General features: G+C 45.2%; 2 protein-coding genes across 2 annotated transcripts; one reads left to right on the top strand and one right to left on the bottom strand.

Annotated features, from left to right (window-relative positions):
- Positions 1-26,649: 26,649 nt before the first annotated feature.
- On the top strand, positions 26,650-41,365 carry LOC144123929 (uncharacterized). Its single transcript, XM_077656640.1, has 3 exons — positions 26,650-26,824; positions 29,019-29,376; positions 41,148-41,365. The coding sequence occupies exons 1-3, from the start codon at positions 26,813-26,815 to the stop codon at positions 41,363-41,365; spliced, it is 588 nt and encodes a 195-aa protein (XP_077512766.1). The 5' UTR covers positions 26,650-26,812.
- Positions 41,366-44,661: 3,296 nt separating this feature from the next.
- LOC144123167 (uncharacterized) lies at positions 44,662-67,199 on the bottom strand. Its single transcript, XM_077656048.1, has 7 exons — positions 67,043-67,199; positions 64,911-65,157; positions 62,910-62,968; positions 53,673-53,726; positions 52,873-52,896; positions 49,336-49,389; positions 44,662-46,658 (listed from the first exon to the last, which is right to left on the bottom strand). The coding sequence occupies exons 2-7, from the start codon at positions 65,086-65,088 to the stop codon at positions 45,837-45,839; spliced, it is 1,191 nt and encodes a 396-aa protein (XP_077512174.1). The 5' UTR covers positions 65,089-65,157; positions 67,043-67,199; the 3' UTR covers positions 44,662-45,836.
- Positions 67,200-72,089: the final 4,890 nt, after the last annotated feature.

Here is a 72,089-nt window from a genome sequence, read left to right as displayed (position 1 = left end):
AGCTTTTCGATCAAACGAGCTGTATACGCTGCCGCGTAAAAACAGCGGAAGTACTGGGCTACAGAGGCTTGCTACCGCCTTGTGCACACAACGCGTATGGCCCTTAAGGGTAACAGAAAAACTATTATACCCGCCGGCAAGCCGAAAGATATTACATGACGGACGCTTAAGACATCATTTTAATGGACGGTGGGCCAAACACGAGGGCTCCGTCTTGACTGCACATGTCGTATCCGTCCTACTTCCGTCACATCTTCCCGGGGCTCATAAGATAGCCCCTATCAACCATAGATAGCATGGCATGAACAACGCAGTGCAGGACATGGTGGATAGCATGCCAAACGTCTCAAGGTTGGTATGTAGTGACTGCAAAGCGTCTAACAAGCAAGCAATGAATTAATAAAACACACTTTCTAGCTGTTGTTAACGAGCCCTGTATTTTTTCTGTAGTTTGCACGCTGCGACATGAGTGTGGGGGGGATTTTATAGATCACCTTTAAGCATTGCTCGAATTCATTAATAAAAAAATAATAAAAAATGTGGTTCTAATCCACGCTATGAAGGAGGGGAAACGCTAAGGCACCAGTGTGCTGTGCGATGTCAGTACACGTTAAAGATCCCCAGGTGGTCAATGCACACCCGATAATCCGGCGGTCGATCGTCGCCTTCTGAAGTTGTGGCAGACCCGACAGACTCTGGTTCACAGATGGAAAGGCCAACGCCTCAATCGTCCCTTGCGACTCTGCATACCACAGATCATGGCAGAAGTACAAGAGTATTCAAAACACCTCTCTCAACAGAATTGGCAGGAATTTTGCGAGTCACTACGCGGCACGCTGGGGACCTCCCGCACCTGGGCGATCCTCCGCAGCCTCGTCGATCCGCAAACATCGCGGTCTGCCACTAGACGTACACTCAAGAAAATCGCCCATCTGTACCCCGGAGACGACACGGCCCTCCTCACCGCCCTCAAAACCAAATACATCGGCGCCCCCCATCCTCCTAGCACAATCTCGTACACGGGAGGCCCAAATGAGAGGCTGGACGCCTCATCACCACTGCCGAGGTTTACGCCGCGGCTCAATCTGCCACAAGCAACACGGCAGGTGGCGCGGACAAGATCACAAATGGGATGATTCAAAACCTGGGCAAGTCGCAGATCGAGGGCTCACTACTTACATAAATGACACCCTATGGAAGGCGGGAAAACTCCCTGCAGAGTGGAAATACTCCGAAATCGTGACTATCCAAAACCAGGCAAACCACCAACCCTGGAAGCGTTACGACCCATCTCCCTCACCTCTTGCCTGGGCAAACTATACGAGCGCGTTATCCAGACCCGCCTCCAAAACAATATAGAGGACAACAACCTCTTTCCACCCACTATGATCGGCTTCAGGAAAGGTCTTTCTACGCAAGACGCTTTCCTCCTTCTCAAGGAAGAAGTACTCAGTAACATCCCGAGAGGCGGCGAGCACCTAATTATGGCACTTGATCTGAAAGGCGCTTTTGACAACGTTTCTCACGACGCCATCTTGAAAGAGCTCAACACCCCCGATTGAGGACCCAAGACCTTCAACTACATTAAAAACTTTCTCAGCAACCGCACGGCCACGATTGGCATGGGAGATGTCCGCCCCGGCACAGAGCAGACTCCCAACAAAGGCACTCCACAAGGCTCTATCATCTCTCCTCTCCTCTTCATTATAGCTATGATCGGCATGGCCAAAGCACTCGAGGCTATTGAAGGCATCGGCTATACTATCTACGCTGATGATATTACCATCTGGTCTACCTGGGGCTCCCTTGCCGACAAAGAAAACACCCTGCAAGAGGCAATCAATTGGACAAACAGCAGATTGCGGCCTCCGCTGCGCACCCGACAAATCCGAAATTATCCGCATTCAGGGCAATGCCTACAAATCTCCCGGCGACATCGAGGTTTACTTCGAAGGCACGAGAATAAAGAAAGTCCCTCTTATCCGCATCCTGGGCCTTTGGCTTCAGAGCGACAGGAAAGCCAACCACACGTTACAGCGTCTCCGGACAACTGCCCTCCAGATCTCAAGCATGATTCGACGCATCACCCGCAAACGAAAAGGCATGAGAGAGGAGGATACAATTCGACTTATACAGGCTCTAGTTATGAGCCGCCTGTCATACGGTCTCCCATTCCTACCACTTCTGGGGAATGAGCGAGACAAAGCAGATGCCATCATCCGTACCGCCAACAAACATGCGTTAGGCCTCCCGATGTACACGGCCAACTGCCACCTCGAGGACCTGGGACTAACCAACACAATAGAAGAAATTCGAGAAGCCGTCCTAGCATCGCAAAAGGAACGCCTCCTCACCACCAAAGCTGGACGCGCAATCTTGGAAAGAGTGGGGTTCCCCGGCTGACATGCGCGCCGTCCAGGACAACCGAGACCTACCCTCAACTCTGCGAACTCGCGTTTATGTAGCTCCACTCCCGAAGAACATGCACTCGGACTCACAAAAGGGACGACGAAAGGCGCGAGTGGACTATCTGCGCCGCACACATCGACAGACACAAAATGCTGTATACGTCGACGCAGCCATGTAACCCAATTCAACAAACGCGGTGGCGGTCGTCTTGGACACCAATTTCAAGGAAATCGCCAGCGCCTCCCTACGAAACTGCTCTCCCACAGTAGCAGAAACTGCTGCAATTGCCCTCGCGATCTAGCACGGCGATGCTACGGGAAATGAGTTAAAAATTATCACCGACTCCCAGTCCGCTTGTCGCCTCTTCCTCTCTGGCAGACTTCCGCACTCCGTCGCTCCCATTCTGGCTACTCCACAAGTTCAAAATTCCACATGCAAGCACCAAATCACTTGGACTCCTGGGCACGAGGGGCTCGAGGGAAACGATGCAGCGGACAGTCTAACTCGAGGATATACTAACCGAGAGACTAACCTCCCCGACCTCACCCCTCTCCCCTCTACGTACGGCGAGCGCCTCCTCCTTCTCCGAACATAAAGACAAGTCTATCCCCTACCACACCGTAAGCTAACGGCGGCAGAAGCGAGGGAATGGCGACAACTACAGACGAACACCTTTCCTAACCTACACAAGTTCCACATTATCTTCCCCGACAGATATGACAGCGTCTGCCCCTGGCGTGGCGGAATTCCAACAACATATCATGTAACATGGGGCTGCTTCGGTCCCAAGCCCCGCGAACTAGACAAACATCACTCCGAGGAACAGTGGTAGTCTGCCCTGCTCAGCTCTGACTTGGCGACGCAGCGAAAGATGATATCGCAAGCAAGAGCAACTGCGGTGGACATTGGGGTCCTGAAATAAGGACTCCACCCAAAATCTGTATTTCGCCTCTCTATCCTACCTTTTTGGAATAAGTGTTTTCTACTACTACCAGGTGGTCGAAGTTATACGGGAGCCCTCCACTGCGGCACCTCTTTCTTCCTTTCTTTCACTCCCTCTTTTATCCCTTCCTTTACGGCGTGGTTCGGGTGTCCAATAATATATGAGACAGAAACTGCGCCATTTCCTTTCCCCCAAAACCAGTTATTATTATGGGACCACGCTCAAAATGTTGCTACCATACTTCTACGTATCAGGCCTTGCACACCTGCTTTTTCTTACTGGCGGCTGATAGCACCACGTGCTTGACATTTACTCCGAATTGCCACAATGTATGCCGCCATCTTGCTCTAAACTTAAGCAATAACTTACCGCTCTAGCGAATGTAGTCTGGTGCGCTTGCTCCGCATTTAAGAAATCCTGGCAGTTGAAATGTTTTTGCTCTACAGTGCACAGGGTTGGAAGGTGGCAGGGTAGTGAAAGAGCTCAAGTAGTGTTGAACGCATGCTTACGGTGATTATCTCCGCTTCACAAAAATACGGCTATACACTTTCGAAGCTCGTCTGAGGCAGAATAATTACGTATTAGTATATTTCTTCCGCTGTTTGAATGACTTAAAGGCGCTGACAGTCTTTTTACCGTGCAGAATACAGAATTGATAATAACCTGCCTCCATTCACCTCTGTGTCACTAAGCAACAACTAGTTTACGGCTTGCCGCCGTAAACTAGCACGTCTTTGCTTCTATCAAAGATTTATTTTATACCAATTGCCATCCGATACCTTCATCCGTCCAGCACATAGTTTATCCCACCACAGCCATACTAAAGCCATTTATCCGCAGCGATTTCATATCAATATATTTTAGAAGCATTTTTTCTACGCAAAGCTCTGGACTGGAACGACATTGCTGCCCACATCGCCTAGTTATCAGACTATAACCACTTCAAGATCTTGATCGAAAATAGCCTCTCACACTTACCGCAGCTCTTCACGTCTACCCATCATGTAATACCCCTTTGCGGGGTCTTTGAAGAAGGGATAAATAAATATAAATATATAAATAAACCTGTGCCCTGACACCGAACGGAACTCACCAGGAGGCATAACAAGGTGGTCTCACCGCTTCCACGCAACAAGCAGGGATGCAAGAAAAAAAAAGGAAATGTTGACAGGGCAGTTACCACTGGTTAACGCGAGATTCGGCAACAGAAATTAAGGTCCTTGTACTTTGTAAACATTGTGGTAGAGGATATGAGAGCGATGTCCCATCCGTGTATTTCTAGGGCACTGTTTTTAGCTTTCACCACATAGTCGTTTGTCTAGATCTGCTCTCCAGTCCGCCGCTCTAGAAGCGCAGCACCGTCGATGATCCTCGCCAAGGGCGACGCATTTCTTAGCAGCTGTCGCCCATCGCCGTGCTAAATTTCTCCGCTGCCGCCATATATACGTACCTCCTCCTTCTAAGGTAACCACGCCCCGTATGGTTACCGTGCTCCGCCTTCCGACACTCTCGCCGTCTTTCACGGCAACCATCTTTCCTATGAGGTAACCAACCATTTTCCGGTTGGTTCCCATGGCAACCACGTGCCCGGTGCGCTTTCTCACTTTCTTTCCGCTCCCGCCTCCTTCCGCAGAGTTACCGCTGTAGCCATCCTCGGGTTACGCCTCCTTAGCTCTCGTCATAAAGCCCCATTCCATGATATGTCCAACACTCTCGGACAAAAATTTCGAACGTTAAAATATTGTAAGATATTGTTATGGAAATATTGAGGTAATGTCCATTCTTCTGGTGTGTAACAAAATCATTCTTTTAACGTGTGACCATCGATAGCATCAAGTAGTTAAGACTGCCATAGAAAATTAATGGCGAGCACTTTTGACGATTATGCAAACGCTAATAGCAAAAAAAAATTCAAGACTGCCGTAGGGTGGTCGGCAGATATATCGATTTTTATACTGAAACCTTGCATTATATGAAGAAATTGGATCACAAATTGTTCCTCGTTCAATAATGCTTTCGTCCAGAATTGCTGGGTATACAACCCTCTTCGTCCTTCAAGGGTAACTTCCTTCCGGGTGGTTTCCGTGGCAACCACCGACCGGTTGCGCCTTGTTATTCTCCCGCAATACCCTCCTCCTTCCAGGGAAACTATCCTCCGGTTGGGGCGCCTCCGCTCTCCCGATACACTTCTCCTTACATGGTAACTACCTTTCGGATGGTTCGTGTGGTAACGAACCACTGGTTACGAATTTCTCCGCTCTTCCGAAACCGGTAACCACCCTCCGAGTGGTTTCCATGGCAACACACCCACCGGTTATGCCGACGACTACGGCAGACGACATTCTACTACGACGCGAAACCCAGGAACAGGTGCTTGACAGCTGTCGCTGTAAAATAAGGAAGCGATGCTTTCATACTAAGCCTTCACTAAATGTATCACCGACCTTTGGCCATGTTGAGACCTGTCAATATAAATTAAATTTTATTTAGTAGGACGTGGTTCAAAGAATCAAAGTGGCATGGGGTGTCGCATTCGTTTCAATTCTGTGTCTCCGCCTGGAATCATCGAACGACGACGTTTACAGTATTCTCGGAGAACTCAGGATGAGGTGGCCATGGTGACGTAGACTGTGCACAGAGCTGGTAGAAGCTGTTGCGCTTGTCTCTTTCAACAACAGCTGTATGGAGCACATCATCTATTTTTTTAAATATTCCGCGTTTTTCGTCGCCATGTTTGTTCAAGTGCGCTTTGAAGAAGAGATAGCTGGGTGCTGCATTTTATATCAAAAAAGTAATCGCCTAGACATGGTTCATAAAAAGCGCTCGGCAGACGTTTTTTGCTACTTTAGCCTGGGAATAATTTCCCGCGTTCAGCTTCAAGAATAACGCCAGCAAAGAGGAATATAAAAAAATGCTTGTTTAAACGTATACAGACACGGTTCAAGCAAGAATAAACTGCTAGAGAGTATAGACTACTAAAGTGGGCCACGTATTATTCGTTATTACCAATATATTCGGCAGCGCGAGAGCCAGTTCATTAAATGCCTTAAGTGCTTTACATCTCTGTAAAATATGAAAATACGGTATACGCAAGAAGACCCCGCATTTAATTCAGATTCATTGCTTTTCTCCCATGGTTACAGTTACAACAGCGCGCAGTTTGTCCACATGGAAGGAAGGAATTAATCTAGAACCACGAGAGATCCGACAAAATGGAGATTTCTACATATGTTTAATCGAAAAAAAAACAATAGCATGTATTACGTTCAGAATGTTGGACTCAAAATACGAACACTTCATTGGTACTCAGTAAAATATTTCTCATAGTTTCAGCCGTTGCGGACGGTGCTAAAGTAACGTGTGAAAAGACTTACTCCACTTAGGAAAAATTCAGTGAAGAACGCCTGGATAAGACAGCTTTCGTTTTCTACTAATGGAACTCGATTAATGATGCTCTTCGCCGGTTCCTCTTCGACGGTGTTTACACAGAATTGAGGATGACAAATAAAAACAGAATACCCCGATGCGAGTTATTGAGCCGGTATACGGGCATATAAGCCACATTTCTTGTCGGTGCTCCGTTTTTGAGTAATTAGAGCCTCCAGTCATACCTGGAGGAACATTGTTCGTGGGCTTTCGCAGCAACAGTAGCGGCACAATTCTCAGTAAACTTGCGGCCTAGCTTATCGAAAAAAAGAGGGAAATCCAGCCATACAATCACTTACCGAGGCGCGAAGCACGTAGTGCACTCTCACGTCATTCTAGAAAGAGGCGAAGGAACCCAGTAGAGTTCTTCTGGAGGCGCGAAGACAAGAAATTACGGCGAAAAGGCAACCGCACCGTCCGCGCCCGCTGAAAGCCATTCAGTTTGACGGTCGACCGGACACGCTCGGTCTGCTGTTGCCCGGCCTGCAGTCAGAGCACCGCGGCAAGAGGGTTCCTTAGGGGCGGCGTAACCTTGTTTCCGCCGCCGGCCTTTCACTTTCTTTCACTGATTTCTTTATGTATCATATGCAGTGATTTTGACACTAGCCTTCGACGGCGGTGAGCAAGTAGCGTGCCTCCGTTCCCCGCAATTTAACTCGGCTTCGCCTTTGCTGTCAGCGCGACGAGCATCGCTGCACCACTAGAAGGCAGGCTTTCGATCCTTGCTTTTGCTACAATAATCTGCACTTTTACTCTCGCCAGAGCATTCTACTGTCTAGTCCAATCCATCATAGAGAATGCTATGAGTTGCCTTCAGCTCTTTAGGCACAGAATACGGGTATATACATAAACTTTAAAATCGCGCATATGTCTCCTCCTGTGGTAGTTCCTTGTTTCTTTTGCTACAGTTGTTGAGCCTTCTTCTATTTATCACCAACAAATCCTTCGTGGTGCCTTAGTAGCTTCAATAAAACGGAGAGTTGGGCGAGTTGGTACATACTGCTGGGAATAACAGCGCTGAGACGAGGGACAAAGAAAGAAGACAACAGGACAGGCGCTGGTCCTGTTGTCTTCTTCTTTCTTTGTCCTTCGTATCAGCGCTGTTATTCCCAGCAGCCTTAGTAGCTCTGACGTATATCAGCTGCTGAGTCCAAGGTCGTAGGATGGAATCATGACCGCGGCGGGAGAATTTTGATGGAGACCCGGTTCCTGTGCGATGCCAGAGCACGTTAAAGTGCCCAATTGGTAGAAATTAATTCGAAGCATTTCGCTTAGCGTCTCTCGTAGTGCGTGAGCGCCTTTTGGGATGTCATGACCCCGAAACCTGGATGTGAACCACATTATTCAAACAAGAGCACTATACGTCGTAAAAAAGTAACCGAAAGTCCACAAGGTCGGCGCCATTATACTGTTCGAAAAGCGCTGATAACTACGTGTGCCGCGAATTCCAGCATCGGCTTTTACGTGGCAATGTATTTTTATGTGTTTTTGCGATGTGCTTTTTGACCATGTTTTTGAAAGATAGTTCTCCAGCCGCCGCAACAATGCACTATTCTGCTGAACGCATGCGTGCACAGAAATGCGTTGAATGGAATGCACTTATTCTGCCGAACGCATGCCTGGACAGAAATGCGCTGAATGGAATGCACTTATTCTGCTGAACACATGCTTGGACAGATGTGCGCTGCATGGAATACACTTATTCTGCCGAATTCATGCGTGGACACAAGTGCGCTGAATGGAATGCACTTATTCTGCTGAACGCATGCGTGCACAGAAATGCGCTGAATGGAGTGCACTTTTTCTGCTTAATGCGTGCGTGGACAGAAATGCGCTGAATGGAATGCACTTATTCTGCCGGATGCATGCGTGGACAGAATGCGCTGAATGAATTCTCACTGCGGCAGGATTCCAAGCAGCAAACGTGTCTATTTTGGAGACCACGGCTCAGCGAAAGCACGTCTCCTTAATTACCGCGACTCGTGTAAAACGCTATTGTAGCAATTAATGTGTATCTCCAGTTCTTAAAATATCCTCCTTGAAACTTGCGCGGCCAAGCTCACCAGGCGTTATTGAACATCTCTCTTCTTTAAAAATCGGGTTCAATTATCCACCATGGGATATTTACTACGCTTTTGCTTTCCCTAACCCACCTTCCCCCCACTCGAGTTCGTACTACACCTTTCTATTTCTCATTAGCACTTCAAATTTAATGCGCTTTTACTATATTTTTTCTATGAATGGCCCCGTCAAAAAGCTTAGCGCAAGACTAGGCGCAATCCGAAGCGCACGTAGTCAAGAATTAAGCCAGACCTCATTCAGCCCTGAGGTCCCAAAAAACAGAAAATTGTGAGCTCCTTATCAGAAAGGTGCCCAGGTCTTGACCCTGGGTGTGGTAAAAACAATTTTAAAAAATACTGCTGATGTTAATCTCACAAGGCAACATTTTTCTCCCATCAAGGGACAATTCCTTAAGTTTTGTCACTAGGTGCACAACGTAAGCCAAACCAGTGACGAGCTGGAACCTCGCCCTCCTGCTGAAACCATTACGGTTGACGCGTTTTCAAGATTAATTTTGGTGCTTCCTACAGTGTAGTTTGGAATATGGCTGAATTCATTGAATGGGGGTAGCAAGACTGTTTCTTCTTTCTTTGCTATTACTAAAGTATTCACATTTTCCAGATCTGACCGATCTCCTTCAAGCAGTTTGAGTGTAGTGCCTACGATAGGCAGCAACAGCTGGTATTCAGGCGAAATTATAAACCCGGAACATCAAATAGAAGTGCGAGAGTAAAATAACAAAAAGAACAAAAATAATGGGAAAATTATGGTTTTTAGTACTACTTTTTGGCGCCACTCTCCAGAACTTGCTTTTAATTTCTCCCGTCACCTGGCTGATATCCTGAGATGCAGGCTGCGAAATCGGCACTGTCACCCTTCCAGGCAGCAACTAGGAGCTATGAACGAGAACAGCAAATTTAGAGATGGGGAATAGTGATATTTTTGAAGCTGTCCAAAGAAAAGAAGTAAACTTACAATAGCAGTGTCGTAGTATGCCTCTTCCCGGTCACAGTGGTTGTTACTGTACTGCAGCTGTTCAAAAGGTGGTCAAGGCAACGGTTTGGGAAAAAAAGAGCAACAAATGTTCGTTTAACCGCTTTGAACCAATTACTTTGCGCCCTCGGCTGATACCGCTACCGCTGTACCCGAATCAAGCTGGCGTAAAATCTTAAATGCTTGATCCGAGGCACGAATAGGCACTGTACTATCAGGGACAAAGGAAATCCGAAAAGACGAACTGAAAGACAAAGACAAAAGAAAGAAGACACTAGAGGTTATGAAATAGGAACAGAGGCCGTATTCTGAGTAAACTTTTATACATTTTCGATTTGAGATCCATTTCGCCCTCTGGGCAATGGTCACAGTTGTTCGGTGACGTAGTTGCAGCTTTCAAGCGCCCGTGAGAAAGGACCGGACCATTCGCACATTGGCTACCAGGCATCACCATTCTCTGGATATCGCAGCCAATAACAAGCCACTGCGTGCGGCGAGGAGCGAAGGCTGTCGTCGGCCTGGCGAGTTACTAGGTTGCGATTTCTTATTAACCGCTTGATGTTTTCCCCTTATGATATCACGCCGAAAATTGGTAATAGATCTTTAAAGGAATAATGCCTCAGAACCTGAATTTTGTAACGGTACATCCACCAACAATTCTGTTGCGTCATTGGTCAGCCTGTATTTCACAGCGGGGGAGGGGGGGTAGGGGCAGAACACGTTGCCTCCCAACTATCAACCGTAACATTCCAAGCGGCAACGAAGCCCAGTATACCGAAGATTAGTACAAAGTTCAGTATACCTTTCGAAGAGTGATCATTGCAATGTGATAATTAACCGTGCAAGTACTTATGCTCCTTAAGCCGGAATCTGCTGCTGTTCGAATTCATTACTTTCTTCGACAGTGCAAGGCACAGGCACAAGATGGATAGCTTCGAAGGCTTTGGAAATCTGCTGAAAGATCCCTAACAGACTTCAGAGATGTAACTTAAGTTGCATGTTTTCGTGTTTCAAATGATGCGTTAGACATACGAATATTATTATGGATCACAGCATGATATTCGCCTACGAACGCCAAGTAACTTATATTTGAATTTTTTCTTGACGCTGAGTTTCATCAACCTAACGATGGCTGTGACATGCAGTTAGTATTTAGGAGGCGTGAGGCACGAAAAAAAAGATATTATCGCGGACGCATAGTTTTAATTCTCTGCTGCCGTTCAGCCAGACGGCTTCAACAGCTGGAATGGCAAGAAACAAATGTATGAGCTGTTATATTGCCGAATTTTTCATGCTTGACGTGACCGGAACACCAACTACACGTCACAGTCATTGTTATGTTGGTGAAGCCAAAACAGCGCAAAGAAAAAATCAATAATAAATGATTTAGCGCTAGTAAGGGAATACCAAGGCATGATCTATGTACAGTAATGTCTAAGGCATTACTTAAAAGAAGAAAACACGCAAGTAAATATTTTATGTCTATACTCTTTAAAATTCGTGCTCGGGCTTTTAACAGGTTTATTGAGTTGGCAGATCGACTGCCATCTATCTGTCAACATATATTAGGTTCCATGTTGTATCTTCTGTCCATGGTTCTTACTTTATATCTGAACTTTATATTCCATGCCCTGTTCCTCCGTTTTTTTTAAGAATTAGAAAAAATAGTTGCAACGCCTCCGTGAATTAGTCAGGCGCCACCACACTAGTCGAAGTGCGTCCTCCTCTAGCTCCTGCCACTGCTCATGCAGCCTCGCACGTTGAGGAGTTCACCGTATAGGAATGAAAACATGAAGCGTTTCAACAGTTAAGCTGCGCATTCAGAACACCGCCAGTACATACGCTAGTTTCACCGTTATCTTCTTGCCCCTGCGAAGGCAGAACGCGACCCTAAAGATGCGATGGCCAAAACGCGCAGCTGCCATAAATCCGTCAGAGAAACACAAACTTTACAAAGTTGGCCATATTTCTGCATATATTCCTCGGCACTGCGAAGCTATCTTTTCTCTCACGAAGGAACTGAAGAGTATACAGGCAAGAAAAAGTCTGTTGCTGACGCACTTTTTGAACAACTCTCCAAAGTCAGAGTCACAGCAGCTCTCAAGTTTACGTTGAGTAGAATTTCGCTCTGTCTTGCCCTTTCCTGTCGTTCTCACCATATTGAGGGGCATTTCAAACTAGCGAATATTGACTTGCCAATAAAAGTACAGCGAAGAGACCAAAGGAAATAAAACAGCGGCTTAATGATATGAACCTTTAGCGCGCAAACAACGGCTCTCATTTCAGTTGTCAAGAGCAGATACAGACTTGCATTAAGCAGATAATCTTTTTCCTTCTGTGTTGCGTTGCACCTTCCTGTGAAAGCAAGAAAACAAGCCTTTTCCACGTAATTGACTCTAGCGATTTGAAATGAGGCGTGATGCGATTACCTGTAGCGCAGTGAATGTATGGTGAAGACTGCCCGTATTAACCGTACATTCATTCATGTGGAAGCTGCATTTAATAGGCTCTAGGTCAGATATTATGCGCCACTTCGGTACAAATGGTAGCGCCCTCTTGAAATGGTCAAATTATATGTTAGAAATTTTCTTAAAACCAAACTTCAAACGCGCATGATGCCTGAACTTGAAACAGTTTGATATATAAACAATCGTCAGGTATATGCAACAGAGGAAACGATATTTTCAGTTAAATGATTTCTAAAATCATGAACACGAGTGGCCGAAGGGTCGATCCTTGTGGCATTCCTTCATTTGGGCCTCGAGTTCTTATTATGAGTGAAAATTATTCCTCCTGCAGAAGGGTTTGCCTACATACGCGACAGTTGGTGAGAAAGAACCGCCGATTATTCAGTTGGGGTGTTTTTGGGATCAGCTTGGAACACCACTTAACCCCCTAACGCCCAGTGTCGCTAATTCGTGACATACCGTTTGGACGCCACATATTCATTACTACATGTAGCTTCAACATAAGAATTATTGTCAATATGTTCAAAGTGCCGATAGCTTTCCGAGCAAGATGTTTTCCGTCATTGTAAGGAAACTGTAGGAAGGAAAGCGGGGAGTGATTGCACGACTTCCGGCCAATTCTTCGTCTTATTTTCTTCTGACAACGTGTGAGTATAACAAAATTTAGACATCTCTTTTTTAATGTAAGTACTCTAGCCAACATAATGTGAAGGAAACGAATTTTTCATTTCATTCCTTTATAACTTCGGATTTAAAGTTTGAACAGCGAAGCGTAATCAACCTTCACATTAGATGTCACGATGCCACCCATAATACATGTTATGGCGGAAGTCAGTCATTCGTGATCTCTCTGTGGCATAGTCTCACTGGGTAAGCCACATGAAACGTAATGTGGTTATATGTCGTACAAAAAAACAATTATTCTTACCGCCCGCCGTCTACACCTCAGTTACCTCACACCACTCGTACAGCCATAACTGATTAAGACCTCAATAGCGGAGGCCGCGCCGCACGATTGAAAAGGGGCAACGCAGTGGTCCTATTCCTACACTTTCGCGCGTCTTACTCTGCAGCCACAACCGGCATTGTTCACCTCAAGACGTCCGTTGTGCCAATCGGCGAAGAAACATACCAAGAGACCAGTTTAGGCGAGTTGGTGTGGCATGAGTTTAAAATTATAGAGTCGCACATAAGATGGACAAGAAGGAAACCAGCGCTAACTTCAATCATTTTATTGTTACTATCCGTTCTCTGTTAGAAACTCGGGCGCGGTCTTGGATTATGTCATGTCTCTCCGTAGAAAAGCCTCAAACCATTCGCAGTTGTAATAAAGGATATTTTTGCCTATTCCTGCTTTCCAAACTGCTGTTCTGTGAGGGAGACTGCGATGACATATTTGAAATTGTGTTCCCCTACAACATGTCCACATCCAGCACTGGCTTTTATTACTTTCTTAGCTCTTACCTTCAATCTGCTTTTATGCAGTGGAACCGGAAGCCATGTTTATGGGACATAAAATGTGCCAGGTCTTTCAGTGAAGCTCTCCGCTGTTCTATAAAAGTACAGCTCATGAAGAAAAAAATTTTTGTTTGCTTTTTTTTGCCGCATAGTAATACCAACGATGGCGGTCGTCAGAAAACAGGCGAGTTCCGGTACCGCTTTTTTTTCGGCTATTCGTTTTAGCACTTGCTTACTGTCTGAAAATATCGCAGGAGATGCCATGCAAGTGCTGCGCACGTTTTAGTTATATTAGACCTGTATTTTATGAAGGACAGCCTTACTTACTTTGCGACCCGTGAGTCGGTAAGCTACTGCTTCCTTATTCAGTACACTCCAAGGTTTTTAACAGATGCATAGTTTAATTATTTGTTTTCAAAGCTCTGAGTGAGTCTTCGTTACAAGTAATGGGCTCCAGTCGTTATGAACAGATCTTCCGTTTGACTGGAGCATATTGTGTACCCCATGCGTTCGCCGTTTTAGTGCACAATGCTTCTATTGGCGGCTTCGAAGGTTTATTACTTTCAGCTTCCGAGCAGAAAATTATAAAAGCATCCGTCTTTTGAGCCTCACAGAAAATATGACGATAATGATGATGATGACGATGATGACGAGGATGATGATGATGCATTTTTATGGCGCAAGGGCATCTATGGCCAAAGAGCGCCATGGCACAAGCTATTTTTCAAATTCTCAAGGTGGTGTCGAAGACCCATTTCCTAAGCATTTCACCCTAAATAAGCCGAGCACCAGACCAGGGGAAGCTTGCACCCATTGTATCACCGGTGCGTACCCGGCGGCACTGGGGATCGAACCCCGCACCTCCCGCATGCGAGGCGGATGCTCAACCACTTGGCAACCGCTGCGGTGCTCACAGAAAATATAAAGAATACACTATAGAAATATATTGGTACCCGTGTAAAGATATTTTTAATCAAAATTCAATATGATTTCTTAATCGCTGAATTGAAACAAAAATCACATTGGTGGGCTAATTAAAGGGCCACTGAAGAGGTTTTAGAATTCCATGAGTTTAAAAAGGCTGAATGTGCGAAACATGCAGGTATTAAGCGTGCGAAATCGTCTTGTCCTAGCATTTGGAATGGCGATGTAATCGCCGAATAAAGCGGCGTCGGCGTTGAGGCTTCTTTGCATGGCAAAGCGACGAGCAGAGGCCCTATTAATGACGTCACATACTACAGCACTACGTTTCCCGCAAATAAACAGTTGTTCCATGGAAGCAAACCAACGTCATTAAAGATGAACCTTACAAAGCATTGTTTCGCGGTATCGGACTGCGCAGCAGCATGTACGCGAAGGCAGCGGACATTGAAGTTTCGGTGATAATGACGTCACTAGGAGTTTCCTCGCACTTCCTTAGCGCAGTCAGGAGAAGCCTGAAGATCATCGCGGTTTTAATCGACGGTTACGTCACCATTTTAAATGCTAGTGCAGAAATATTTTCCATGCTTTACCTAGAAGCTCCGAAGATTCGAACTCTTGAATAACCTCGAATTCTTAGAAAATCATTTCAGCTTCCCTTTAAGACGAGAAAATATTAGCGAAACAATTTGCTGTACTTACCATCGGTGTACGAAACGTGTTATGAAAGTACAAATCTGCTCTGCCCGGGTGGAACTTTCCTTTCTTATTTGGGAATTTACGCGCCAATAGCGGCAGCACCTAGTCTACTCAATTTCCTCGAACGAGAAAAGGTAGCGGCGGGAGAAACGGGCGAGAGATCACGTTGAGAGAGAGAGAAAGGCAAAGGCGGCAGTGAGCAAAGTGAAAGTTTGGGCTAGTTTACGGCATTATTTTGAGGGGGGGGGGGGGGGGGGCTTAGCGCAAGAGAATCGAAGACATGAGAGGCACACAGTGCGCTAACCTGCAACTGAAAGAAGTGGAAGCGAAATGACGTGCACGAGGAATCAAACGCGCATGGCCGTTTATTTACTGGTTTGAGAAAGCGGCTAAATAACAGGATAGCCTAGGAGTTCAAACAACGATCTAAGGAGGAGTGGCAGATCGGGCTAGTTGGTAATTGGTGTCTTGTCTCGCTTCGTCCCCGTCTTTATTCGCGCTGTATCGTATTATGGATCTAAGGAGGATGGAAAAAAAAAACAGGAACCACCTACACATCTTCAAACAGCAACGCCAAAGAGATTGCTCAGAATTTGGAAACCTCAATACTTTTCGTAGAAAAACAACCGACGTGTCACTTACATACCTATGTTTTCCCAACTTATGAAAGAACGCCTCAAGAACCTTCCCTGCTAGCTGTCGTTTAGAGAGGCCAACTTAGGTTTTTCCGGCAAATGGGCGACAATGACAACTTACAATGCATAGGCTGGTTGTTAGCTCTGGCTGGTTTAAAACAGGCAGCATGTTCTTTTAAACATTCACTGTGGCAAAGACCCGTCTGCCCTATTTAGAAACGACCACAGCTCAGGGGCACTTCGCAAGGAGCACCAACTTAGCTCTCAACGAACTGGGAAATATGTTTGATACTGCCAGCCGGTTTCTTTTGGCTTCGGCTCGAAAGTGCACAAAGGCTGGACATTTTTCGAGGTTGCCGTGAAAACCACTTCTACACCAAATTTCGTTGGTATTCTTTCGAAATTATTAGATACGCGGTATACGTAAAGTAACACATTCTCTTTATTTTTGTCTTCCTCGCAACTAATAATAATAATTGGTGTTTTGGTGGAAAGGAAATGGCGCAGTATCTGTCTCATATATCGTTGGACACCTGAACCGCGCCGTAAGGGAAGGGATAAAGGAGGGAGTGAAAGAAGAGAGTAACAAATAGGTCCGTAGTGGAGGGCTCCGGAATAATTTCGACCACCTGGGGATCTTTAACGTGCACTGACATCGCACAGCACACGGGCGCCTTAGCGTTTTTTTTTTTCCTCGCAACTGCCAAAAACGGGTTTCCTATTTCCTTGTTTACGTAACTGCGTGCACAAGCCTTCGGCAAAGACAGTGAGCACAGATTCAGTATAGCCAGCATGCTTGAGGCGTTCAACCTGATATCAAAACTGGATTCAACTTTGTGAAAACATGACTTGCACTGCCTAACAAAACTTTTGCGGAATCGACCACACTGCAGAGCAAGCTTCCCGTGGTGGCGAAAAGAACTGAATGTTTAAAATTTAGCGCTCGGTTTCTTTAAGCCTTCTCGTTTTGACACAGATCAATATGTGCACATAAAAGGCACTTCTTCTATTTCCTGACCATGTAAAATATAGCAGAGTTAAGCACTCACACTGCAAGTGTGCAGAAAGAACTAGCACTCACCTACACATATTCGGTGATACACACCCGGTCATGATAAATAAATACTGAACAAAATATTATGATTTCCGGTAGATTTCATGTGGCGAACAGATTGTTGCCTGTTTCGTCAGTGGACTGAGGCCCCTATGGAAGGGCGTCTAACCTGAAATAACCCTGTTCTCGCGCAGCTACAAAAACTACTTTGAATTAATCTCCTTCCATCCTGATTACCGTTCTGGAGTGTAGGTGTGAAATGTGACTCTACGGGAGAAAGAACTCTCGTACTAACCGCACACGACGTTGTTTATGAGCCTGAAGGCCAGCGCGAACTTGTTCATGTAGGAGGCGCCTGCGAAGTCCTCCCTGTAACCGCCCTCGCGGAAGATGTCTCCAATGCTCCTCTCGCGGGCTTCTGACAAATGGACAATGGCCAGAGCCGCAAGCATTGCGACCACGACGAAGAGAACTAGGCGAAGCAAGAACAGCAGGTTTTCCACGTCAGAGCTGCAATGAAAATCAAATAAACGCTAGATTTTTTGACACAGGCTATGTTTGTTAAAATTATGGTATATTTCAAGGCATGCACTACTACTACAAAAACGTTTTGATGGGTGCAAAAAGACCGCTCCTCGAGACTTCCTAACAAACCGCATGTCTCGTTTCTTTCAGATACTGATAAAGAAAAAACTGGAACTGCTATATACCTGTCGTAGCGAGGCGTCAGTAAATCAATTGATATTGCTTGCACATTAAAGCAACTCACGGTATCCACACACGGTTTTGATGTTTGTAAAAAACATGGGTGCAGATGGTGACACTAGCCCCAAAGCGCTTCCGTTAACAATGGCGCAGCGCTTGAAAAGGTTTGTGCCGGTGCAGGCAACACACTTCGCACGTCAATTAAAAGCTTAGAACTATTCAGTTGATATGGGCCCCGGCTCACTCGAGGGACCCTGGTAACGAAGCGGAACACACCAAATCACGAGTATTGGTCAGCCAAGCAGTGAATGGAGTAATTACTGAAAGTTTATCTAAGTACGGCCTAGTATCAAGCCACGGGATTACAAATCATTTTAAACTTGAGGGAAGGATCTTCCGCTCTCCAAAAAAAAAATATCTTAGATAAGAAGCAGGAGACCACATAGAGGCGACTCTATAAGCGATCCTCAATAACTCCTTACTATCCAAATTTTGTCCCGGTGATTACGATGCGGAACGTACACTATGTGGCGAATAGCCACTTACGATCACATAAAGGGGAACTGTAAAGAGGAGCCGCCACCGGAATCTCTAATACAAGTTTCTTCTCTCGAGCAATGGGAGACCGTGTTGGTCAGCTCAGACCTCGGCGGTTAAGCTCGAGCCATTGAATAGGCTACCCAGGTCGCTGTCAGCCGTGGGCTGATAGCCACCTAGCACGGATCATCCGAATTTTGCCTTTTCTGGTCAAACAAATGTTTTGCAATCTAAAAACACGTTTCGCGCAGCGATCGAAAAAGCGCTGATGCACACAACGCGTGTATCGCTGGTTTTGATATCGCAGTGCGGCAGGCGAAGCATTCCGCGCAATGTGTGATAAGGCGCCAGTACAGATGGCGCGTCAGCTTCAGTTCCAACAGGAAATGTTCTGGAACTAATTCGCAGTGTCGCTAGAGCTAAAAAAATAGCTGTGTTTTAAGAACCGTTGAATCTGGCTACAGAGCGAAAGCTGTGGTGTATCGGGCAACTAGACGCGGCTTGGCGTCTGTAACGTTGAGTGTGTTCCGAACAAATTCGCTACTCGCTTAACTGGAACATTTATACTTTCAAGCTCATAATTAAAATATTCATGAACTTATTCATGAACGCCTCAGTACATAACTAGAAGACACGTTTCTATGAGATCTGTGTATTCACTAGACGCGCGCCATCTGCTGGACCATCGCCGTACATTGCGTGTTGGGGTTTCAGTAGGTGCCGTATGATGACACTACGACTGCACGCCATGCTCGAAGGAAATTGACCGGAAATGTACCTCGCTGCCCGCTTAATTGGGATACCTGTAATTTGCATGCTCATAATTAAATCAATAAAGCACGCCTCAGTACGTATATCGAAGATACGTTTCTTAAACATCTGTGCATTCACAAGACGCGCCTTCATTCACTTCCAATAATCGGAACAGTCATGGTGAAAAGTAGTGACAGGTGCAGCTAAGTAATGTCCGTATTAGTGAATTCCTACACTGCGTTGTTTAGTGGAACTCCTGATATAATTCGGACAATTTCGCGCGTTTCGCATCTCTGGTGACGGCTTTATAAGAAGATTGTTCCCTTATTAGCGGCTCTCTCACGCATCAGGAGGTGGAACAAGCAGTTGATGAATTACCCTCTCGAAAAAGCCTGGTCATGAAGGGATTTCTAGTGTATTTTACAATTCATTCAAATCCCTTCTGAATCCTATCCTTCTGCAAGTCTTCACGATGAGTATGGATGTGTAGGCCCTTCTACAGGCTTTCACAAGAAGCCATATAGTCTTAATTCTGAAAAATAGCGATGAAGAAAAACTGCGCACAGTGCAGGGCTATAGGCCCATCAAGTTGCCAAATGTGGGTTAGAAAAATTTTGCTTAAGTTGTATCAAATCGCTTACAATTCCCAATGTCGGTTCCCATTAGACGTGCAGTTTGAGTGGCCGCTCAATTCAAAGTAACGTACTCACTGCGCGTACAATTCTAGAAACCTGCTCCTTCTCTCATGATCAGCTTGCTTTGCTTTAGATCGATCTTATGAAGGCGTTTGACCGCGTTCACCATTTTTCCTGTTTTTTTCTTCTAGAGCGTACAAAAGTTAGGGCTACTGTACTTAAAGAGGTGCAACTTTGCTACAGCAGTTGTTCGACTAGCTTAATTGTCAGTGGTAATTTGTCCAACCCCGTGGCAATCCGCTGTTTTGTGAGGCAAGGCTGCCCGATGTCCCCGCTCCTTTTTTTCCTTTTTCTGGAGCCGCTTTGTGTGAGTTTCATTTGTAAACATAATATCCTTGGACTCTGTTTTGGGTAATGAAGTCAAGATGCTTGCATATGCTGACGGTCTTTCTTTTTTTCAGCATTGACAAGCGCAGCACTGACATAACTGTATCTACAATGGATCTATTCGGCAATATCTCTAAATGTTGGGGCCTGTGATTTGGTTCTTGAGGCTCAACGCCAGTCCATCATACGGAATATAATGGTCGTGTGTGCCCGCAAACTATCTTGGCTTTCCTTTGCATGCATTTATGACAAGTGCGCATTACTAGCAAAAGCGAGTTCCGACCGTTGGGCGCTGCGCTCAGAGCTTTGTTCCACATCGCTTTTCAGTTTTTGGTCGTATTCAGGCCTGCGACACCTTTCCGGCAACAAAATGTATTATGTACTCGATGTCTTGCACGGCGCTAGACATTGCATCCAGTGTTCTAATCGAATATTTGCGGCTTTTATTTGGGTATCTACTTTCGAGCCTATGCAACGTTTTTGTTTTTTGTTTTGTTTTTTTTTCTCCTTTGGGCAACATACAGGTATTGCCCACGAGGCAAGACAAAGGAGGTGCTAAACCTCCTGACTGGGTCTTGTCCTGCTTGCGCTGAAGGATCGATCTTACTCCACCCGCATGTGAGACAGTTAGTTACTCGTTTCTTCTTTTTTCGCGATTGTTCTTATCCGACCATTAGAGCATTCTTGCAGTCTAATTTCTTGATCTTGTTTTCAAACTTGTAGATTCTTCAAATTTTACTGAGCTCCCATCTTTAGTAGACTTTATGCAGGAAATATGTGCGCGTGAAGTTTTTAGCAGTTCGATTTTCTAATGACTACTTATATTCTCTTTCGCGTAATCGACTATACAAAGATTTGATAGCGATGCTCTTTCCGCCGCCATTGTAGCATTCTTTGTACATTTGCCTCATGGATCATGATGTGTTAAAGCGCGTGAGCAAGATGCCGATCCCTCTATGCACCAAAACGTTCTTCGATAAATTACACACCGAAGCTCTACCTGTTAACCCGCGGCTTCATAGGAAAAACATCCTTGTGCCTTCTGTTAATTGTCGTCTCTGCAATGTACCTGAAACCATTGAACGCTGTTTTATGAACTGTAAGGATGCGAGTTTGTTTTGGAATGTGCTGTAAAGGACGCTAAAGAAGGACTTTATTTTGAATTCCTACAGTGCACGTTGCCTTGTGGCCACTCAACCTGAATACGAACCCTGTTACGTGTTTTTTTTATTAGAATTCATAGTCTGCGGAAAGTGCGCATGATAGACCGCAACGCTGAGCCTCTTGTTTCAGCCAGAAGTCATTTCAGCCGAATGATGCTCCATCTCAGGGACATTAATGATGAAAAGAGACTTTCTTACGGACTGGTTTACGCTGTTGCTACTTTGTCTATCACTGCCACCCTTTTAGCTGTGTTGTCTTCTGTCGAGCTGGTGGAGTGCAGCCAATAGCTGGAGTATTTGTAAATAATCTATTATAGCGCCTTCTGTACCTACATAACCTTTTTATGGTAAATACCACGTGGGGCAAAAAAAAAAAACCTTGACGGTGTGGAAGCGTCTCCGTCTCGCTAGCCGGAGGTCCGGGTTTGGTTCCCACCTACATCACACTTTTCTTCGCTTTTCTTTAATCAGTAAGGCCGCTTCAAGGTGCTATCTGCGCCGTAACATGAGCTTCAAGGCTTGTACGCGAAAAGAGGAGCTTTCGCTCCTTAATTTTCGATAAAACCGCATTATTCCTTATTTCTTGCGACAAGCATTCCCACCGCGATCACACATGGTGTATTATGTATATTTTAGAGCAATGAGACTCTGCTCTGCAGATGAACCTCTTGAATTTCAGGGATTAGTTTCCCAGTCTCTTCCATTATTCTCATTTTGAATAGCAAGTGATGCTACATGACGTTACGTAATGAATTCAGTTGTGTTCATTGTCTATTGTTTAAATTTACTTTGCGTTGCTGCATGTTTATTGTGTTATTATACTGCATGCGCTGTATATTTATGTTGCCATAATATAATTATTATGTCGTATCCTGCCGTGTCAGAGTGTATTCTATTTAATTACTATGTTCTAAAAACACTCGTTCAGTAGCACGCGTTGGGGCCTCAGTATGTATAACTAAATAATAAATTAAAAGCTTAAGTGGCGCAGACTAGAATGTGGGCCCCTGAGGGCTACATCGTAGAAACAGTAGCACGCGGCTACAGTCTTTCCAGACAAATCTGGTCGCCTCTCGTGTGACAAACAAAATGATAAGGCCGCGTGCAGTCGGAGATAAATAGAAAACACATGCGAAAACAAAGAAGAAAAAACACATCACTGCAATATTGCCGCTTGGTAGACGCGGCCTAGGAGCAGGCCGGTTCGAGTGGTGATGGAAGCAAACTCCAGCAAGTTGCTCACAGCGTTCTTTCTGGTTGTTCCTTGTCACGCACGTTGTGAAAGGAGGACCTCATATGCTAACATCACACGCTCCTGTGAAGGCGTCGGGGTAGGTGGTCTACGATTGACTGAATGTCTCAGGTGTTGGTCTTTTCAACAACCCTATGCGAAGCACATTGTAGTGCTGAACCCTAGAAATAGTGCGTCGTATCTGCACCACTTTTACGAAAGAAATGGACTAGTTTACTTACTAGTGGGTCATTACACGCTATACGTCCCAGACCCCAAAAGTGACTACCGTTGATTGTTAAAAAAAAAGTTGGGGTCGCCATCTCGCGCTTTTTAGAACTGCGCATAAGTAAAACAAATGTTCGTTCTGCCTGCACTCCAAATAGTCGGGTGTCGACGGTTTTCATTTCCGGACACAATGAGTTTTTATCTCAGTCATGAAAGTGAAGTTGATTTTTCATACAACTACAAATCGTGCCTGAAATATGTGTGAACTTCTTAGCATTACATTCGCCCTCATCCTGTGGACAGCAAGTGGCGATTGAAATAAACTTGCGCAGAAACAGGAACAGTACATACAGGGTGTAATCGTAAGCAAATACTTCCATTAACCATGAGCCATGCCGGGCGGTAAAATAGCATGAAAAACCTCTCACCACAGCTTCTGCACTTTGCCACTTTAGACCTTCAAAAACCAGTGAAATTTTCCATGTGGCGAACCCCATAATTCGATATGTTTGTCATATGAATAATGTGAACTATTTTAACTTCACTAGTGCACTGCTCATGGGAACAAGCAACACCGTGCGGAAAGACCGCGCAAATAGTGAAGCTAATGGTGGAGCACTTTTTTGACTTGGCAGAAACGCTAGGCTAGTCGGCATGGGAAGCTTCATGTCAGAATTTGCCGAAGAGTGGAAAGATGGCCCGGTAGAGACCCAGCGTTGTGCATCATACCGGGAACCCACTACCAGCAAAAGTTCTTGAGGCATTGAGCAAGCGACCGAAGTACGCTGTTAAGCATTCAGCAACGCCACTTGAGCTCTTAATCAAGTCCGATGCAACAGCCAACAAAGACGACAAGGAAGAAAAGGAGGCATGCAGACTGGAGGATTTATAAAGTGTGCAGCAAGAAAAACCACTCGTAGACGTTCTCGTCAGGCCCCGGAAAACGTAGTGACAATCCTTCGAGAGAAAGACCTGAAGTTTCTTATGTTGGATAAAACAGGACAGCTTTCTGTCATCGCAGCAGGGCAGTACAACAAGAGAGATGTAGAAGCGATACTGAACAACTTCAAGAGAGAAAAGAACCTCGACGAAAAAGGGCAGTAGGTCATTCGAAAGCAAGCACAACATCCTTCGCGAATAAAAAAAAATAGCTGTGGTTTAGCTCTGGTTAAACCTGGAGTGACGCGATAGCTACATCTGGCCGAGTGAACGGCAAAGTCTGCCTTTCGCTGGTCCGTGTCGCTGCGCGTTCCTTCTTCATCTTCTCCCTTGACGTGGATTCACTCTCTCCCGCTCTCCACTCCCCCCACCCGCGCGCCGCGCCACCGGCAGCTGCTCCGCACCACGTGACAAGCCACGGCGCCGCCACGGATCTCAAGGTCGGCCAAGCAGCTCAAGGGTTGTCAAGCTGAAGACTCGAAGGAGTGCTAGCGCAGTGGAGCTATCGCTACAATCAGCTCAGAGAAGCTCGCAAAAGAAAAGGCGAGAAGCAAGGCCTTGTGCTTGAAAGTTTTCTAGGTAAGGACACGCAATCAAGGTGACTGCTCAGGAAAGTTGTCGAAGATAGAGGTGCGTGGCAAAGGATTGTGACAGCTTTCGTGCAAAAGAACCTAAACAAGCTGCCAGTATAAGACTCTCTTCCTAGTCCGTAATTCGAAGGGGGGTTATTTTCGACAGGCTGAGCAGAAAGTGTCTTGCTTGTCCATAGATGCCAGACTTAATCTACAATGTACCACGGGAACAAGTGCTTGATGTTGTGGAAAAAGCTATAGCTCAGTATGGAGCAGTGACATTCACGATTGAAAGTGGGGTGAGTACCTCGGCTTTTGTGGCTCTCATTGCGACATACATTTTTTTCCCTCTTCACTAAATTTACAAGTGAAGGACTTGCCTAGAGAGATGGAATATGTATGGGCAGTTCCATAGCGCCAGTGCTCTGCGACCTGTACTTAGCTACAGGAGACGGACTGCTCACTGACACCGTGAAGCCGTTTGGCATGTCGAAATGTTTCAAATATGTAGACGATTTCCTAATTTGCGCTAGTGAAGGAAGCCTAACAGAAGAATTTGTACACAGCATGATGGACGAATTTTGAAAATTGCATACTGGACTCAATATCACGCACGAAGCTCTAAAGGAAGGCAGTCTGCAATACCTGGACATTTGCATGTCAGAAGGGCCTTACGTATGTTGGTGTTCCAAATCTATAGGTGAAAACGAACTTTTTGAAATCAATGCAGCGCACTCGAAGCTTGAGAAGCGCGGCATTGCGATGTGTTTCGCTAATTCAGTGAGAGTCCCGTCATCACAAAGTCAGCGATGGCATCAACCTCCAAGCTGATCTGCTGAAAGCAACAGTTTATACCGCACAAATGCTTGTATCAGTGAATGGTGGTGTCTTTAAGACAGCCGTAAATGAAAAACAAAGGAATAAGAAAGAATGAGACAAGATAGGCGGCCAGTGGTGTTGCCTCACATGCACGTAATCTCCCAATGCTAAAGAAAGTTGCCGAACGACATTATCTGGCAGGAGTGTTTTCTGCCCCAAATAATTTCAATGGTTTGTGTGCAACGATAAACAGCTCGAAAGCAACAAGTCGTGAGAGCACATGTGATATAAAGCACGGGAAAAAAGTTCGTGCTTTGCACTTCCGGAGTAACGCATAAAATACCGCTGTCATGTGGCCGGGCATACGTCGGCCAGAGGGACGATGCATGCCTGATTGAGAAGCACCGGGAGCATCGCAGGTTATCCGGTTTGTTAACAGCGCCAGCCAACCTTGCCACACTTTGCTCTTGGTGCGACAGTTGCAAGCTGCTGTTCGATAACACCACTGTCATTCTTCGGCTGCAGGATAAGATGAAAAGAGAGTTGTTTGCAGCCTATTGCATGGTCAGAAAATGAAGGCACGTGCATAAGTGATCCGCATACCCAACAATTCTGGACACCAGTATTTTTGAGCGGAAAACCCTTATGAACGCAAGTGTTTTTTGCAAATGTAAGTTTTAGCTATAACAATCAATACTGCGCAGATCACCGGACGGGAGGTTTGCATTTTTATTAACGATTTTCGTCTTGCCAAAAACATTAGATCGATTGAAACATTTTGAAAGATTTTGCTATTATCAGAACAATGGACCATCACCGTCAATATTTCCGTAAGTGTATCTTATAATTTTTCAATTTTAAAAATTGTTGAGCAAGAATGTTGAGCATATCAGTCGCGTTGGCGAAGGGAGTGTAAAATCTAGACCCTCCGTGCATGCCCATCAACCACAGACGAAAAGAAGCTAAGCACCCTTAGAGCACCATTTTTATGAGTTTTTTTGATTTTCTTTATCGCTTTAATAGTTTATATAAAATGAATTTCCTGCGCAATAAAACCAGTTGATAGTTTTACGTCCTTTCTCTGCGTTGTTCTTCATGGGTCCGGTGTTGTTCATCTCCACGAGTAGCACACTACTGACGTTAGCCTTTGCAAGCCAACTAGGTTGATTTGCAGCTTTATTAAGAACAATATGGAGACCATATGGAATACACGGAATCGAAATGGACAATACGAGTTACGCACAGAGAAGCATGTTCTCATATCGAAATTACACAGAAAATATACGGAAACGTAGCGGAAGCCATTACAAAGAAAATATGAAGAACATATTGATTTCTTTACAATAAATACTCCGTACTGTAAAATCTCGGCATTACCAAAATTATGTATGGGCGGTTCAGGGAATGTTGTGAATTCTCTTCTTCACCAGCCTAGGGCACGGTGCATTGCCATTTTTATCCGTCTCTTATCCGGAATGTCACTTGCCCTGAGACTATCGAAAAAACATAGCACAGAAGTTGAAAGAAATGCCGAGACATATAGGACTACGAGCTCTTCGGCAAAATGCTTCCGGATTTCGCTTTTTCTTTCTTTCAGATTTCCAACCTCTCTGTAGGCTTCTACTAAAGACGTATGTCCACAGATATCCTGGGCGGAGAGAGGCAGCCGACCGGGCGCTGGTATATATACGAGCCCAGTCTACTTGAGCGCTAAGAAACAGCACGAACATCGCTCTCGGATATCAGGAACTGCGAAGCCGCCGAGTGGTCAGAAACATGAAGGCCCTGGTGAGATCAATTTCTGAACATTTTGGCGCCTTTTTTCTTCACAAGCTCATTAGAGAGCTTCACCTACACAAGCAGGAGGCATGGCTTAGATAGCGCATACGCAAAACTCTCTCAGCTTCAGGCCTTACGGCGGATTCTATGAACAGAAAGCTCAAAAACTGGCATATGGAAATTCTTCCCACAACACAAAAACGAGCAAGTAATAGAAGGACGCGTGCAGTCTTTGAAATCTTTTTGCTGCGCTAAAGCAGCAGCATTATATCAGCTTGTTACAACAGAACCTGTAGTTATTATAATAAAGACACGCCACCTTGATGCTTAAGAAGTATACCATTCCTGTTTGATGCTACCACAGAGCAATTGCACTCATTGTAAATTTTGTTCGGAACTAGTGTTCCCAAACAATATGTTCAGTCTCTGACGCAATACATTGTTGCCGCGCGTAACGCGCCCCTTAAAGCAATTCTTCACTGCACTGATTAGAAAACGACTAATTCGCGCCTTGCACTGCCCTATTTTGTGCTTGATCTAGGAACAGAACAAAGACATTCATAATTCAGAAATTAGCTTTAGTAGCGAACATATATTTCCCCGAAAAAGATTTTGACAATGTGGATCACTGATGTTATTTGTTAAAAGCCGTCTTGAAGATGGAAAGCAATAATAAAATTTTCCAAATGAACATTTTCTAAATAACGGTCCAATCAGGATGCTCTTCCCGGTGAACCTATTTCAAATTTTGCAGTAATGAAACAAACTTCAATGTACTACACCGCGAAAACAAAAAAAGTTATCATTTTTATCATTTCCTACCTTACTTCAGCGTTCTTTTTAAGACTATTGCACCATCTGCGGTTTATAAGCGATAGACAACATAACGGAAACCTTCCAACGAAAGACAATCCTTACCACGTTCTTCCCATTCATTACCTCTCCTACCTAATAACTGGTGCAAACGCACATACCAATGGACGCTTCACTGGAACCGCGTTGTGTTGTGAAGGCAAAAGTTGAATACTACTAGTCGCCGGCGTCATCTGATCGAAATATCCAACAACCTTATAGGCAAGGACAAATGTCTTTTTGTCTGCATGCAGCTTCTTTAGCAAGGCCCCTGATTAGCTTGCACTTGCTTATCGTGTTTAGTTAAGCAGTGTTCAGTTAAAAGAAGCTTTAATTTGTGAGCAATTGCTGAAACTGAAAATAATTTTAATACTAAATCGCCAGATAAGTGCATGTGTCCGTAGTTGAACATAGTCGTGCCCCACAAATACGAGCGCTGTTAATATAAACGACTAGAATTATGGGAAATTATTTTGGAGACCAAATTTTCTCAATGCACTTGCGCCTCGTTAATATGGAAACTCGCTATACGGACAATGTACAGGGCGAAAATACACAGAGCCCATAGGTGTCCATGCATTTCTGTCGCGAGAATAATGTCAGGAATGAGAACAAAATCGCGACTGCCCTAATGAGATATTTCTGTGCCTTTATTCTGAAAGCAGCGAACCAACCAAGAGCAAAGCGGAAGTGCACATTTCGCCTATGTGATGGCCCTTTCTTGTGCGTTTTTGCTTCAGAGTTCCAATACGCCCTGTTGACGTATTGCAAGAATTGATGAGAAGATAACTCTGTAGCCTCTGCTGCGTTGCCAGCCGCGTTTTGCAGCTGTCAGCTACTCAGTTATGCAGATATAAACATACTAGCGGTTCATGATGGTATCAATAGTTGTAGTAGAAGATAAGCAATCATACCATGAGACATCATCACGCATTTCATGCACAAACAGGGCCTTCTAACTGCACCTCATTATTTAAAAATTGATAATTACAAAGAACTACCAAGTTTTCGTCTGATTTGTACTGCGCAGTAGCACAGTACAACGCCTCTGTGTGCAGTAACAGAACTTGATCACAGTGTTTTTATTTCAAATTTTTTTACCACTCGGTATTACATACGACTCGCCTTAAGGACAGTTTTGCTCAAGAACGAAGGTGTCCATATTAACAAAGGGTGTGAGTGTACTGGACTTTCATCAGTTATTCAAAAAACTCTTCTGCTCCGCATTATGCAATACAATGCGCAGAACTCAAACCATGTCAAAAAGAGACTTGTGCTTCACCAGCAAGCTCCCCATTAGTGTACTAGTGGAGCTAAAGCATAATGCATGATATTTGCTTCTATTTTCCAGTTGCCACTGCTTGCCCTTTGTCTTATGGTTGGTGCTGCCACGGCTGGTTACGGCTATGGTGGCTACGGTGGATACGGTGGATACGGCGGTTACGGAGGATACGGCCATGGTGGTTACGGCGGCTATGGGGGATATGGCGGCTACGGGGGTTACGGTGGCTACGGAGGTTACGGAGGCTATGGAGGATACGGTCATGGAGGCTATGGCGGTTATGAAGGATACGGCCATGGCGGCTACGGTGGTTATGGCGGATATGGACACGGTAGCTATGGTGGTTACGGACATGGGTACAAAGTTATCAGCTACGGACATGGACATGGTTATCACGGTCAGTTGTGCCAAGACATTGCCATTAGTGGTGAAATAAATGTTGTTGTCGCTTTCTCATGTGCTTCTCAGACTTTCACTTTTCTGCTGTCTCAGAATAATAACGACGAGTGTGATAAACAAAGGCTGCTTTTGCATTAATGCAAGAGTGGCCTTAGAAAGTACAGGTATTTTTTCGCCCAGTTCCTGCTCCTAGTTGTTTCCATGTAAAACCTCATTTTTTTCAATATTATGATCTTGCTAAGGAAGAATTAATACACTAACTTCTTTGTCTGTCTTTTCTGTTAATAACTGGCGAGTCCTTCGGTGCTCTAAACGTCAGCACGACTTGGCATTCAAGAGCAATGAACATGCAGTTAAAGCATTTGTGGCGCTGTGCATACCTCCAGATATTTTTGCAGCTGGCCAATATTATTCCTTCCTGTGGAGATTTTAATTTTAACAGCGCCGGAAGATTGGTCGAAATTGCTTACTAGAGTTGCTTAAGCCTTGAGTAAGTAACACACAAAGAAGAATTTCAGCGTCAAAACATTTTTATGTTCGAACCCTGCTTTTCAAGTGATTTGCTGTTGAAAAGAACGAGAGTTCTCTCGCACTTAACAGTAGTATTTACTTGAGCATTTAGTGTTCTATCAGCAGGAAAAATGCACCTTAAAAGCTGTTTCTTTAGGCGTATTGTGCAAGTTGGCACGGGAAAGTTGGGGCAACATCATAAAAACGAGAGGTCGCAGCGGCAGGTCAGTGGTTATGGCGCTCGGCTCGTGACCCGAAATACGTGGGTTCAATCCCGGCCGCTGCGGTCGCATTTCCATAGAGGCGAAATGCTCTAGGCTCGTGCACTGTGCGATGTCAGTGCACGTGAAAGAACCCCAGGTGGGCGAAATTATCCGGAGGCCTCCACTAACTTCAAACATGCATTTCTGTTTAGGTGTCATATTTTTCTTGCAGAGCGAAGAATTCTTGAAGTATGCGTTCCTGTGGCGTTAGCTTTTTGTGTAAATATGTCAGTCGGAAGTCACATAACGCAGGGAAGCTGTGCCATTGCAGCCTAATGGGGTATGAACAGTGCGACAAGCGTACAGTACTCACGGATTGAAATAGGACATTCGGAGCGCTAGCCTTGCAGTGCCACGCAGGCATGTGGTAAACCACAGGCCGGCTGATTGGCTACTGGAAGGAACAATTCTGCTTTGTAGATGTTCTCCCTCTCACGCCATACCACAATGCACCACCTTGGTTCCATGAGCGTCTACGGGCGGCGCTCCATGAAGCGACGGCCACGCGCTCCGAATGTCCTATTTCAATCCGTGAGTACTGTACATCAAGTCTCACAATGATTACGTACCGTTGTTTGCGATACCCGCTCACCGTCCGACAGTCGCGCGTGACTGCGCGTTCTCTCCCTACGCCCAAGTTATGCAGCCACAAAAAAAACGAAAAATTGTCGCTGTCGCTCCCTCTTCAGTGAAAAATTCGACCGCCGCATAATACTTGACGCCGCGCGTCGCTCAAGGGAGTGCCATCTTATGACATCTAGTGCAGTGTGACACGATATCGCATGGCAGAGGATACAAGTATGATCCGCACTAAGTAGCTAGAAGAGTGGCATAGCATGATGCGCGTAACATTGTTTTAACGCCATTGACAAGTCACAGTAAATCTTATTGCAAAATGAACATTATTTTCACTCTTTAACCTCTGCACTTGGATATATTTAACTAATATCAGTGCGCGTACAAGAACGTCGTTTAATCACTTGCTCAGCTGTGCAGACGGCACGTGGCCATGTAGTGGTCGCCTATAACAGGGCATCGAATTGGCATTAGTACTTTTAAACAACGCGTGTAGAATATATTCTCAGATTGGCACTTCGCCAGAAGTGAAGAAAATTTTCTACGGGGGTTGCTGTGGTACAAGTCTTTTTCAACTGTGTTTCGTCTAGTTTCGCTCTAAATTGGGAGTCACGGGCGGCTCTCGAGGTGTGCATGCAATGAAAGTGAATATGTTTCAAGGTGTTTTGGAAAAAATTGAATCCTACAACATACATATACAGAGCCGAAACACGGTGTAAGATGTAGGTGGGCAACCGGTGGAATTCGTGCGATCTTCGTTGGTCTTGGACAGACAGAGAAGCGTAGACCATTTTGCTGGGATGGAATGACCAGATTTGCGATTTCGCTCTAACACAGCCGTAAATAAGTAGCACACGAATTCTGCTTTCCGCTGACCAAGAATGCATTTAAAGCGCACTCGCAACGTTTCGCCGGGCCGCTTTTCCGGAAGGCATAAGGAGGACCACTTTTTCTCAGTCAGTACTCCCAGCCTCGATAAACTCCTCGGAAAAGTTCCCGTCACGAAACCAGCGTCAAGATTCGGCGAGGGAAGGCTTTTCGCCAACATTTTATGCATGACATACAAAGAAAAGCTAACTTCCGAAGAAAAAGAGCAAATAGGTTTACTGTGATCTAATGGCTCGTCTAGAAGCAACTACATTCTGCCCTGAAGTATGAGCTCTATAGCTTTCACTAATTTTCTGAGCGGAAATGCGATGACTTCATTGTTCTTAATTCGCATTTAAAGCCCTGTGTACATGTTGCAAAAGCACGACGGCACGTATTGCACACAGTCAATAATACTTCAGCTGAATTATAATAATAAATTAAATAGCACGAATTGTTAGATGAAGCTGGTGCGCGGGAGGCAAATTCTTGAAGTTCAATAAAGCTTCTTTTTCTGGGCGAGTTTGTTCATTTTACTTGAGCGTATGCTTGTTGAGCGTAGTGCTTGTCCCGTTCACCTTCTGTCCCTTGTCTATTTTTTGTCGCGCTACAAGCATCTCCTCGAGTAAATTCCTGAAGTCAAAGCGCGCAACTTGTCGGCTAAATGATCAGACACTTACAGGATATCGCCCTAATATTGCGGTGGTATTTGCAGAGGTGGGCGATAAACACTTTTAGAAACCGTACCAAATGCAAATAGTCTAGGTGCATTCCCAATTCGAATACGAATCATCATCATCATAAGCATGACCACGCCCACTGCAGGGCAAATTCCTCTCCTATGTCTCTCCACTTAACCCTGTCGTTTCCCAGTTCCGGCCACTGTATCCCCGCTAACCTCTTAATCTCATCCGCCTAACAAAATTTCGGCCACCACGTGTTGCGCTTGACTTCTCTTGGAATCCACTCCGTAACCCTTAAGAACCAGTGGTTATGCCCTGCCCTAGCCCATTTCTGAGATTCTTCGAAAACGGGAGAGAAGAAAAGGAAGACGACGCTGCTCGATCTGTTGTCACCTCAGCTCAGTAATTTTGCCTTGTTTTCTAGTTATTAACTAGGTTATTTCCATCCTTGGAAGACGGCCGCGTCTTTAAGGCGGTACTGTCCCTACGGGAAGGGTACGGCAGCTCCGGCGCCGGTATCCTTAAAGGGACAGCGCCATCCGAAGGAGCCCAGTGGGGCGGAGGCGGCCATGGCATCACATGGCGGGGATCTGCCAGTCATCAGGTACGTCTAGCAGTGCAGTGCGTCATCATCGCTCAGTGGGGACGACTCAACTATCGTCGCCTCTGACGAGGAAGTGGCTGACATGGCGGAAATGGACAACGATGGCTTCAAAGTGGTGAGTCATCGGAAGCACCGGACAGTCGGCATCCCAGTGATAGTTCAGCCAAAAGAGAAAGGAGTTGACTTCAGAGAGTGGAACCCTATCAGGCTGTTCGATGATATTAAAGTGCTACTGGGATCTGCTCCGATTCGCAGTCGCTTCACAACGCAAGGAGCTCTTCAACTAGATATCTCATAAGAAGAGCAAGTAGACACTCTTCTGCGGTGCTCTCAGATCGGTGGCATACGAGTTCAAGCCCGGTTGCCACACTCCTACATGACTAACACATGTGTTATAAGGGGAGTACCAGTGTGGTATTCGGAAAGTGCCCTTCTTGACTACTTGAAACCGCAAGGAGTTCTGCACGTGCGACGGTTAATGCGCCGGGTGGAGCCTGGAGAACAACAATGGGCAGCGAAGCCTACAAACTCTATTGTGCTAACGTTTGCTCTTAACACCGAGCGCCCTGGAATAATTGACCTTGGTTTCACCAAACATGCAGTCCACGAGTTCGTTGAAACTCCTCCCCGGTGCTTCAGGTGCCAACGCTTTGGACATGTAGCGAGAGTTTGCAACAAAGATCAACGTTGCAAGCGGTGTGGTGGTGGCCATGATTACAAAGAGTGCAAGGCAGATTTGGCTTGCGCTAATTGTGGAGGTGACCATCCAGCGAGTTTCAGTGGCTGCACATTCCGTTTAAGCGCCTTACACCATCGCAAGTCCTTCTTTAGTGGCCCCAAACCACAACCTACTGAGAAGCCGATACATGGAAGTGAAGAGTTCCCTGCGCTCGACTCGCAAGCTCGGGACGTGGTAGCAAGCGACGTCGTTGCACAACCTGATCCGAGCAAGTCGGCAACGGCCTCCGAGGGTGAGTTGGCTGTTCGATCTGCTTCTGCAAAAAGTGTCCATGTTCCTCCGCGACCAGATCACAGCAAGACTCGACAACATGGAGGACATCCCCTTGCCTTAAAACAGATGCAGACACCAGCTACCGTGGCGAAGAGTGGGTCCCAGTCCCCGTCTTTTGTCGAAGTGGTGCGCCAGTGCGTGCAGCAAAATAAGGAGCTCAAAAGCCGGAATCTCTCCGACCTTCTACGCGTTTTGTTTGATGTCCTGCGTTCATTTAGCCAAGCGATGCAGCCTGGCACTTTGAAGAACTTTATACAGCTGGTGCTTTCCATTGAGACCTTGATCACCGCCTTCGCAGAGAACTTCAACTCCTAGATGGCTAGTTTTCTTCAACCTGTTGCAACTAAAAACCATAGAAAAGTGCCGTTTATCATGCAATGGAACTGCGCTGGGATTATAAGTCGATTAGCAGAACTAAAATTGTTCTTGAAAGAGAACTGTGTTCCAGTACTGGCCCTCTCGGAGGCTGGCTTGCCAAGCGGGAGGTCTTTGCCGGGATACGTCGCCCACAAGAATTGCAGCATCGTCTTTTCCCGCAGGAAGTGCCGCCCTTTACATACGAAGGGAGGTTCCTCATGTGGCTTTGAACGTCACCGATCTTTGCACCGACAGTATTGAGGTAGTGGCTGTGAGGATTCGGCTCGCCTTCCGAACTCTGTCCATTGCATCAGTATACGTGTCCCCGCTGAAGAAGGTCGATATGGCTTTGTTTCTCCAGCAACTTTGTGACCGCTGCCCAGCACCCAGAATCATCTGCGGCGACTTCAACGCCCACCACCCTGCCTGGGGTGACAGGAACACAGATCCTCGCGGACGCCAACTTGTAGAAGTCATCGACAGTTTGGACCTGTGCGTGGCCAATGACGGAAGTCCCACTTTCTTTCGGCCTCCAACCTCACCCACATCTATAGACCTAACCTTACATTCACCTGACGTCCGTGTGCAGTGGTCAACTAGAGCTGACCGAATGGGAAGTGATCACTACCCGATATTTGTGTTTACTGCCTACTTCCATCTACGTGGCCCTAAAATTTGCCATGTTGTTAATTGGAACAAATACAGGGAGCACTTAGCCTGTGTTTCCGGTGATGTGACAGACAAAATGATTTATGCTAAGATGGCTGCTACCACGGCGCTCAAGCTACCTGATCATTTTCCGACTCCGGATTTAAAACTCAGGAACCTCTGCGCAGCGCGCAGAAGGGCGGAGCGACAACTGTTGCGGAAGAAGGACGACAGAGCCTTGAAGACAACTTTCAACAGGCTCAACTCTGCCATTAGACGTCATGCGAACAAGCTCTGTAGGTCCCAGTGGGCATCCTTTTGCGCTAGTTTGACTGTTTTCTCACCGATAATCGAATATTTGGCGTGTCGTTGGCAGTCTTGCTAGTGGCTCTCGTCCGAGTAAACCTTTCGAGCCGCTTGCATTGCGCACGCAGAAACATCTCGTGTGCTTGGCAGAGGAATTTGCGGATGCATTTGTAAATTCCAGACCAGGCATTCATCCCTGCTCTCTACCTGCTACGTCTCCGTCTGTTATGGACGCCCCGTTCACACTTCGAGAACTACAGACAGCGCTCCGCAGCCTGCGGCGTCGCTGTGCACCAGGTCTTGACGGCATTACCAATCAAATGTTACTGAACCTGCCTCTGGAACACCGGAAGATGCTCCTAACCTATCTCAATCGAGTGTGGAAGTCTGGTGACGTTCCCCCTTCATGGAAGGTGGCTTGTGTAGTCCCACTGCTGAAAGCCAGCAAATAGATGACAGACGCGGCCTCGTATCGTCCTGTATCGCTGATGTCGTGTGTGGCTAAGCTCATGGAGAAGATGGCAAGTAAGCGTTTGTCTTGGCGGCTTGAGGATAGAAGGGCACTACCAACATGCATGACTGGATTCCGCACAGGTTTAAGCGCGCAAGATAGCGTCCTGGACTTGATAAGCCACATTGAACATCAGAGTGCTTTTGGACTTTCAACACTAGCTATTTTACTAGACGTATCAAAGGCTTATAATAGCGTCCTCCAGAGCTCAATACTGAATAGTCTGCAGGTCATAGGCGTACAGGGCTATCTTCTGCGATTCATTCGCTCATTTCTCAGTGATCGTAAATTTAGAGTGCGGTTAGGCAGTACAATGAGCTCCGAAAGGGCGGTATCGCGAGGGGTACCTCAAGGTAGTGTCCTGTCCCCAATGCTCTTTAATGTTGTCATGGCTGGTCTTCCAGCAAAAGTGCAAAAACATTGTAGGCATGTCCATATGTCGATATATGCAGACGACATTTGTCTTTGGTTAACCGGATATCAACACAAACGCTTAGCTCTATCAGCGCGACAGGCTGTGCTTTCAGTTAAAAGTTACCTTCAAGGTGTTGGGTTGACTCTCTCGGTAGAAAAATCTGGCTTCGTCCTGTTTCCAGGTAGGGGACGACGGTATGCGCGGCTGAGCATAGACCTTGATCAGTCTTGCCTTCGTCAGGTTAACCACATACGTTTTTTGGGCGTCACTATTGACTCACGTCTACAGTGGCGACGAGCTGTGGACTCGATTGTGGCTTCACTATCTTCGCGTCTCAATGTGCTTCGTAGAGTTGCTAGTGAGCAATGGGGAAACCATCCTGCTTCAATGATCAGGCTTCACGATGCCCTGGTGACAAGCCGCATAATGTACCAGCTCCCTTTAATTTCCCCCTCGGTATCGCAGCTGGAACGCCTTGAGGTTTTGCACAGAATGGGACTAAGGAGGGCTCTCGGCGTTCCGCAGGCTGCTCCAAACAATGCAGTACTGTATGAGTCTCAATCGAAACCTCTTCGGCTAGCCGCTTCACAAAGACTTTTGCTGCAAATTGGCCGCCTCAGAGAGACTGTTGCCGGGAGAGCGCTTCTACAGCGCCTTCGAAAGAGATCTGAGTCCCGGGCGTACTTGGCTTTAAATACTCTTCGTTCTCTGGGTCTCGACCTTCGAGTTCGACCTAAGACGTTGAAGCCACCTTGGTTCTTTCCGAGCCTCGATTGTTCCTTGACAATTCCCCACGTTCGCGCCAAGCGGAATTCTCCTTCAGCGGCAATGCGTTCGCTCGTACTGGAACATCTTGAGACCGAATATGCCAGTCATCTTCAAATTTTTACAGACGGCTCTGTGGACAAGGTCAGATGATCTAGTGCAGCTGCTTTTCATATTCCGTCTTTGAAATATGATTGGTCTGTTCGTTTTACTAAAGTCGTGTCCTCCACAATGGCCGAAAGCGTTGCCATTGAGGCAGCTCTAAAGAAGCTACGGTGTTGTACGCCTCAACCTACTGTCATAATTACGGATTCAAAATCTGCCCTTCAAAGTTTAGAGTACGGGTTCCCCACTGATGCCTTGAGTCTTAGATCCCTACGTTTGGTGCAGAATCTCCATAGCAAAGGCTTCTCTATACGTTTTTAATGGGTGCCCTCGCACATAGGTGTCTTAGGCAACGAGATAGCAGACACCCTCGCCCATACAGCTCTCTCCGGGATTCCAGTACATAGAGTCCCTCATGAAGTCAAGCAAATGTTCAGAGATGTGGTGTTGTGCCACTTCAGTTCTTTGTGGAGCTCTCCTCATCAGCCATGTGTGGCCAAGGGTCTCAAAAGGTACCAAGCCACTTTGCTGCACCGCGTTCGCACGGATTCTGCTCGTACGCCGGCGTTGATGTATAAGACTGGCCTAGCGTTGTCACCATTGTGTTCAACGTGTGGTGTGTGTGGTGACATAGAACATTACATCTTGTGCTGTACATTGCACAACGCGGAACGGGCTGTGTTATTCGGATCTCTCAAGAAGGCAGGAGTTCCTCACAGTTCTCTTCAGGACATTGTTTTCCCGCGCGGGAGCCAGTCGAGTAGAAGGGATGCTTCTCGCCTTCTTCTACTTTACCTGTAGGACACGGATTTGGCCTCCACATGGTGACCTCAGGAGTGTCTATTTGGGTTTTTGCGGACAGTGTTTCTGTGAATTCTATTTAAGTGTCGCTACGGTGGAGCAATTGCCGGCAGCAACTGCAAGGCTAATCCCACCGGTAGCTTACAACCACACAGCTCAACTCAAAGCCCATTTCTTTCTCTTCATTTCGAATAGGATGCCATTAATTCGCGTTTGGTCCCTAACCTACTCAGGCCCCCTCCGGTCTCTTAAGGTTACATCTATCATTTTTCTTTCCATAGCTGCCTGCGTTATTTTTAAGTTAAGCTGAACCCTTTTCGTTAGTCTACACATTACTGCCCAATAGGTGAGTACTAGTTTCGTTAGTCTCCACGTTACTGCCCAATAGGTGAGTACTAGTAAGATACAGCTGTTGTACACTTTTCTCTTGAGGGATATTGGTAAACTACCGTTCATGATATGAGAGAATCTGCCGTATGCGCTCCACCCAATTCTTATCTTTATAGTTATTTCCCTTTCATGATCTGGACCAGCTGTCCCAACCTGCCCTAAGTAGTATTCTTTACCATTTCCTGCGCCTCGTCGCGAATTGTGAACTGCTGTTACCTTGCGAGACTGAAGAGCTTTACTTTTGTTTTTTGGATGTTCATTTTTAAACCCTCTGTTCTGCTCTGCCTGTCTAAAACATTGATCATGAATTGCAGTTCACCTCCAGAGTGATTTAGGAAGGTAATGACATCAGCGAATTGTAGAATATTTAGGTATCCTCGATTAACTCTTATCCCCAACAGTTCCCAGTCAAGACCTCGGAACACCTGCTGTAAGCAAGCGGTGAAAAGCATTGGCGAGATCGTGTCTCCCCGCCTGACGCCTTTCCTTATTGTAATTTTATTGCTGACTTTATGGATGACTGTGGCATGAAGGCAGGGCTTGCTAAATCCGGCTTATCCTTGTCGAGGCGCCCAATCTTAAAAACCATATGCACGAGCATTACAAACGCTGCCACATGATTGGACCGCGTCTCGACGCTGAACCCTCCTTCGCGCGCAGAACGGCCCCGGCAGAATTCTGCAATATGTCTGATTCGGCCGTTTTTGAAAGTCGTCGACGATAACCACAACGCGCTTTAGTCGAACTGCATGCTGCTTATTCAAAGACCATTCGAGACCTTGATAACCTATAGCCAGCGCTGGTAGTCTTGCCGCTTCCCTTGTGTTGTCCCACGTTCACGCTGTTTCACTGCGCATGCCAATAGCATTTATCCCTAGCTGGTGAATACCTCAACAGCACAACTGCACCTAAAAGGCTCACCTTTGTCGCGGTAACATTCTTTTGCCACCGAAGCTTCCAGCATCGAGGAGAATCCTGGCCTCTAAAGCATGTGTAAAGTTCTTGGCCTGGAGATTCGACCACTGAACGCACCTACGAATGAAATGGGTTTCGAATTCCCGTCACGTGTCTGCCAAGACATGAACAGACAGGTGAGATTCAGCGCGCCTTTTCTTTACGAGTCCATGAAACATGCTTGAGTGTTACGCACGCAGAGGCAGCTTACGTCGCTTGACGCCCAGTTAGAAATACTGGCATTATAAAAGACCCTCCGCACCGCACGGATTTCGACTTTCAGAAAAGACTCACGCAGGTGCATGCATTTTAAACGGGGCATCAGAAGGCACTGAACGACGAGTTTCTTTGAAGGCCTTCTTACAAGCAAAACGTGACGCTGAGTCTCCTATGTCCTAATCATTCGAACAGTAAAAAGGAACCAGTCCCCCGAATACTTCTGCCTTGAGAGCGTTAAAACATACGCGGTTTTATTAAGCGATGCATGTTCGCGTTATTCAGCCGCAAAACTCAAAAACATACAGGCCTGTATTAGCTACTTACTTGCGGCGAACACCTGCGGCACAAACAATGGCGACACCGAAACGGTGCCTTAAGAAGCGGAAGACGGATCGGGATGACTACACGAACACAGCACATTTCAGGTTTAGATCGAATGAAGTCAGCGGTGCGTCCATTTTGTTTCCATCCTGTAAGTCGTTTTTAAATGCTTCAATTCCACTCAAATGTAGCGAAAGCGTTCATTAAGTAGAGTGGGCAGTAAAAAAAAAGGAACAGCGCAAGCGACCGACGACCAGAAGGGCAGAATCGCACCTCACGGCGCTGCGGTTTCTGAACACCAGGTCGTTCTCACGTTTGCAGCAGGGGGGGACAGAAAGCAAGCTTTGTCATTGGCGCCGCTTCTCTAGCGCCGAAATATCAATGCGCTGTTTCAGGCGTTGGCCAGCCACACTTGGCTCTGCATATGTCCTTTTCTTTTTAGCGCTGCCGTCGTGGGGAGCGATAGTTTCATTTTTATTATTGTTTTATTCTACGGATGCCTTTCACCAGAAAGTAATAAAGAGAAAATAATTATTAGCAGGGTTCCTGCTTAACTTTCCTTAGACCATTATTTGAGAACTTTCTTTAGATTCTATCATTCGCCTACCTTATATGAGGAGCCTCCACGTTTACATATACTCAATGAAGCACTCAAGGCAGCTGTCTAGTTTAGAACCACTCTTAGCCACACCTTGAGTAAGGAGGCGCTCAAAGCGACGAAGAGGCGTTCATGCACGTCTGGTGTCCAGGACATGTATCTAATAATAGATACTTATCAGTCTAATCGGAAAAACATTAAGCGCACAAATATAACTGGTAATTTAATCTAAGGTACGGGCGCCTACCTGCGCTTGTCTTGCATTTTAGGAGTATGGTTTCGATGCTGTAGATAACTTGGAAGGAATACTTGTCTTGGAGACCTCGAACTGTTTACTGTGCAGCCAAGTTCAAGTGGTGCAGGTGTAACAATGCATGCTCGCACGTCAGCGTGGGAGATGGTTATGTGTACACATCGTCATGCTCTAACTCGGGTGCGCGAAAAAAAAGCCTGGCAATGTCGTTGAAAGTGCAGGCTGCGGATACAAAGTCTAGTGTGAGCGAATGCCACTCTCAGTTAGGGGCCGCAGTAGTCAACGGAGCCACCTTAATGCGAAAGAGCGGAGTTACTTGTTGTGCCGTGAAGCATGCGTTCTGGACAAGAAGTGAGGTAAGGAGGCACGACCGTAGCGTTGCACCGACCTAAAAAACAGCGCTCCAAGAGAATCCTCACTAAGGGCTCCTGAACAGTTTCGTGATCATCATCTCTGATGTATTCTTACCGCGCTTATGCAAATCTTTAAATTCGAACGATGGCGCGAAATGTCCCATTGAGAATGATCCGGGCCACCTTTGGTTGAGTAACGGCACACAGTGTTGCTTAAGTTCTAAATCGGTTCTTTTTTGAGCCATACGTATGAGGAAGTATTTTTAAACTTCGCTCGAAACCTGCCAGCACAGAGCGATCGCGGCAAGCTGGGGCCCAGTGATTTGATCCCGCGCCTCGGCTGCGAGAGGTGGCAGGTCCGAAACGCACCACCGGATGCCCCCAGAATGGGTACAGGCGCCCCCGACAAGGCGGCCGGTTCCATCAGGAGGTGCAGTCCTGGGGGAGGCTCCGTTGATCCTGCTGCGCTCTTCGGAGCGCAGACCGTGTTTCGAACAACAAGGTGAGAAGGTTGCTTCATACGTGTTCTTGCGCGCTCCAAGTGGTTGTATTGGTGCCTTGTCAGTGTCCCAGGAGGAAAGGCCAGGCCGCTAATGTAGGGAAGATGCGGTTGGTAAACGGTGAATGTGAGCCCGCTCTTGTAACGAAATGAGTGGTCGCCGTCCCGGAGCCTCTTCTAAAAAAGGGCCACAAGGGGACTTTTACCGCACGACACGCATTTACGGTTGTTTGACAGTGGAACGAATCACTGGCCCGTAAACGCAATGGTTTGGCGGAAGACCGTTTTCATAAGCACTTAACCTCACGAAAAGCCGAGCACCAGACAGGGGGATGTCTTCTACTCATTAAACAAACAGTGGGCACCCGGCGGCACTAGGCTCTGGTGATCAAACCCAGCACCTCCGCAATGCTAGGCAGATGCTCTACCTCAACGCGATCGCTTCGGTGCCCACCGCGCATGGAGTCCAAGCTGGCGTCTTTGTCCCGCGCTGACTCTGCTCACCTCAACGACGACGGTGTTCTCGCGACTCCGAAGCATCGACACTTCACATTGTGGGTACAAGCGAGAGCTCTGCGAGAAAATATGACGCCCATTCGTCTTCTTTCCGTTCATACAGTGATGATTGCTCCGCCAAGCCCGGACTATCGACAGGTGCCCATAACTTCTCAACGTCGCCAACAAGATTTGCTGCTTTTAGGAGCTTCACTGAAGGCACTGGGCAGGTTCCGAACGATTTCGTGACACCAGATGTGTTGCAGACATTTGTTTTCTGCAAACAGGCCCGGGGTCTACCTTGCCACGGTGCTCAGGGAGTATCGCGAAGCGCTGCGCACAATTAACTGATATTTTTCACTAACACGAAAGTTTAGCACGAAAAGTTCTGCAACTCTGAATACGCATTCCTGACATCTTAAAACTAAGAACGTATATTCTAGATTTTTAATTTTTGGAATTTTCTTGACTTGACGTAGTTTAATAATTTTGTGAATTTTTGTGCAACTGACTAAAAATGCGCACTATTTTTTTTCTTTCGTAAGTAATATTGTGTATTGTTTTCTTTACATGATTAAAAGGAAAATTTGGTTGGCTGTAGTATGAAGAGCTGCAATAAAAAATTTGAAATTTGTGGGTTAAAAAAAAGCTTAGGGACGCTACGCTGGAACTGCCTGTTCTCCCGCGGTAACGAAACAGTAAGGCACGTTTAAAAATTCACTGAAGGAAGACCACTCAGGCATTGAAAGTTTGAAAATTTGGCCCTTAAGCTGAAGAGTAGGAACACTCTGGTACTTCCGCTTTCGGCATGCTCTCGAGCCGCAGAGCCACGCGTTGCCATTATGACCACGCCGCAAAATCGGTCATTAGGAATAATCTTTGTTACTCCCCCATGTACCTATGCGGCCCCTGAAGTAGCAGCACTTATCTGTTCAGACCTACGCTCTTTCGAGAGATGAGAACCCCTGCTAATGGCGTGTACTGACAGCGAACTTCGTCACTTTTTGATCGGCAGCAATGAATAAGTTTGTTTTAAGCTGCACTGCTGCCAATTATCACCACGATGTGCCTGCTAATCGGACAGGAAGTTTATAGGTGACACGATAACCTAATCACAAAGAATATACGCTATGCCATGGAGACGCTACAATTATGTCACGGGCTGCATCCAGAAGATAAACCAAAATGGCATGTGTATACGACAACCATGAAAAAAAAGTTACGTAAGGAATAAAAAGACGAGGTGGTCAAGATCATCATCAATGAATCCAGACTCAATGAATGGACCTAATGATCGGCGTTTGACTCCTATTCATTACATAGTTTTCAGATCATGCTTCGGACAGTCTCTTTATTAAAGCTTTTGTATAAAGCGTACATCGCGTTTTTAGAACTTCGAAGTACTCTCCGAACGAATGTTGATGTTCTTAGTTCTTTGTATGCAATTTTCAAATAGACAGAGGTACAAAACCGGAGGTACAAAACAAGAGGTACGAAAGAGGAGGTACAAAACAAGATGCGCGCAGCAGCTCACGCAATTTTCCTGGGCTCGTTTCAATTCTGTTGTGAGGGCGATTCAGAGGTTGCGTTTCCACATTGCTGTGAAAAAGGCGTTCTCTCGCGCTTTAGAATACCTTTACAAGAGTGGCTTAACTTCTTGAAGCGGCAGAATAGGCAAAGAATCTGGCAGTTTCTTTCGCAGAACGTTTCACAAAACAGATCAAAAGTCGTTACCTTGATAAAGCGACTAAGAGCTGACGGTTGTACTTACATACACAGGTTGTCTCACAGCCTCCAAAGAATGAAATCACATGGAGTAAATGACCGCGGCTTGATTGCTCGGAAATCGGTTCACCGGGTCGATGTTTCTAGCTCTTACGTATCGCTTTTAGATTGCGAGGAGTAAGAGCCTCAATCCACTTCAGTTTAATATTCCCGGTCCGCTACTCTTAGTAACAGTTGTTGCAGAGCTTTTGTAAGCATTTAACGTAAGAAACGTACTCTGAATGGGGTTAAAGAAATAGACTAAATTTTAGTTACAAATAGCCACCGAAAGATATTCTTCCATCCATTTTCTGCTAGAAGACGTGCAAGAAAGAATCACACTTAGGATATGCATAAAAAATTTATTTTGTTTTTATAGAACGCAGAAGCAAGCATGACCTGCCTTCGGAACACGTTACGAAATTCTCCTGACGTGCACATGGTTTATTACTACTGCTCTGTAGCTATTCTGACGCGATGTATAGGTAGATTACTCCACCGTATTTTTGAGAACACATCAACTCGCTAGGTGTTTATATAAGTCCGGCTGTCTGCTCATGTAAGAATGAAAGAATGAGTGGGAATAGTCTGCTGTAGTTGATGAGTAGGCGTCTAGGCTGATATTGAACTGTTCGTTCACCTTCTTGGAAAGAAATTAGCTGCAAAGTTCCTAGTTGCTTGCGAACGCCGTGACGCGTTTGGGCCTCTGAAGGCCCTACACAATGCGACACGGCGTGTATTCATCACTTTGACGGGTGGGTGCGGAGATCACGGGGGTGTACAGTTCTCAGGGAGGGCGAAACGCCACACCTGTGCGTTTCTACTTAGTGGACTGTTGCCCCAGTAGAGAAAGCGTTAGCGCAAGCCACCCTCGAGGACGGCATGTTGAAAATCCGATGACCATGCACACAAGCACTCGGATGACATAAAATGTATCCGCATTCCACAGTTTTCTCGGCAAACACGACCAACTGCATTTTTGTATCCCAAGTAGTGACGTGCTTTCGAGACCTACACTAAGATAAATCAAAACTTAAACTAAATTAATATGCAGAAAAGTTATTGTATTAAACTGCCAATGGCGCATTGGTGCATGATTCATGTTTCAGGGTTTCCTACACGGTAGGGAAAGTTTGCAGCGAAAAAATTATGGCTTTACTTCTTTAGAAACCAGTTTTCTCATCACAACAGTCTTCACGCAACAGCGGTAGCGTATGTTGATGGCTTCGCGCACCCGACTGTAACAATAGAAACAGAACACTTTCTTGAAAAGAGTAGGAGCACGCTTGAACGCTCAGCAAAAGTGCCGCCAAACGATCTCTATACTGCCTGTGTGATTGGGCGTTTTTCTACTGTACCGTTTACAGCACATAAAAATAGGATTCCGCACATCGGTGAAGTCGTAGCAGCAGTAACGGACAGTTGTGCGAATTTGCGCTACATTTATTCGTAACTCCACCGGTTGAATACAACTACATAAAACGGACTTGAGTCGCAAATACATCTCTGCACAACTCTGCTGAACAATGAAGTCCGATCCAAGCGGCCGAAATGGCAACATAACAAATTCAGTTACTTTAACCAACTTCAAGGTATGAAATGAAAGCGTCTTCACTGCACCAGTAGTATCTATAGCGACGCCGATAAAGTTAATAAAAGCAGGAGTTGCCTAAAGCTCAAAATTTTACTCTTACGATTGCAATGATTATACCTCAAAGAAGCCCTACCTGAACTGACTGCTCAGCATACAAGGAATCACCGCCACAACCAGTGGCTCAAGAATGCTATAGTCTAGGCCGCTGGCTGAGAATTCTGGCCTTACGCAATAATTTGGACTAGATGCCAACTAAAGTTGTCTGCAAGTAGAATGCACTGCGCACTCCATGCCTTCGATTATCAGCTACGTATCATAAGATAAACAGATAAGCTTTTGATTTTGCCAACAAGCAAAACGCAATACGCTACGATTGTCCTGACTAATGAAGTTTCTAGGTTCTGAAGCTGCCTAGCTACAAGACGAGCTTGTCAAAAAGGGCAAACCCGCCGCGCCCATCCTCACGACATTTTACGTGCGCATTTTACGTTCTCTTCGAAATTTTGGCTGTTGCTGAGCTGGTCATAAACGTCGGTCTTAAGCCGTGCATTCAGCGTTAGTTTCCATAGGCTCAAAAGGCTCCGCGTCCACGTTGTTCCCCATCTTCCACCTGTAGCATCCACCTTCAGACTCTGCGCAGCGTATGGTCGACAACGGACCCTTTCTGACGGTTGTACGCTTTTCTTCGGCGGTCATTTCTTTGAAGCCAGACGGCCCAGGATGGAACCCGCTCTATGGCCAAGTCGTTTTCCTCGCTGCTGCCACTGTCTGGCCTGCCAGAAATGCGCGGGCGGTTACGGCTAGCTGAGCTTGATTGTCTTTCGTATTGCCCCGCAAACTTGTCCGGCCTAGCGTCCGTAGCGTACTCCTCTATGATGTCGTCGTATTGTCCTTCAGGTCCTCGTTTCCAGTGGTCAGGTTCCGCTTCGTGGTCCCTTACGGAGTGCTCATGTCGACGGTACGGCCGATTTCGTCGCCTCTCATCCCTCCAATTGGCGTCGTGTTCGCCGTAAGCTTGTTTAGCCTTGCGGCGGCGTTGGCGTTTGCTTCCAAGGTCCTGCGCTGTGGCGCCTCTACTGCCATAGTTATCCTCCTTGTGACCATAACGGCGTCGCTCAGTTCCTGCACTGTACTCCTTTCCTAGCGGACCACTGTCGCTTTCCATTGTTTCGCGATCTGTATGATGCGCGTATTGACCTCGGAAGTCAAGTCCATGGGAAGAGTGGTCATCTTTGCCGTCATCGACGACTCCCATGTCTTCAGAAGCAATCCGTCTATCAAGGTGGCCCGGGCGTTTCTTCTTAGCAAGGTCGGGCGAGTCTGGTATTAGGCCGGAAGAAACCATTTGAGGCTTACGAGCTAAAGATGCAGGCGTCGTTGAGGGTGATGAAGCGCTTGCGGCGGATGCGATGTTGAAACCGGGATTGTGATCCCAGTCGTTGGCCTTCTGAAAAACGAAAGCACAATTGTACACTCAAATCCCCCAATATGTTTTTTTCGAATGCCTAAACGCCGCATTGCCAAAACGGCCGAGGCGTTCGGCTATTTCGTAGCGATTGTTGAAGCATTCATTTAGTAACAGAATCGCCTGCCTACCCATACCGGTTTACAGTGAAGCAGGTAATAGGGGAAGCAATAACACTACCGAACGTTGTGTGCTGGCTGACTGCAAGTCGATTTATCGATGGTATTATATCTTTAACTTTTCTACCAATGTCTTTTTTTCGTGTGTTCTGACCCTAAAAGAGAGACCCATTCGCAAAGTTTGTGAATTAAGTGCTTTAAAATTTCCAAATGAAATTAGACTTGTGCGTTACGTTATGCATCTCCCGAAAAAAAAACAATACGCAACACTCTGCTATATGTAGAAGCATTACGATAGGCTCTTTCATAGAGCGTGGGCATGTGCTCTAGCTGATGAATGGGAAGCCAAAACAACTATAAAAGTCTTGTGCAAACACACGCGACACCAGAAAGGAACAAGACACAGCACATAAAAAGGTCAGGAATATACAAGAGAATGCACAGCGCGCGAGAAAAGGAGGCTGACAACAGAATAATAGCGATGGTATATACGAGGTGCATTTTTAGGAGGTCTTCCTTGTCCCCGTCAATAGCCTTAGCCATAACACCTTTGTAGTGGGCACGGAACCAGACTAAAGTTTGGGGCAAAGTTAGCGCCTTGAAAAAACAGAGCAGAGAAACTTGTATCCAGCTCAAGAAAGCACGTTCATGTCGGCACGCTAGAGGTTACTTATAGTTCATATATGTTACTTCAGTTTCGTCAAGAAGTAAAGAGGGCCGAACAACTGACCAATCACCATTCTTTTCGGCTTGATAAACCTGTAATGCCCGTCTAGAAGTTTGGTCCTGATGAAACAAACAAAATATCGGCGCGGTTAACCTCAAGCGAACATTAATATGCTTGTAAATGCGTAGATAAATATTATTGCGTACGTATTCTAATTAGCCTATGTTGCGTGTGCGCACATGTGACTTCTTGATTTCCATGCGAGTTTGCGTCCGTTTCCAATAAAGCTTCAATTTAGAGCCAGCGCTTATTCTGCCCTTTCTAGCAGTCTTCTTTCCCGCTGTTTCTTAATATCCCACAGCACTAATCGCCCAGTTTTCGATGTTGCTAGGCAGAGTTGAAGAACAAGTGGTGAGAAGAATCTGTTACTTTACAGTAATTTATTAACGCATAGAGCAAGTACTGCACCCAGCAGAAAAATTTATATAATGCGCTGAGATCTGTCTGTTTCGCATCGTGTGAGAGTGCCAAATGCACTCCCTGGTTTTTGCAAATTAGGAGTAGGTCGCAATTTTTATGGATATCGAAAAAACTTCCTTTTTTTCAGTGCTTTCATAACAAGCAGACGAACACTGAATTTCCGGATAAAGTATTTTTTCGCATCAGACTGCAGCAGGGGCTTTTGGAGTCCCTTCAGATAATGCGAAATTCGAGTCACACACTCTCTATCGTGCTCCACGCATTTCTGTTACATTTCTGTTGCTTTCGCGTGTCCGGCGTTGTTGTAACCAAGCACATGCGAAACAGTGTCACTGACTCACTGACGTCATGCTCGCTGCAGGCGATGGCACGCAATTGCGTACTGCCCTTCATTCTCCAAGAAATCGCACACGCAATTGAGGCTCGTACTTTGAAACGCTTGCTTCGTTTTTGCAATGCCGAACTGCGGATAACTAGAACGCTTCGAGCTGAAAGCTTTTACACTCGTAAATGGTTGCGTCCTGGAACTAATTACTGTGGACAGAGCTTGCGCGTAAAGAATGGGCTTAACCGACACGAAATTGTGAAGCCATCATGTCGTCCCTGTACTTATTGACGTGAAGATGCTGTAATTTTCCCTGGGTTTCAGTGTTCTGCCTAGGTAACATTTTAAATGACACTGAGGACAAACTAAAGTTGGAATGTAACGACAGACGTCGCCATTCCGACAAAAGAGGCATCACTTTCACTGAAAACGAAGTTTTTATGAGCTATATAGACAAGACAAAAACGAAATGAAGGCGTCACCACCACCGGTTGATTTTGGATGCGTCTACATCAAATTTAAACGCAAATCCTAGAGGCTATATTTACGGCCCCGTTCACTTCAAACGGTGATCACGGAGTCTTCGGTGTGGACTTCACGAGTTTACCTCGAGAGGCAAAAAAAAGTTGAAAGTCAATTTTCCAGCCTTAAATTGGGTTTTGCTGCTGGACAAACGGTAACATGCCCGGAAAGAGCCAAAAAATTAATTTCTACAGAGAGCAATAAGTGGACGCAGTTGTAATCAGCGTCCCTCCAAGTTCTTTCTTATTCGTCCACGTAATCAGAAGCATTTCAAACAAAAGTGCTGATTGTATGCACATAAGTGAAGATAATACAAATACTACTATAACTTTGACGGCCGCGAAAGAGAGTGGTATTATAAACAATTGCTAATCAAAATTATCGCAAGATGGTTGGCCATGGCGTAGCTGCTCAAGCGCTATTGTCGCAGGTTCTGTACATATTAGACGTACCGTATCAAACTCCCCATACATTTTACTTTTCATATCAGACTGCGTTTCTAAAAGTAACAAAATGGCCGCTTCTTGGATTTCCCGGCTTTCTTACCAGGAGGCACTGGACCTGTTCCGACTTCGTCCGCAGCGTCTTCAAATAGCATCGCTGAAAAAAGGCGGCACAATGTACATGTGCAAAGCAACGCAAAGAGAAATAAATGAACAAATGCAAGACGCTGAGGAGCTAGCACTAATCACTTGTCCTTTGAGCACGACACCGTGGAAGTCGCATACCCCACAAGGCAGTCAAGGTCAATAAAAATGCGGCTGCTTTAACAACGATTTCCTCCTGCCAGAGTGCACACATACAAATTTGTACGATTTATTATGAAGTGGTCAGTTTGGGAGTTCGCAGTCGCCTTAATGACAGAAATATATGATGTGTTCCATGGAAGATGTGCACTAATTTAAAAAAATAGGGTTTTTGTGGAAAAGAGTAGCTTTCTTCGGCATAGTAATATCAGTGTTGGCGGATAATAAAAAAATAGGGGAATCGTGTTAACTAGTAAAGCGACTAACCAAATTCTATTAGTCGACATTTCATTCTTACTAAGAGGCACCTGATTGAACCTAACGATTTGTAGCCGGCCGTTACTAACAGCCATTTCAGTTTTTAGAATTTGGAAAACGCGATTACCTCCGGCGCTGCGGCTCGAAAAAATTTGGCTATTTCGTCTAATTGCGTGCAGTAGATGGGTTGTTTTGCCTGGATGCTTCTCAAAAGCGCATGTACTTTGGCACGATGAAGCTAAAGTTAATTAGTTGAGGCATAGCGGCGAGAGAAATCGCAGTTTTGAATTTCTGAAAACTGATATGGCTATTACTAACGATTATTACTAACTATTATGGTTATCACCAACTCTAATTGCAACCAGGTGCCTATCGTTAATTGTTAAAATTTTAACTATTAGAATTTAGTTAATCACTTTACTAACTTAGTTAACATGATTCGCCTGTTTCTGGAGGTTATAGAACACTAGTATTACTATGCGGCAAAAAGCTTCTCTTTACGCTTGAAACCCTATTTTTTAAAATTACTTATCGCCTCCCTTAAACCTCTATATATAATATATTATGTTATTAGTAGACAAGGTGATGGAAATGAGGGGCTCGTTCGACAAGTGTATGAAGGAAGCCAACAGCCACCGAAACCAAGGTAAAAAGGGGAATATTTGTTTTTATTCGGATCCCACCTGCGTCATGATTGTTTTTTGTGCTGCTTTGTAAGTAGTTTTATTTACGTCACAGATTAATCGTAGTATTATTCGCCCACTATTCATTTCTATAAATAAAATAAAACATTCCCCTATGTGCCTTGGTTTCGGTGGCTGTTGGCTTCCTTCATACATTATATATATATATATATATATATATATATATATATATATATATATATATATATATATATATATATATATATATATATATATATATATATATATATATATAAAGATAAACGTATTTGGTTGCTAGAGGCAAAAATTAAAAGTTCGAAACCCTTCATTTAGCCATAGATTTATTTTGAGTTGACGTTTCGGACAGAGCCTGTCCTTTCTCAAGACTGCCTTGAGAAAGGACAGGCTCTGTCCGAAACGTCGACTCAAAATAAATCTATGGCTAAATGAAGCGTTTTAAACTATATATATATATATATATATATATATATATATATATATATATATATATATATATATATATATATATATATATATATATATATAAATATATATATATATATATATGACATTCCTTTCTCCCTCCTCTGCAGCTCACAAACTTAAAACGTCCATCTGATGCGAGACCACTACAGTCCTGAAGAAGACCGCACAGCTGTCGAAACGTTAATATATAAATGCGTCTCTGTAGAAGTGCCCACTTCTCTTAAACCTTTATCCTGCGGAGCCAACGCCTTGCATTTGCATTAGAAATGAATTTGTTCCCGGGTTCGAACCCGACCGGTGCGGCTGCGTTTTTATCGAGGCAAAACGCTAAGGTGCCCGTGTGCTGTGCGATTTCAGTGCGCGTTAAAGATCCCCAGGTGGTCGAAATTATTCCGGAGCTCTCCACTACGGCAACTCTTTCCGTTTCTTCTTTCACTCCCTTATCCCTTCCCTTAGCGCGAGGTTCAGGTGTCCAAAGATATATGAGACAGATACTGCGCCATTTCCTTTTCCCAAAAACCAATTATTTAAATAATGGAAGGAAGAAAACGTTCAAATAGGCGTCCGTAATTCATCCTTTTTTTATGAGTTCCACTAATAGTTGCAGTCACGTGAAACGCGTCGTAACTGAGCAGCTGTAAGCTGTGGCGCATAAAATAAATTTGGTGTCGGGAGTCACATACAAAAGAATTGTCCAAGGAGAATGCGCCTAATATTAACACATTTCTACCGCGTCCTGCTATAAATAGGGCCTCTGCTGCCAGGATATAACCCGCGAATTTGGGATCAGCAGCCAAACGCCAAATCCACTGTGCCACCATTGTCCGTCCCACATGGAGTTAAAATTGCATTAAATTGTTTGAAGATGCCGCAGGTATTACTTGAGTAGTCCCCGCTTCATAATTTCAACTGTATGTGGTTTAAGCGACGGACCACAAAAATTAGCCAGATAAACATCCTTCTGAGTGTCAGCGCTATTTCTTATATTTGCGCGCTTACCGGTGACCTGGACGCCCTCGGCGCTGGAACGCTGCATGTGTTGTCTTTCCGCAACCTCTTTTCGTCTTCCCTCCCTCTGCTTCTGTCCTCCGAAAGTGGAGAGCGGGATTTTCCTATTTTAACTCTGCCACCTGCCAACCATCGCTTCACAGAACACCGTCGACGGACAATTTTCCTCTCGAACTGGGGCCTCTAATGATAACGCATCAATACGACCGCATGCCATGCGAAGTCAGCACTCGTTTATGAACTCCAGGAGGTCGAAATTAATCCGGAGCACTCCACTACGGCGCCCTTCATAGCCCATGTGTCGCTTCGCGACGTTAAACCGCGAAATTTAAAATTTGATGAGAGCTGAAAAGACAGGTTAGGCGCGTAATGCTTAAACAAAGCACTGCTTATTGCGAAGCAGAATTCGGCAGCGAAAGCAAACTGCATCTTCACTCCCGTTTTCCTTGCTAACAAAAAGCAAATGAGCACTTGCCGAGTTTTAAAAACAACCATTCCGCGAGGCGAGATGATTGCGGACATTCCACAGTAAAAAAAAAAAATAATAATTGAGTAAAATCCTGAGCGTTTGCAAAGCCTTAAAGGTATATGCGCAAAAGGTATCAGTTGCCACGTTCCGAATCATGAAATTCAGCATATTTAGTAATAAACAGAAGTTTTGGAATATTTCGCTCAGTATTTAATTTTTTCAGTTTGAACTTTTTTTCAGCTTTCATACGTGACAGCGGCTGTACTCACTCTAGCGGTCATCATTAAAACATATCCGTTCGTTTGTCTCATAGACATCAACATTAAATGCCCTTTGCATGTAGCAGTTAGTTAATTATACAAAACAGAATAACTTGTTTGTGAAACTGCAAGTGCCGAAGCGCTTTATGTTGCCACTATATTGTCGACAAGAGGCCAATTGTGTGCCTTACCAAAACTCCCATTGCGTTGTCGCCCTGCGAGAACAAAGATAAAAAAATACGCATTACATCTTCTAGCAGTATTTAACTTAAATTTTATTCAGGCGCAGAAAGAATTCCACAATTTTTACTGGTTGTGTGAAGCTACTAAATGGCTCAAAAACAGCCCCACGACCATATATTTCATGACATGCATCACACAGATTTGATATTGTTGCCGCCCGTCTAGGGTGCTCGAGGGTGCAGTTAGTTATTTAATTTCCTCCTACTTTCTTTTCTCCTTCTTTATCCCCTCGCCCTTTTCCTTCCGTGCAGTGTAGCAAAACGGTGATTCTTACGGTTAACTTTCCTTCCTTTCCTCTTCCTAGAATTAGAATTTTCACCTGTCAAAATGCACTGGAAGAAAGCCACAAATGTGACGCGACTGCTGTCGCTCCATCGGGAATTCGTAAGTTTGCATTAGCTGTACAAAAATTGCAGACGTTGATCGAGCTCATGAACGTGGAGCGCGGATTGGAGGACGAATTTAGTGTTGGAAACGAGCAAGGTAACCAAAGTGACTTCGACAGTCGCTTCTTCGCTTCCTTTTGCACTGAAAGGTGACAAGAGAACAACAAAAAACAGGGCTGCCCATTAACAAATCAAAGCATAAAGTAAACAGAGGACGCAGAAAACGTTGGGCACGCTCAAAATGCGAGTTAAACACCATGGCGACGCTGGTGTGGAGTGATTTAATTCGGCGCGGCTTGTCTGCCTTAAATTACTGCGAGCAGTTAGACAAATTTAATTCATGCAAAATGCCGGCTACTTACGTATTCCAGTAAGTACTGTTCCTCTTTCATGCAGATTATCTTCCTCAGGTTTACCTGCAGTTGAATGAATCATATTGGCAATGCCTACTACAATGTGCAACACTACACACCACAGGTGTTGTTCCGAAGCAGTAATTCTAGGAAAAGACGTCTGTTTTCTCTATTATGCTGCGCTTAATGGGACAAGAAATGAAGGCCATCATGCGCCAAACGCAAGGTTTAGTATGTGTGCCTGGTGGGCGGCAGCTACGATGTTGTTCAAATACTTAAACTGGTTTTTAAAATTTGCTTGTTTTAAGAACGACAGCATACAGGAAATTTTTTTTGTTTTGTTGTTGTGTTGGTCTGGTTTGGGTTTAGTGGCGCATAAGCTTATAAGGCTATCATGTGCCAAACACAAGGTAAAGAAAATTGTTTTGTGCAGGATTTTATTAAAAAAAAGTAAAACAAAAGTGCTGTAAAGGCCTAATAAAATATTTTTTACAATCAAGCGATTATAAACGACAAAAATTTAGAAACGGCTAAAGGCAAAACTTTTAAAGAGAGTGAGGTATACTCAGCGGTCATCCTTGTCTGGGCAAGGATCTCGAGGTTCCAACCAGGCAGATGATAAGACCTCAGCCTTCTTCTCAGGAACAAGAAGGTGTCTGAGGTGTATCACCATATGTAGCAAGGCCGAGCGCCATAATTCAAAGTTTTTCAAGGATACATGCTTCCGTTAAAAGGCTAAAAGCACTAAGGATATCAATAAGTGCATCGTCACCTCAAATAAGTGCTGGGTGAAGAGGAATATGTTTTTTGTAGCGTAGAGAAAAATACTTTTTCCTCAGTGATTCAAGTACTGTGCATGAAAATAGGACATGGTGTACTGTAATTTCACCTCCGCATTTTTCATAAATAGGTTTGTCTTCTTTTTTAGTAAGAAGTGTTTTTAGTAAGAAGGTGTGCATGTCCAATACGGAGGCGGCATAAAATTACTATGAAACGTTCCTGGTGGCTACAGGTTTTCTTTTCACCCAGTACAGACTTTACAAAATGCAGTTTGTAATTTACTTAATTGTCGTAGGTTTCCTGTCATTTAGTCTTGAAATTACTGTGTATTAATTTTACGCAGTCTCCATGTAGTATGTTGACTTTCTTGATTTCATGACTGCGAGCTTGTGCAGCACATTTGTCGGCTCTTTCATTACCATATATTCCAGCATGGCACCCAGTCGAGTTTCATTATATGTCCCGGTGTTCTGACTTTTTCTGTGTTGTGTGATGTGTTTCCTACTAAGACATCAACTACATATCTTGAATGTAATGCAGTGAGCACGCTCAATGAATCCGTGTAGAATATGCTGTTCTGGATGCTGTTATTCATTGTTCTGCCTACAGCTGCAGACAGTGCATAACATTCGGCAGTGCAAATGGATGCACAGTTTTTCCAAGTTCCTAATTTTGCAAGTGTCCCTTTGTGCAAGTTCTCTTGTACAATACCGCTTCCTACATATTCTGCATTTTTTAGCCATCAGTGTAAAATTCTGTGTAGTTACACATTTTTCTTGCAGTGCTCAGTATTCCAATAATATGTACTCGTTTGCTGTTTTTTTTAAGCGTGTTAACGCCAAGTCACAAACAGTGGGAAGGCTGTACCATGGGGACAGTGGGTCGTGTCTTGAGGCGACACCAGGAAAGCTGTCCAGTACTTCCAAGTTATGGCAACTATCTTCGAAACGGAGAAGCAAATGTCTGATTGCGGTTTATTGTTGAACAGTGTTCTGGGGGTGAAATTTGCAACAATCAAAAATCAAATATGTTTCCGTAGAGATCTTATTTGCAGTTCATATGCACATGTGAGCATTCTACTTCTTTCTGCTAGGAATGGTTCATTTGTTTTCAAATAAAGCCTATTTATGGAAGATGCTCTGTTTACATCGGTTGAAGGGCGAAGACCTAAGTTGTGAACTTGGGCCAGTCGTTTCAAATATGACGAGCTGGCTGAACAATAAACTACGGATCCGTAATCTAAATAGGTGCGCACTAGAGAGTGATAAATCTGTTAAACGCAAGTTCTATCGGAACACCAGCGATTCCTTCAAAGCACGTTGAGTAGGTTGAACGTTCGAGATGTTTTCTTCTTTAAGTTGTTTATGTGAGGTATGAATGTGAGCTTTGGTCAATCAATAGTCATGCAGAAGAACCTGTTTGCCTGTTTTACTGGTAACACAAATTCATTCAGGTATAAGGTGAGGACGCACTATAAGCCTCGTCTGAGCGAGAACAGCACAGTCACTAATATTTGTGATGAAAATTTTAATCCATCTCTGTCTGCCCAATTGGCCAATTTATTTACAGTCACCTGTAACTGCCTCTCACGTGTTGATACGTTGGAGTACATACGTGCAATTTGCAGGTCATCTACATACATTGGATACATAATCGACTTGGGGATTATTTTTGCTATGGAGTTCATTTTTATTGTAAAAAGTGTAGTACATAGAATACACCACTGAAGTACACTATTCTCCTGGATGAAATTCACTGATAGGGTAGTACCTACACCTACTTGGAATGAAAGGTCTCCTAGAAAGTCGTTCAAGCAGTCCTGCATCCTGCCTCGTATGCCTAGATCTGCTAGGTCGCGGAGAATGCCGAACCTCCAAGTGGTGTCGTACGCCTCCTCCATGTCAAAGAAGACTGCAAGACAGTGCTGCTTGAGTATGATCGCTACTCGCACTGTGTTTTCAAGACGAACAAGATGATCTATGGTGGAGCATGCCTTCCTGAAAGCGCACTGGTGTATGTCGAGAAACTGACTAGTTTCTAGAACACAGGTTAGTCGGATGGTCATGACACTTTCATATGATTTTGACGATGATGCTAGGTTTTTATGGCGCAAGGGCAACTAAGGCCAAAGAGCACCAAACACGAGGTTCTTGGTCGACACGGGCTAAAATGTGTACAGATGATAGCATTAAAACCAGGTGTATAGGGCCTAAGAGTAGTGAGTATATGCATGATTATAGAGTCCAAACAGGGTGCCTAAAATTGGATGGAATGGCTTAAAATGATATATAATGCCTAAAATTGTTCTAACAGGAGTTATATATGAACGCCGAAGCCAGGTAGCTTCAACCCCAGTTCTTGCTTGAGCAAGAGGAGCGAGGCGTCTGGCAGCTATGGGTGAGCTCAGCACTCTCCTCAGCAATGAGGAGGTGCTCAGGTTACTTAGGATATGAAATCCCTTTTAAAAAACCTACGTCAGTTAAAAATTTAAAAACTCTATCCAATGAGAACATGCGGAGATAAACTAAAAATTATGAAGGGTGCATTGGTATGTTAAATGTGTAAAGTTCATGAAAGTGCCGTCGTCTTTGCATATCCTGTCTGGGGCATTTGATTAATGTGTGGACAACTGAGATGTGGACTCCACAACTCGCGCATAATGGTGCCTGAGTATCCTGTAAAAGATGCGAGTGTGTGATGTGTGTATGTCCTATCCTCACTCTGCAGAGAGCGACTTCTTTGAATCTATATTGTTTTTCTGTGGCATACCTCCCAATCCGTGGTTTTATTCTGTGCAGTTTGTTGTCTGTTTGTTGATCCCAATCCTGCTGCCACTCTTTGCGAAGTGCAGTCCTAATATATAGCCTGAGGTCCTGGTATGTAAGTTGTTTTATATGGATCCTACTCAGTCCGGCACCTGATGCTGCAAGCCTATCAGCCTTTTCATTTCCGTCTATTCCGCAGTGACCTGGTACCCAGCATACTGTAATTCTAAGGTTCAATGTGTGTGCAGACATAAAGCATTTCAAGAGGGAATTCATTAGACCGGTTTTACAGGGTTTCCCAGAAGACAGGGTCATAATCAGACTTAAGGAATCTGAGTATATAAGAGAGGTTGGGACTTTCTTTTCCAGGGTGAATCTAACAGCCAACAGAATACCATAGCATTCCGCAGTAAATATGCTTGTGTGTCTATTCATTGTTTTTATTTCAGAAAATTGAAACTTTGCACTGCACATGAAACTGAGGATGTCTTTGAGGCATCAGTGTAGAACTCTGTGCACTGATATTTTGCTTGTAGGCACAGGAAATGCTGTTTTATGCGAATTGGTGGCCCATTCTTACCAACCTATCGAAAAGATGTGTCGCAGTCAATTCGATACACTTGCCAGGGAGCAATTATGTCTTTGGAAAAAGTTACCAGAATGTGTGAGACAAGGTATGTCCATGTCTTGGACAAGTGTGGCGACTCTGATGGGTAAAGGTGGGGTTTCAGACGGTCGGTTTGAAAAGAGCAGTTTACTGGTTGGGTTTCGCAAAAGCGCATTGCATGGATGGTCAGCATGAGATAATTCCTTTGTAGCGTACGTCATACTTGTGTATTTCTGTCGTCGTTCAAGTGACCATCGGTCCGCCTCAACGTACAAACTTGCAATTGGGCTTGTACGGAAAGCACCAGTAGCCAACCGCAGGCCACGGTGGTACACAGCGTCAAGCATTTTTAACGAGCTTTTTCGTGCTGACTCGTACACTACTGAGCCGTAGTCTATACGTGATAGAAGTACACTATTTAGAAGACTCAGCAGGCAGTCTTGATTTGATCCCAAGACTGGTGGGAAATGATTTTTAAAGGGTTAATTGATTTTATGCATTTAAGTTTAAGGTGCCTAATGTGTTTGATGAATGTAAGCTTTTAGTCGACTATGACGCCAAGAAATTTTTGCTCTTTTTGGACAGCAATACTGTGCCCGTTAAGTGTGATGTCCGGTTTAGGTCTAATACCACGCTTTTTTGTGAAGACTACGCTTACAGTCTTTGATAAATTGAGTTTAAATCCGTTTTGGTCTGCCCACTTTGCTACTTTGTTTACTCCTATTTGAATCTGCCGCTCACAGATGGCCAAATTATATGACTTGTAACTTAATTGTACATCGTTTACATAAACGGAGTAGGATATACATCTAGGCAGGACGCTATTTAATGAATTCATTTTCACTATAAAACAGTGCAGCTAATAACGCCGCCTTGAGAGCCACGTTCTCTTGTATAAACTGCTTGGATAACGAGTTCCCTACACGTACCTTAAATGTTCGTTCAGAAAGATAACTTTGAATGGTGGACAGCGTATTTCCCGAGATACCAAAGACGAACAAGTCCCGGATGATACCATAGCGCCGTGTGGTATCGTAAACTTTCTCTAAACAAAGAAAACCGATAAACAGTGCTGTTTATGCACGAAGGCGTCCCTTACTTAAGATTCGAAGGCAACGAGCTGGTCAGTGGTTGACCGGTTAGCTCTAAATCCAGTTGGTGCTGGTCAGGAAGATCGTTGATTTCAAGAAAATGCACAAGGCGACGATTTACCATTTTTTCAAAGAGCTTACATAAGCAGCTGGTTAGGGCATTTGGCCGATAACTGGCCGCAAGTGTGGCTTCAGTGCCCTGCTTTAATACCGGGATAATTATCGCCTCTTTCTAGGTTTTTGGAAGAAGTTCAGCATACCATATCTTATTAAACAAACAAAGGATAGTTTCAAGGGTTTCTTCATGGAAGTGCGCTAGCATTCCATAAGTAACCCTGTCAGGGCCTGTTGCTGTTGAGTTCCCACAAGTACCTAAGGCAACTTTCAACTCTTGTAAAGTAAATGGGTTATTGTATCATCCTACTGATGGCCTTTTATTATTGTGAACAGGCTTGCGCTCCTTGGATAGTTTGTATCTCAAGAAGGAATCTGTATAATGTGCTGAGCTAAAAGTGTATTCGAAGTGTTTGCCTAATGCATCTGCTTTGTGCTCCAATGTATCACCAGCAGTGATAACAAGAGGCATTAGAAGTGAACTTTAGATGTGAACTATGCGCTTTAAGTGCTTTTAGTCTACTGTACATTTTATGTGTATCTGTGTAGGAATTTACAGACGAGAGAAACGAGTGCCAACTTTCCCGTTTAGATATACGGCGAGTACGCCTGCCATTTGTTTTAGCTCGCTTAAAGTTTATCAAGTTGTGAACTGTAGGATAACGGTAGAATATTGCCCATGCATTATTTTAGTCCTGACGAGCTTTCTTGCACTGCGCACTCTACTGTGGTCTTCGTTTGTTTCCTGGTTTACCTGATGTCTATGGGAGGGATTTCTGCGCAGCGTCTATTATATGCAGTGTGATCAGGGATTGAAATTCTTCTATACCTAGTTTTGTAATTGATGAACAGGGCAATGCTGATAGTTCCCGGAACATCTCCCAATCAGCAACCTGTTCTCTAAACTTTCATATGATTTTGCTGGAAAGCTAGTAAGTGCAACTGGTCTATAACAGCCAGGACTTGATGATGGTTTTCCAGGTTTCAAGAAAGGTACCATGATAGCTTTCTACCTTCCCTCAGGTATCTCCCCTAGAAGCCAGGTTTTGTTGAAGAATTTTAAGAGTGCCTCAACGGCGGCCTCAGAGAGATGTGCGAGCATGGTGTAGTGTCTACTTGCCTACATATAATACTCTACTTAGTTCCTGAATTGTAATTTTTCTGTTATAAACTCCATTAATGCCTGCTCCCGTGGGAAGTTTTTGTTTTTCAGCCATGGTTTGGATTTTTGAAACGTGTCTGTGTAGTTGGAAGAACTCGATACAGCAGCGAAGTTCTCACCTAATATGTTTGCCAGTTCTTGTAATGCTGTTTGTGTACCAGGAGCAGACAGAAGTTAAAAGGTGCAGGGAGAATGGTCGTCACTGAATTTGCGCACCTCATCCCACAATTCCTTAGACGTTAGTGAACTGTTTATCTTTGATGCATAATTTCTGCTGGGCGTTTTTTTTCGTCATTTCGGCGATTAGAACGCAATTTGGTCCTGGCCCTTTAAAATATTAACGAATTCTCCGCTGTGGAGTATTTTTGAAATATTCTCTATGCTTTGTTTTGCCCTTTTTTCGCTAGTCTGCCGTCCTCGTACCGCCAGAGCTTGTGATTTTTTCTTATTTGTCCTGAAGTTCATGGAATCACTATCTTCGCTGCAGAATTCTAAAGATGGTAAGATTTTCACTCATTTAATGTATGCTCAGTCCATCATCAAATTATTTATGTAATGCGGTATTTTTCGCAAACAGCGACCAGTCAGCTAGTTGGTGTTTCCGGCGCTGAGGTCGTGTTAGAATGATTTGGATTGAGGATGATAAATTTAAAACTGTGTATAAGTGGTCACTTCGTCGAGTATCATTTAAAATATCGTAATTAAAATGATTAAAAACTGATAGTGATTTCAAGGTTAAATCGAGGAAGCACATATCTCTTGAGGTGGGACAGAAATATGTTTTTTTTTACTGTATTCATTAGGCATATGTTATTTGTAAGTACAAGATATTCAATTGTTTGGTCTCTATAGGCGACGTTGATTCAAGTACTTATGTAAGGTTTGTGTAGTTTCTGAGTATTCTTCTACAGTTCTTTTGAATAAAAATAATAAGTAAAAATGCTAACTGCGGCTAAGGCGCCCGTGTGCTGTGCGATGTCAGTGCACGTTAAAGAACCCCAGATGTCGAAATTATTCCGGAGCCCTCCACTACGGAACCTGTCTCTTCCTTTCTTCTTTCACTCCCTCCTTTACCATTCCCTTACGGCGCGGTTCAGGTGTCCAACGATATATGAGACAGATACTGCGCCATTTCCTTCCCCTCAAAACCAATTATTATTATTATTATTATTATTAATATTATTATTATTAATATTATTATTATTCACCACGATTGCCGTTGAACCGCCTGTCACCCGAACGGCCCGGCCAGTGACTCCTTGTTAGAGCACTATAGAGGGTGTTTCAATTATAACTTTGCACAATTTTTAAAAATAGGAGTTTTTAGTTAGAAGAGCGCTTTTTCGGCCTAGCACTGCCACCTGGGCAGTAGGTGGCGGCGACAGAGAAGATGTGCGGCTCCATGCCTTACGTGTTGGCCTCGTATACCTCCATACTGCATAAACTACGTCTTCCTCGGGAACCTTCACCCTAGGAACTGGCGCTATAAAAGCGAAATTCCTAACGGGCTGCACAGACAAAAAACGTTAGCCCGGACTACGGTTCGAGCCATCAACTGCGCCCTCAGACAGTTTATCTTGCTCTCGCTCGCCCTCACCTTACCATGTCTTTCCTCCCTCCCCTTCGTCCTAACAAATTTTCATTCGGTCATGCTCCTTCACCCCCATCTCACCGAATGAAATCCTCATGAGGTGAGGGTGAGGACGCCCTCACGAGGGCTCGCCTTCGTCAGGATGCCCATCTCTGGTTGACAGTGACCAAGACCTACATGTTGCAGACGGCCCTACGAGAACAGGTAATTTCGACCAGATTTTTTTCTTCTTAGGAGTAAGCTAGGTTGGAAAGAGTTCTGTTTTCTTCCTATTGCGATGGACATGTGGACAGCTTCTTGCTTGACTTGCTTCACGACTGCTATTCCGACGTATTCTGCCATCATGAAAGTCAAACTTTGCGCTTTATATGCCAAAGCCCAAGTTGACGTCTCGCCGGAGGAAAGTTTCATTCCTGATGAGTCTTATTACAAGGACACGCGTCGCATCTGAATATTTTTAGCCTCAAATATTATTACTGCTCCTGCACTAAGTTTTGTACGACCAATTTCTCCGCTATAACACAAGCGCTTAAGAATATTTGATTTAATTTCTCATAGTCATCTGTTTTTCTTTTCCTCTCAAAACCTCACATAATGGAATTCAACAAAAATTGCCTAGAGTCTGCGGCGGACATAGATCACCATTTCGCTGTTATTTAGTTAAAGCTGTGTTTTAAGTTAAAGTTAAGGTTTAGTAAAGTTGTGTGATCAGCTAGGATAGCTACATGTATGTAAAACAAATTGTACTCGCGCCTTGAAAAGCCAAAAAAGATGATGGGAGAATGCAAGAAGATCTGTCAGACAGAAACCAGAAACCATGAGATTCTTTTAAACCAAAATTATTATGATCCCAGTAATACCCCTATTGCTTTGTTGCCTCAAGAACTGTGGTAGCTTGGTCACCCCAAAGTAGTAGGAGTAGTAGAGCAATACAGCACTACCATACAGCGCAACTGTAGACAGAGCACAAGCAACCAGTTGGTGTTGTGATTTGAGATACTATGCGCCTGCCATAAGGTGCTAAGAGACCTTGAGCAACGAGTGCCACTTTTGACAGGGAATGTCACTAATGGTATGCAAAGTGTTATCATAAAAAAGGCCAGAAACCTGGCGAAATTCATAGGTTGTGTACTTACACTTTTTGGTATGCACACTCTTGATTTCTCCAGGAGCGAAGGAGTCATGCCACACCTGCCTACGGTGAATATAAGGACAACAAAAATGCATGTGCAAGGCGTGTAGTTCGCTACGCTGAAAAAACAGCCAAAACCATAATTAATAAAACAAGCCACATACAGATTTTTTTTAGAAAAGCACATATGTATAAAATTATCCTGACTGGAAGGTTAAAAACATATGCCAATTATAGTATCTCATTGTTTCAGGAGGCTCTGCGTCATTCTTCTAAAATAACCAGTCTGTTAATTTCGCTCCAACGCGCATTTGGTCCGTGCTAAGCACCCATAGTGGTGTTCTGACAAGGTTTAGGAGCCTGCCACTTGTAGCCGGCCACAGCCAAAGATAATGAATCGTTTTCAATTTCTCCCTTCTGCACATCTGAATAAAAGGAACAGGCTACTCCACCTTCCAGAAAAACGTATTAACCAATCTCGTCTACATGAGAAAGGTTAGTATAGTGTCTTCATTACGCTAACCTTATTTTATACCGTAGTTGTCACAGCAACAAAAACATGCCAAAGCGTGTTTTCGCGCGGCGAGAGACATGAATGGGAGCCCACCCAGAGCCATCTTGTGACTGAAACCAGTATTAGCAAGGGCCGCTCCAAGCCAGTCCAAGCCGATCTAAGTCGATCCAAGCGGCCAAGAGAAAAGAGAAGAATGCAAGAGGTAGAATAGAAGAAGGGGATAAAATGGAGGGATACCGTCCTGGAGAGAGAAATGGCTATGACGACTATCGCCAGGCGTTTTGCATCTAAGAAAGCTTCGTAGTTTAATGACCGAGTCATCCGTAAGGAGTTAAATGTACCGTAAGGCGGAAGACATACAATGCGGCCGTGTTTGGGCTACATTGTTTTTCTTATATTGCATACGAAGCGTTCAGCTCTTAGCAATGTTGATGCAAGCAGTGTATTTGCTATATGAACCAGGTCGACGCTTCAAAGCGCGAGAATATAGGCGCCGCCATATTTTCTAGCCGACGTTAAAATTGGAAATTTATTTGGGTCATTCTGCCAATTCTAGCGATCATAACCTGTCTTAGGAATTGGACCCAGTGTATCCATGTGAACATTTACACATTGGACAGAAAAGGCAGAACTAGTATGGTGCTGATAATAAGTTATCAGGAGCATAACATACAAAACTGCATTCATCACTTGAGCTATCACAGCAGGCAAAATTAAATGAGATACCTAGGATCAACGAGGAAGTGCCTTTGGCCCCAGCATGACAGTCCCAGAAATAGGTTAAATGAGAACAGCCACGTATGAATAACATACTATAATTTATTTAATTATGGACGAAGGAATTAGGCATTCCGCGGCTGATGATGTTGCTACTGCGTTTGTATGCTGTAATTGTTTGTATGCTTGGATCTTAGTGCATCATGCTCCTTTCCCAAAGCCACGCAAAACAAAAATTAGAATTAAGGGACAGCTGCTTTCAAAACATTTCTCCGTATTTCTTCTACGGAGTGCGTATTATTTTATGACATGTCTTCGCATTACATTTTACGTAGCTTGCATTATTCGTACATCTCTCCGTATTACTTTCTACAGGGTTTGATTCATTATTTACACCTCGTACATTATGCAGTTTGCGCAAAGCCTACGATAACTACTGACCAGCAGCTTTTGCAATAAACAGACTTTTTTTGCAGTTCTTTAGCCAGTATATTTTTTATTGGCACACCGCATGGTATGCCCCAAAACGCGCAACGTTACTCGTAGGAATAAAAATCACGCCCTGCTTGCCAACCATGCTTACTAGCATACCTTCGGTTTAAAAAAAAAATTCCCCCGAAGCTCGGCCACAAGATACGTCTTGTTTATAATGGCGTTGAATTACTCCTTCGATGGGCTCTGTTGGCTGCCAAAACAGCTTTAGTTTCGTACCTAACTTGCCAACGTTAAGCAAGCTGTCGAAATGAGAGAAAGCAATTATGAATCACGGCTTACCGCAGGCGACGTTATTGATGAGGGCGTAGACGGCGTACTTTGGTCGCTGTCGGAGTATCTTCATGTACTCGGCCGGCAAGTCGAACTCAGCCTTTGACCCAGCGGTGCTGGGGGATGCAAGGAGGACTCTCGACGGAAGTACGGCGACCATGAGGACACGAAGCAACTTGAGCCACATTATAGGCGCCTCGGTTCCGAGACTCGCCACGGACTGGTTTCACTTTGTCGTGTGCGCTGGCTATAGCCCCTGCAAGGTACGAATAAGAAGGGATGCGCGCTATCGCAGTTAAGGCTTTTGAGATCGGCTACCGTACGGCTAAGTGGAAACTGAATTACTTGCGCTTAGCACAAAAGTGCTGTTTTGTGATCATGTTTTTTGCCTTTTCCAGACTACCAAAAGACGGCCGCAGCATTACACTATCATGAATAGACCATAAGCAAGAAACCTTAATTTTTGCTTTAGCTTTTTTTCTGTCTTTAATCCTGCTCTAACGTAACGCCGCCGAACAGGAAAAAATTGATGGTCTAGCCCTGCTAGGCAAGGATATACGTAGCGTAAGCGCCGCGACATCTAGTTCGGAAGAGTTAATATATAAAAGGCGCGCATTCACTCATCATCATCATTTCATCATCAGCCTGACTACACCACTGCAGGGCACAGGCCTCTCCCATGTTTCTCCAATTAACCCTGTCCTTTTCCAGCTGCGTCCACCCTGTGCCTACAAACTTCTTAATCTCATCCGCTCACCTAACCTTCTGCCGCCCCCTGCTACGCTTGCCTTCTCTTGGAATCCACTCCGTTACCCTTAAGGACCAGCGGTTATCTTTCATTCTCAGTACATGCCCTGCCCAAGCCCATTTCTTTCTCTTGATTTCGACTAGGCTGACATAACACGCGTTCCTTTTCTCATCCACTCTGCCCGCTTCCGGTCTCTTAACGTTACACGTATCATTTTTCTTTCCATGGCTCGCTGCGTTGTGTTCGTTAGCCTTCACGTTTCTGTCCCGTAGTAAGTACCACTAAGATACAGCTGTTTTACACTTTTCTCTTGAGGCATATTGGTAGACTTCCATTCATAATCTGAAAGAACAGAACCTGTCATATGCGCTGCGCCCCATTCTTATCCTTTTATTTCCCTTTCATGATCCGGACCAGCTGTCACTACCTGACCTAAGCAGACGTATTCCTTTACCACTTCAAGCACCTGGCTGCCAATTTTGAACTGCTGTTCCTTTGCTAGACTCTTTAACAATAATTTGGTTTTCTGCATGCTAATTTTTAGACCGACAGTTCTGCTCTGCCTGTCTAAATCATTGATCATGCTTTGCTGTTGACCTTTTGAGTGACTCACCAAGGCAATGTCATCAGCGCTTCGTAGATTATATCGGTATTCTGTATTAACTATTGTCCCCAAATGTTCCCTATTCAGGCCTCGGAATACATTCTGTAAACAGGCCGTGAATACCATTGGCGAGATCGTATCTCCTTGTCGGACGCCCTTCTTTATTGGAATTTTATTGCTGACTTTGCTGCTGGCCTAAAGATGCTGAATCATCCATTTATTTGGTTCTAGGGAAGTGGTAACCTGATTTCGTATCAGCGATGATATCACGGACAACCTCACGTGTTCTTTTCGCGCATATTCGCGCGTGTGATCCATACTTGGTATTCTAAACGTATGGCGTCAAATAAAAAAGTATGACGAAGTGGATTTTTCTCCTAAAAGCTTCGCCCGCGATGCTAACTTAAAACTTTCAGTGGCTATGGTGCTCGCCTCATGACCGGAAAGACGCGGTTTTGATCCCGGCCGCGGCAGTCGCATTTCGATTAAGGTAAAATTTTAGAGGCGCGTGTACTGTGAGATGCCAGCGCACGTTAGAGACCCCAGGCGGTGAGAATTATCTGGAGCCCTCCACTACAGCCTCCCTCATAGCATGTCTCGCTCTAAGACGTTAAACCCTCATAAATCAAACAAAACTAACTTAAAACTCTCGTCAGGTGCTGTTTACCTCATGTAATGATTTTAAGCTTTCGACAAAACGGTCAGTCACCGCGTTGCATTACAGGTCTTCAGTATTTTTCGTGGCATTCTATTTCGTCCACACTAGAGATGAATTTTTCCAGTACTCACTTCAACGAACTCCCTCCGATCAAAAAAAGGTACCCAATGACCGCCGCTGCTGTGGAAGTACGGTAGGGTTGAGCAGTACTTCCACCAGAAAATCACTGCCTCGCTCGGCGACTTCGTGGCTCGCATACATAGTGTGAAACCTGCTGGCGGCTTTAGCGACTCGCCAAATTGTAAAGCTCCCGAGCCGTGAAAGCGAGTGAAAGAGCACTTGCGCTCGCATTCCGTCGTGAAAAGGCAGCAACGTCTGTTGCCGCGCCTTTTCAACTTGCTGCAACGGCGTCAGGAGGAGACAAAAGGGGCGACCACCGCGTTTTTTTCGCGCCAATACCCGCCTCTTTTCAGAAGACACCTCACGCCAATAGTGTACACATATTGACCGATCCAACCAGACATTATCCTGGCCGCATAAAGTCTATAGCAATCAACAAAAGTGCCTTGTGCTTTTTCGTCTTGCTCCGACAAGTCGAAACCTGGACTCAGAAGAAAATTTTAAAAAATACTCGTGCTGACATGACTAGCTGGCTTGAAGCCGGCACCTAGGGTATGCGTCGAAGGAACACTCCAAGGTCTTTTTTCCGAGATGAGAGGGAACAAAGAATTGATATTTGACTATGTACAAATACAAGACGTTCAAAGCGACGTGCACAGACAGACGAGTCTGAACACACGAGAGTTCCGCATCGTGAGACCACACGAGTCCGCAGCCAAGAGTCCGTCCCCACGAGCCCACACGCCTGCGCAAGGCACGGACCTTATGAAGCGATGGCACTCACCAGTGTCCCCAGGTCGTGGCCAGTTCGTAGGCGCATACCTTGGCACCATGAGAGCTGGCACAACTAAACTTACACTCACGGCCCTCAGCAGTAAATATTTGCTTCCCTCAGCGCTGTCAACAACATGAAAATAAATAAGCTACTATTGTAGTCGCCGAAACTCACTCAAAAAATTTCGCTGTTGCGTCCAGCCACAACTCAGACCCACTCCATGCCTGGTTGCAGTTGTTGCAAGCTATACTAGCGGTTAGCCTTGCGAAGTCCGCTGGGAATTGCTGCACCGTAGGGACACTTAAATGATAAATGAGGTCCACAAATCAAGCACATATATCTGAGTCCTGACTGATCTATATATTTATAAGCGCAATCACGCATAGCAGTTTGAAGTCAAATTCTGCTGTCACATGTTGGAGTAGAGATCCGAGTCCTAGAGGAACTTTAATAAAAGCGTGCAGCATTCTTTCTACACTTTTGCGCGCGGGTAGAAAATGTCCTGAAAGGAACTCTGGGGGGGGGGGGGAATCCTGTCTCCTTGAGGGAAGACAGGGCTCACGTTACGTCGACTCACATCCACTCACCACTCATCACCACCCACAGTCATGTCCACTCACTCGTCCTCACACTCACGTCTCCTCAGACTCACAATAATGACCGTCTGCACTCGCATCCATTCACTAAGGCTCACAGACGTGAGAGTGAGTGAGGCGATGAGTGCACTCATGAGTGAGTGTGCCGACCTATGCGTGGGCATGCTGGCCATGATGTCAAGTTGTAGAGGTGGCGAGTCGCAGGTGAAGCCTTCCATTTCACGCCAGAGGCACGCGCACCGCCCTATTGTTCTTCGCGCGATTTCAGTGCGGCGCTGTAATGGATCGTGCTCAACGGCGGCGCTCGTGCAGCGCGGCGCTGTCAACATTGCAAGGCTTCGAATCCAGCGACAACCACAGGCCCGGTCATAACAGCTCGTCCACCACCCAAACAGGTCACAAAAGGGCTGCATGGCGCTTCTCCCTGAAGTGGCCATTGAACGCTTTCGTCCTTGTTACATTTGCTGACCAGAAAAGTACACAAAACCGCACACCATCGCTGATTGTATCACATGGACTCCTTGACGTCGCAACGGCTGACACCAATGACATACGTGTGAATAGGCTCGGTCATAGCAGCCTGCCAACTCGCTGCCCAAAGGGGTCACGAAGGCTGTAGTAATGCTGCCGCCCGCAGTGGTCGCACTGCCATTTCAGTAGTGCGAAAGCACTCATCCGGTGCCTCTGGTACGACAGAAATCGTCTCTTGCCGATTGTATGTCCAAGAAGTGCGAGCGCTCTGTCCCGCTGCACTGCTCGCTCGAGAACCTCCCTGAACAGACAAAGAAAATCGAGAACATCCCAGAACAGACGTTTGCTCCTAGCCAATAGAAAGACCAGACCGGACCGGGAGAAGGAGTGAGTTTGTACGGAGAAGGAGGGAATTTTTACAAGGAACTGCAAGCGTATGTGTACGCCAGCTTTGGCGCTAGAACAGACAGACGCGGCGCTCGTTTATGAAAGGAAGTTGATCGCGGGCTGCGATTCAGCCCCGAGCCGCTGATTAAGCTTGCATAAGCCCGCCCGCTGAGGAGCTCCCGGTGCACGCGCCACTCTCGGCCAGCCACGGACCAACCAGACAGCATGCGCCAGTCATCAGGACGGCCACCGTTGGACACCTGCGGTCGCGTCGGACTGACGAAGTGCCCGGTGAGGTGAACAATTAGCATCCATTCATGCGAAAATGCTCGGTCTGAAGCATCGAAGTGGTGCGTCTAAACGAAAAGCGAAGTTATAAAGAGCAGAGCGTGAAAAGAAGCTACCAAAGATGTCAAAGTACCTACTGAATGCAGCTTCCGCGCAGGGGTATGATCGCTCTACCCAGAGTCCGTGTCGAACTCCCAGTAGTACCGACTGTTCTTCTGTGGAGGACTTGCCAACTCCATCATCACGGTTTCCTGGCAAGAAACAAAGATTGACTCATCTTGGTTGTCTGGATCCTGTGAAAACGGTGAAAACCGACGCTAACCGAGCCCTGTCCTGTTATTGAGTCAACAACGTCTATGCTACTCGGCCGGGCCCCTGCCACAGAGATACAGGTGGGCGGTCCACCACGCTCGATTTCTACTACTGCTGATCAACCGGTGCCAAACCTCCCCGATTAGCCTTCTTCAACTGACGAGCGCCAGGAAACATCACTCCAACAACCGAATCATTTGTTTTCTGTTAGTTTGGCTTGAAATAATCATGTTCCCACCCACAAAGTGTGCCTCGAGAGGACGAATCAGTCGACTTCCCGTTCCGGCAACAGAGAAGTACAGGCAGCCCTGCATCAAGAAGTACGTTGCGAGATCCTCCGAAGTGACCCTGCTAAGTTGCCGCACGTTAATAGACAGATTTCGGAGTGTATGCCTTGAGAAAAGGTCATTGTATTTACAAAATCAGGCAGAAAATTTTCGGTCTTCCTAAAGGCAATGCAAAACTCAGAAACGCTATATATCCCCAAATCTTTTCGTCCGAAAGGCTGTACATGGGGAGGCGTACGAGCGACACTGGTTATTGTACTCGGAGTCCAAAGCTTCCGTTTACTCTTTCATGTGCAAACTATTTTCAGTTTCAAACAACCGCAGTGCTTTCACCACGCACGGCTTTTCTGACTGGAAAACAGGAGAAGAAAAGGTTTGCGCTCATGAAAATAGCGTCAAGCACCGGAACTGCGTGGCAGCATGGCTCGCCCGCTCTACATAAAGCAGCACAATTGACAAGGAGCTGGTTAAGCATCTTTTCACTGAGAGTGGTTACTGGACAGAGGTGTTGAAGCGCGTAGTCGTTGTAGCTAAGCTTCAAGCTTAGCGCAACCTAGCGTTCAGGGGTAGTGAGGAGATTTTTGGTTCATCGGGAAATGGCAATTATATGGGAGTGCTTGAGGCCATTGCCAAGTTTGATCCCCTTCTAGAGGAGCACATCAAACGTTACGGAAACAAAAGAAAAAGCCACCAGTCGTGTCTGTCAAAACCCATTGGTGATGAATTTATCGAGTATATGGCAAAGGCTGCCAAGGAACGTCTCGTTGACGAAGTGAAACGCACCAAATAGTTCTCTTTAATTGTTGATTCGACTCGAGACCTCACTCACGTTGATCAGCTGTCACTTGTTTAAGATACTATTTAAATGGGAAAGTGTACGAAAGCTTTCTTGGATTTGTGACAATCGAATCGCATACCGGCTTGTATCTTTTTGATACGTGATGTCCCGCTTGACAACCAATGGCATCTCAATTGATGATTGTAGGAGCCAAGCTTATGATAATGAGAGTAATATGTCAGGAAAATACAAAGAACTGCAAGCTCAAATCAAACTCCTGAACGAATTGGCAGTCTACTTCCCGTGTGCTGGTCATCCACTGAACTTAGCTGGCGTGTGTAGCTTTGACAGTTGCCTTGAGGCAGTCACATTTTTCCCTGTAATTTTTTACTCAACTCTGCGGCTTTGCATTGTGATTTTAATTTCCTGTAACTGCCTTTTCTCCTTCATCTTTTTCTGCTCTCACCCCTTTCCCCCCGTGCAAGGTAGCAAACCGGCTATTAGTCTGGTTAACCTCCCTGCCTTTCCTCTTCCTCCTCCTCGTCCTCCTCCTTCTTCACTGTAGTTCAGAGACTCTATGTGTTCTTTGCTGCCTCACATAAGCGATGGAGGTATATTTTGGACAGCATGGGCGAAACTGGCCAGCAGCTTGTTTTCAAAAATTCTCTCTGAGACCAGGTGGTCAAGGCACGCTTAATCATGTAAGGTAATTTTGATAATTTTCAATGCAGTCTTGTGTTGCCTTGAAGCTATATCAAAGAACGAGGAAAAAAACGGTGACACTAGGAACGAAGCGCAAACTCTATCCAAGAAAATGACAAAACGAGAGGCTGCATTCATGGCGAACTTCTGTTGTGAAATCTTGCAGCGCTTTCACAAAACGATCGTAGCACTTTAGAAACCAGGCCTAGATATTTTAACTGCTGTAGACCTGCTGAGCTCTATAAAAGACTTTGATAATTCTTTGCGACCTCTCTTTTATACCTTCCAAGGGAGAGCACGCACGCTAAGTACCAATCAATGTTAACAGGATGAGGGCAAACGTATCATTTTGAGTAAGCACCCGGACGTAAAAAGCGACAGCGCGCTACAAGGTAGAAAAAAGTTTATCGTAGAGACCTACAATGTTGTACTTGACAGTCTAGGCTCTGCTTTGCGAGTGCG

This window comes from Amblyomma americanum, chromosome 3, assembly GCF_052857255.1.
Source record: "Amblyomma americanum isolate KBUSLIRL-KWMA chromosome 3, ASM5285725v1, whole genome shotgun sequence".
Lineage (NCBI taxonomy): Eukaryota > Metazoa > Arthropoda > Arachnida > Ixodida > Ixodidae > Amblyomma > Amblyomma americanum.
Note: the sequence above shows the minus strand (reverse complement) of the source record. Positions and strands in the feature narration are given on the sequence as shown.

Coding starts and splice junctions, on each gene's coding strand:
- LOC144123929 (XM_077656640.1), top strand. Junction 29,377..41,147: donor CCAAGACATTGCCATTAGTG/GTGAAATAAATG, acceptor GAAACCTGCCAG/CACAGAGCGATCGCGGCAAG.
- LOC144123167 (XM_077656048.1), bottom strand. CDS start 65,088: ATGTGGCTCAAGTTGCTTCGTGTCCTCATGGTCGCCGTACTTCCGTCG. Junction 53,727..62,909: donor GAGTGTGCATACCAAAAAGT/GTAAGTACACAA, acceptor ATTCAACTGCAG/GTAAACCTGAGGAAGATAAT. Junction 49,390..52,872: donor ACAACGCAATGGGAGTTTTG/GTAAGGCACACA, acceptor GCCTTTTTTCAG/CGATGCTATTTGAAGACGCT.